The 72,089-nt window shown below is 46.3% G+C and overlaps 2 long non-coding RNA genes across 2 annotated transcripts; both read right to left on the bottom strand.

The window, feature by feature from the left end:
• Positions 1-16,875: 16,875 nt before the first annotated feature.
• LOC115597948 lies at positions 16,876-62,883 on the bottom strand. Its single transcript, XR_003987288.1, has 3 exons — positions 62,620-62,883; positions 47,450-47,545; positions 16,876-17,165 (listed from the first exon to the last, which is right to left on the bottom strand). It is a non-coding gene; the product is annotated as an uncharacterized LOC115597948 (long non-coding RNA).
• On the bottom strand, positions 57,193-59,500 carry LOC115597949. The gene is made up of 4 exons (XR_003987289.1): positions 59,381-59,500; positions 59,112-59,180; positions 58,831-58,940; positions 57,193-57,245 (listed from the first exon to the last, which is right to left on the bottom strand). It is a non-coding gene; the product is annotated as an uncharacterized LOC115597949 (long non-coding RNA).
• Positions 62,884-72,089: the final 9,206 nt, after the last annotated feature.

Raw genomic sequence — 72,089 nt, 5'->3', positions numbered from 1 at the left:
AAAAATTAATAGTGTCTCATTGAAAAAAAATTGAAATCAGGCTGGTTTGAGTTTGGGGGATGCTTTTTGCAGAAAGAAAAAAATGTAATTCCATGGAAGCTTGGCTGCTTTACTTTAGTAAATAATTAAAACAAACAAAACAAAACAAAACAAAAGAGAGAGAAGAAAATGAAAGCAAGGAAAAAGAAAAAGAAAGGAGAAAGCAAAATTAAAGCTTGAGCAAAATATATCCAAAATCCAGAAGAGTTAAGGAAAGGACAATTTTGTCTCACATCTCTCTACTTCCCTGCTGATGGCTGAGAGACTGAGCAAACTCAGGGTGATGAGGAATTCACCCCAAAACTGGGCTGACAGTGGTTTGAGATTATCCCACTGGATGGAGTGTGGGCTCTGCTGCTGCCTATTGAGAAAATGGATTGGTTTTAAGGAGAAAAGCTTCTCCTCCCCCAGTACAATATGAAAGTGAACACTCAGTAGTTCAGAAGCTGTTGTGGCTATAAGCACCAGGCTATAAGTCATGGTAGTACCAGCCCTGACAAGGAGAGCAGGTGATGAGCAGCTTGTGCTCTCCAGTTAATGGGAGAAGAAAAAATATGCTTGTAAAGCCCAAAAAGAGAGTTTGTGCAAAAATGGAGGGATTCTTGATTGCTTTCTTCAGGAAATGCAACTTGAGCATGTTCTCTGTGTCCGACTGCCTCTGAATCAAGGCAGAGCTCAACAGCAGACCCCAAACCAGTCCTAAGCAAAAGCACTTGGATAAAGGTGAAAATATTGAGCTCATCTCTTATGAGCCACTGGAGAATCCACCACCACCCACTGGAAAAAAGTTGCTTTGGGGGTCTATATCCCCACTGGAGGAGCAGGCAACTTCACCTATTGAAACTGGGTGGCTAGAAGAGCAGTCCCCAGCATCACTCCTGGAAGAATGAAACATAACAAACAAGACAAACAAATCTGGAGGGTATGGGGACTGGGAAGGGATACAGTTGTAATTCCCTAGGTATACCTAACAGGTTGTGATGATGGTTGATGCTTTTTATACATAGCAGCTGCCTGCATTTGAAGAGAGGCTGCCGAGGGTTACCTAGGATTGTTTTGTAATTAAAATAGTAGTGTCCAACTGATATGATTAATAGAGAGCATAGTCAGAAGTTCTTCACCCACAGGGGTGGTAAAAGAACACAACCATTGTGGTTAGAGCCACAGGTGAGACTCCCATGTCATCTTCTTCAGCTGAGCTTCGAAAGATCAACTTGGTGGCACCATCATGAGCTACACCACTGTTCATCAAGCTGGTTCCTCTATATCACACCCCCAGGGATGGATGCCCTAATTTCATCTGATACAAGACAACAAGCAGTCAGTCACCCCTCTAGACTTCTCTTGTATGTCTCCCTGGTAATGTTTTTTTTTTCTTTTTTTGAAGTAGAAGATCCCTCCTTTTAAAGCATTATCCAACCATTTTCTTTTCCTAAACATCCTATTTCCTTTTGAGGGACCAAATACTACTGACACCAACATTCTAAGGTCCCTTCCAGTCTGAATCATCCAGTGAGCCTCCGTGGATGCACCAGAGACATTTGTAGCAGTATAATTACATTTTCTGTCTTGTTTTCTGCCTCTTCACGATTCCCAATATTTAATTTGATTCACAGTGACAGAGATTGTGGCTTGATGCAAATGTCCTGAAAGGTGCCCCATTATGTGCCCAGAGAAAGTTTAGGGCATGGATACATGTCCTTTTCCAGTGCCAGCTGGACCAGCTGAGATAGATGACTTTCCATAGCCCCCTGTCACTAACTGCTTGATAGAAACTTGTCTTCTCCTCTCTGGTTGTTGTGATGCTCACACAATGGAATACCAGTTCAGGTCAGCTTGAAGGAGCCAGTTTTAAAATGGTAGATCTTTGCTAACCCAGATTTTTAAGCAGAAACAGAAAGAAGATTGCAGGTACCAGCAGCAGTACTGGAGGATCCCACATTGCATGGTCACTTTATGGCATAGTGGGCAAAGCAGAGAGGAAACCCCTTGGGAGCTGGAGGCCAAATCTGGTTTCTATAAGGAGCTTGTGACCCATCCTTGCAAAAAATAATGATTTTTAGATGGGATATTAGGAAAAATTTCATCACTGAAAGGGTTGTCAGGCCCTGGCACCAGGGGAGTGGTGGAGTCTCCATCCCTGGAGGGATTTAAAAACTGTGTAGATGTGATGCTGGGGGACATGGTTTAGTGGTGGCTTTGACATTGCTGTGCTAACAGTTGGACTTGATGATCTCAAAGGTTCTTTCAAACCAAAAGGATTCTATGATTCTCTGATAATCTGGGCAAGCAGTCAGACCAGGGAAGTATCCCAAGATCTGCTGCCCCCTCCAGGAGTTGCCTTCATCACTGGGGTCACAGTGGGTGAGTCCCATCCCCATCTGATCAATCTGCAGATAGCCCCAGCTGCAGATTGTGCTGGAGCACAAGCTGAACTTCCCCTGAACTAATAATCAAGGGCTGACTTGAAAGGAAAACCCACCTGTACTGCCTTCCCTGGATGGGGCTGGGAGCAGAGGCACCCATGTGCTCTCAGAGAGGCTGCACTTGTGGTATTTTTGACCCAGCTGGAAGAAGGATGAGCCATAAATCTCACTTGACAGCCTAATCTCATTATATTTCCCAGCTCAGTTTCCAGGCCAAAGGGGTTTGGCTAAGCTTCAGAGAAGCATCTGAACTCTCAGATGCTGCTCCAAACCAATCTCCTAAATCTTTCAATGGTCACTCATCCACAGGAGCCACCTCCTCTTGTTGTCACTAGCTGTGTACTAGCAGTGGTGTACTCAGACACACAGGCACAAGTCAGGTAGTCACACAGATGCTCCTCAGTGCCATTCCCTCTATAAAGGTGTTACAAGCTACCACCTGAAGAAAAGGTGTTCAGGGAAATGCTCATCCAAAGGCATGAACTGTTGCTAAATACCCAAAGCATTTTTCTGGCAATCTGCTGGAGATAGTGGACCACCAGCAACCATCACCAAATGCCAGCTGCAAAGGACGTGACCTTGATGGGTATCTGCTGGGGTTCCTGAGGAAATCACAGAAGGCCTAAGCAGAAAAAGCAAATGGCAGCAGGAAAACCTGGATTGCTTATAAGGTTGTAAGCTTGTGTTGGAGTGAGGTGGAGACCACCACTGTAGAGCCAGGGCAGGGCTGGTTTTGCATTTGTGGCTGTCCTGGTGGTCTGAAGAACAAAGAAGAAGCCAGCAGGGTAATGCAGACCTTGGGAACAGAAAGAAGCTGCTGCTGTAAAGATGAGCCAAGCCCTCTCCGTCAGCTTGGGAGCCAGAGAAGAAAGCTGGGTGTGGAGTGGTGATTACACTTCTCAGAGCCTTGTGCAGACACTGCCTTGGTGTTACAGTTCACATAGGACTGCAGCAACCCCCTCTCAGCAAGGAACAGACTCCAAAGCTTTCCAGGAAAACTCAGGCCACGCTCTGCCATAATTTTTGCCAGAGGATTTCCTTTCATCTCTTTGGGATGCAACAGCAGGAACAGGGCAAGAAGCTCCCATTACCTCTGGAGGAGGTGACCCTTGCTCTCCAAAAACATGGAGGTCAAGGAGGGAATTGTCATCTTCAGACTGCATTTCTCTGCCTTTAGGAGCTGTGCTTCAGCCCATGGTGGTTTTTCTGGAGCCAGCTGGCTTGTTTCTACGTACCCAGACTGTACGGACCAGCAGAGCCTGGGCACAGACCAGGCTTCTGTCATGCATTTCTTGCCTGAACAGAAGGGCAGATGGCACATCCCAGTCCAGCCAGACAACATGGATGATGGCAGAGGTAGCCCAGCACTGCTGTCACCAGCTCTGTCCCCTCAGGAGCATCATCCTGGAGAGAGCATCCTCCCTGAGCCAAACCAGGAATCCAACCCCCCTAACCTGCAGCTCTTGGGCTCATTCACCAAGGGTCTGCCAGTCCCAGGCACCCATCTGAGGATTTTAGGTTGAAAGAAGCATCAGTAGGTTTTTTGAGGAAGGAGAGCAGCTCTGAGCTTAACAAACTATTATGCAAGAGAGCTGAGCTGCCTTAAGGACATACCTGACCTTTCTGTCCATTAAATTCATCATCTCCAGCATCTGAATGGCTCCTCCATGTGCCAAGAGACTGTTCCCATGAAATCTCTTCCCTCAGACTTTTCAATCAAATATAAACTTGCATCAAGAAAATTGTGGCCAGAAGATCAAGAGAGGTGATTCTCACCCTCTATTCTGCACTTGTGAGACCCCCTCCTTGAACACTGCATCCAGTTCTGGTGCTCTCACCATAGGAAGGATATAAATCCCTTGGAACAAGTTCAGGGGAGGACTACAAAGATGATCCAAGGGCTGGAGCACCCCTGCTCTGAGGAGAGGTTAAAGGAGCTGGGATTGTTCAGCCTGAAGAAGAGAAGACTCTGGGGGGGACCTTATATCTGCCTTCCAATACCTGAAGGGAACCTACAGAAAGGCTGGAGAAGGACTTTTCACAGGAGTGTCCAGTGACAGGACAAGGAGAAATGGTTTTAAACTGAAAGATATATAATAGGTTTAGACTGGATATTAGGAAGAAGTTCTTTAGTACGATGATGGTGAGACTCTGGAACAGAGAGCCCAGAGAAGTTGTGGATGCCTCATCCCTGGAGGTGTTCAATGCCAGGTTGGATGAGACCTTAGGCAACCTGGGCTAGATGAGAGGCATCCTTGCCCATGGAAGGGAAGTTGTAGTAGATGATCTCTAAGGTCCCTTCCAACCTAGGCCATTCTATGATATGAAACTTTATTACCAAACACTTCCCATGAATCACTCTCTGGGGCTTTGTAGAAGGTTTTCCTTATTTCCTCCTCATGATCCACTTTTTATCAGCTTTGCTGGGCACTCAGGCTCCTGTTCTGGGCACTTTTTTGGGGGGCTGATTTGTGTAACATTTTGGCTTTCCAGGGTAGCTACTTTGTAACAGGGGTCTCTGGGGGACATAGATGTGATGAGATTCTTATATATATATTTTGCCTCAGCCTAACTCCCCTGGGTACACTTTGCCCCACAGAAACCTGGCTCTGGGACAGTAAACTCTACAAAGCAGGGCTTATAGAAGGGGCCAGATAGGAGCTGTGAGCTTGATCCACCAACAGCATCAGAACACATCATATTTAGTCCCTTCACTCATAGGAAATATCTCATCAGTCTGTAAAGCAGATCCACTTAAATCAACCCTTGAACCAAAGTTCAGGAGAGCAACATTGATGAAAACAAAGGGAAGAAATTCCCACTTGTAACATGAGCAGCTGCTACTGGCTTCTAAGATAAATAGTGCTTCCATAATACAAGAGGCACGATGGGTCCTAATGAAAATGTTGTCAGGGGACAGCAACCTATGAAAGATTTCTTCCTTTTGATAAAACCCTCATCCAGTAGCTTTATTAGTGTATATTCAAGGTCACCAGATCACAGGCTTTAGCCCTTTGCCTGTCTTGTCTGATTCCACAACCGAGGTTTTCAACACTGCCACGGTGAGCAGAGGATGGGGGGTTACCAGGCCCTGGCAGCAGAATTTGCAGTTCATTTCCATGTCTACCAATGTCTGGATTTTTCCTCAGTGAAAGGCCATGGGGCAGGAGATCCCACGACTTGCAGGGTGAATCCAAGTGGACATGAGGCTCTCCATCCTAGCAGAGACCTCTCTATACACCGGGACTGGGGGCACAGTGAGCAGGTTATGATTTTCTCTCCTATATGTTTAATATCTAGTGCAATCAATTCATAGGGCAGCTAAATCTTCTTCCACTTCATTAGGGTTTGGTCTCCAGCTGGGGCTCTGAGCAGCTCAGGACCAGGGTCAGCAGGGACATGTCAAGCAGCAGCTTTGAAAACACTGAGCTGCCAAACCTACACTCAGCCAATGGGATGCCGCACAGAGAGGTCCCAGGTGGTTGCCCCACTAGCCAGCTGGACTGTGCACAGCTTGGGGTGGAGTTGGGGGCCCTCAGTGCTGTGGTGGGAGTGTGCCAGTGGCCAGGCTCCACCACAGAACCCACAGGGACTTTCTGCTTATCTGCTGCAGGGAGACAGATGGGAAAATACCGGGTGGGAAACACCAGGAAGGGGACTGCTGGTGGGATTCACCAGTATTCAGGGATGCCCATTTGCTTTTAGCTACTCACCTCCAGTGAGGATACATTAATTCCTTTAAAAAAAATAAGCTAAAATAATAATATTATTTTTTTGTGCTTCCCCCTTGGTAGCCTACATTCCCAGCACTGAAATACTCATGCCAAGCTTGTCCTGCACCTAACACCAGCACGAAAGAACTAATCTTGCCACGGCTGTGTCATAATTAGCCTTTAGGGCTGACCCCTAATTAGATTAACAGGGGGACCATGCATTCCCCCTCTGATTTCTTCCTCCAAGGGCACAGTACCCACTCCCACTGCATTGGGTTTCCTGGAGCTCTTCCTTCAATTCCCATCCCTACTGCACTGTTCCCTACGCCTGGTGAGCTCCTCTCTTTTACCTCATCAGTGATGCAAGAGGCAAAGTGGGGAATGGTACATGGTCTGAGTTGTACCCCACCCCCCCACTGCTATTTCTGGCTAAAATAAGATTGGGAGATTAAGAGCAGCTCAAAACTGTAGGAAAGAGCAGGATGCTGGAGAAGAGGAATAGAAAGGAGAATCCTCACTGCTCTCCCTCTGCCTGAGGAAATAATTTAATGTGAAGAGTCACCTCAAAGAGCTAAATCAACCAAGACATTGTAAAAAAGCATTTTAGCCATTTCCATAGATAATGTAGGTCATGGTCAAGATGCTGGCTTTCACGATGCTATCAAGCCATCCATAATTTAATGTTTAAAATGCAACCTTAGCAATACAATTAATACCATTTTATTAGCCCACAGAGACTTCATGTAACTACTTAGAGCCATATAACACCAGCCTATCTCACAGGCCCATATAAATTCCTCTGGTAAGATAAACTTTTAGGTCTGCAGTTGCAGGCACTGAAAATCTGCGGAGCCAGCAGAAAGTAAATGGCTTTCCCGTTTGATAGAGTAGCACTTTGGAGGAACACACCTCTGGCTTCTCTGCAGAGAAATGTACTGGTGCCAAGACCTTGGGGAGGAGGCAAGCACAGGACATACCTCGTGAGTGGTACTAAATCATCTCTTCTTGCTTCCCACCATCCCTCTCCCAGGGTAGCTCTGTCTCTCTCCCACCAACTTAGGCACTCACCCAGCCACCCAGCCACACTCTCACCTGTTTTCTGTCTCAGTGCAGGGAGCTGGAACAGGAATACTTGTGCATGTTGCACTGGTCTCAAACAAAACCTTCCTACCTGCCTGCTGATGGGTTCCTGTTACCCAGATGTCCCAAACCAGATGCTCTGCACCCCCAGCCTGGCCATCCCAGACTCCACTTGCCTGGCTGTCATGTCAGGGAGCTTCATTTTAGATACCTGCAGCTTGGATGTCCCCACCTGAGCCAGCTAGTCCTCCTCCCTTGATAGTCAATCCAGAGAAGCACTTACAGTGCATTATCCATTGGCCCCAGGAGATATCTCCTTCAGGAAAAGCTGAACCCTGGACACCACTGACCAAGTCTCCAGTGAGGAGCAAAGAGAGCAGCCTGAATTACAGACATCTGCCTAAAGGCAGCTGAATCCCACCCTCAAAATGCATCTGAGACACATGTGGAGCACATACCTGCAGGGACATCACCCCTCTGTGATGTCCTCAGCACGGGTGACCCAACCAGAGAGCTGACACCAGAGGCGTGCACCAGGTCACACAGAGAATGAATCTTGCTCTTTCTGACTGATCTCACCCCACTTTGGTGCCTGCACGTGCCTCTCCTCTGCCATGTGATCCTGCCTGCTGGTTGCAGACGAGACCTGCAGAGAGAAGGAATGAGCAATGCTGGCCTGACAGAAAGCCCCATCCAGAGATCCCTGCAGGAGAGAGGCTGCAGCAACAGGTGAGGTCCCAGCCAGTACAGTCCCATTTATGTTTCCTCTCCAACCAGTTGTGAATCTCCAAACCTATCCCAGATGGCCTTGGCTTGGTGTCTCAGAGTAACTCAGCCAAGGCATCCCATTTATTTGCAAAGCCTTGAAGCAAACCTGATTCTTCTGCTAGACACGTGCCCACAGGGCTGCTCACCCACGGCCAGGAGCACAGAGCCAGTTAGGAACATCAGGGTGGTGCCAAGCCTGGATAATTGTGCCTGTCTTCTCCTGGGCCCTGCAAGACTCCTATGGGCTTGTGCAAGCTGTGACAGTCCACTTCCAATGGCAAGACAAGTCCCCAGTGACATCTGAACACACAAAGCTTTCCCAAGCCTGGCAGAGCACCAGCAACATCCAGCCTCATCTGGGGCTATGAGCCATCCCTGGCATTTTGAGGCAACCTGAAGCATTTTGAGGCATTTTGCAACCAGTGCAAGAAGCAGATAATAAGTAAGAATGTTGACTGACTTTCACTGGGGAGAAGCAATAGAGGAGATGGCTTGATTCTGATTCAGAGAGGCTGTGGCCAAGCTCAGGTCTCATGCACCCCACATCCCTGCTGCCCCACAACGTGTTCTTGTGCCCACTGGCTGCACACTGTACCCCTGGGACTGCTTTGCTACTCTACCAGCAGAATAAAAAGCCTTCCCTGATACAGTCATCTCTCTGTGTTTCCTATTCCCCATAGTTTTCTCCCTTAAATCCCCATCTTCTGGAATCGAGTTTGTCTCAGCATTTATGTGGGAAATAATTCCTGACTTTCTGACTGTGGGGAGAGGTTGGGATCTGGGAGTCTTAAAGAGATCCAAACTCATCAGGCAAAGAACCATCCTTCCCTCCCCACCATATCTGCATCTGAATGATTTGGTTAAATGTCTAGGGCCTGATGGTGACCCTCAGGACTTGGGGGAGATGCAATTCTGAGTGCAGGTTCCCATTGCCTTTCCACACCCCTGACATGCAAAAGCACGAGACTAAAGGAGAAAAAATCACTAATACATGTTTTACAAATTGCAGTGATAGAAACATCTATTAAAAGGAGATCGGTTACCCTGCTCCCAGATTTCCTAAGGTTAGGGACAGCCTTTCTTATTATTCCAGCCTACACTGCCTGTGCATTTTAATTATTTTCTCCACTCTAATGCAAACACATACAGTGAAGATAGACCAAGCATCCCAAATCAGCTTAATGAATGTCCTCATCTGAGAGGATTGTCTTTCGTAATGACTGAGAGGGATGAGAAATATAACTCTCTATCCCAGCTCCCCAAGAAGCAGTGGGGCCCCAAAGATATGAAAAAATGGAGCAATTCATCAGAAGCAGCAGGAGACAAAAGATAATTAGAGCTGGAGATGCAAAGAATGCAAAGCTGAGAGTGGAGGGCACTTTAGGAAAAAAAAGGAGGGGAGCTGGAAGAGCCACAAGCCTGAATCTGTTGTGTGAGCCATGAGACCCACTGAACACCTGCACAAGGAGAGAGCTCGTGCCTCCTGCGTGCTGGTAGAAAGGAAAAACAAAAAAACTTGGGGGGGAACATTTCTTCCTCATTTACAGGTTTTGTTCATGGATTAAATTTCCCATTTCTTCCTTGGCTGCACCTTCCCTTCCTTCTTTTCCTGCCTGCAAGCAGGCACCCTCCCCATCTGCCCGGGTTTGCAGAGGTGCCTTCATCTCCCCCCACTGCCTCTGCTTCCACTCCATGACAGCAAAACCTTCCCTGCTAGAGCAAGGAGGTGAATCAGGTCAGGCTGACCCCACGATGGGGCAAACTCTGATCCTGGCATGATCCTGAGCATCCTTCTCAGCCTCCAAGGTCAGGGTGAGCCACGGTGCTCTGGGGCTGCAGGATATGCCCATGATGTAGGGCAATGATAAGAAAACACCCCTGTGCTTGCAGCAGGATTGATTCCTATTTGATGTTGAAACCAGGGCATGGAAAGGACAGGAAAAAAACATCAACCAGCTCATGCTAACCTAGCAGTCATGGTGCTGCCCCTGTGAGAAGCAGCAAAGCTCCAGTGCCCTTGAGCTGTAGTTCAAACAACCATGCAGGTCCTGCCCAGGAGCACTGGCAGGCTGAAAAGCCCAAGCAGGGAAGGTGATAACCCTTTTCCCCTTGTTTCTCCAAACACAGCCTTCAGGCAGCTTTGTTGCATGGAGATCTGAGGGGTCCTCTAGAGGGGATCAGCATCCAGCCCTCTGCCCATGGGGAGTATGAATGTGGTTTGTTGGGCTGATTACACTCACCCCAGGCAGTAATTTTCTGGGTGATTTTTTTTTCCTCATCTGCTTTAAGCTTGTAGAGATCTTAAACACCAGAGCAGTGGATAGCAGAGCAGTCAAGAGTGCAAAGAGGCTTCCAGTTTTTATATGCTGCTAACATAGGCATGAGTTCAGATCCTCACATAATATAAATGGACTGAAGCCACCTAATTAGGCAGGGGGACATCATCCTATGTGCAGGCAAGCACACAAGAGTGAAACTGCTCTCCACAACAAACCCATCACCCCTTCTTCCACACATATAATGTTTCCCCAGAGGTATGTGCACCACAACCAAGAGAATTCCCAAAATCAAAAGTAAGGGTTGGATGTGAAGGACCAGGCAGGGACACCTCCACCACCTGGGGACTCCTGAACTCTTGATATTCCTGTCAGTCACTTGGCCCTCTGCAATGCCAAACCAATCCTGTCCTCCTCCTTGTCCTTCTTCAACCTGCGGAGGTCTCGGGTGAAATCTTTTAGAGAGAGGTGCCCTGAAATACTCCTACACAGAGTCAAAGGGGAACATGCTCTTGGTTTAAAGCACAAACCCAGCTTTGCAGGGGCAGGGCTGGGATGTTAGAAGTGCTTAGAAAAAGGTCTCCTTTGGCATAAATCTTCTGTGTATTTTCCCCATGAGCAATGTATCCTATTCAGGTGTCAGCTATGCAGATCCTGGACCAGGAGAGAGCCTTGTATTAGTAGCAAACCAGGGAAAAGCAAGCAGAAATGTTTGGTGGTGGCCAGCTGGCCATTTAGCATGCAGAACCAGCTGATCCATCAGCATGAATGACAAATCAGTGCACAAGCTGTCTCTTGCCATAGAGGAACTTCAGTTATTGTAGTAGGATACTATTAAGGGAAGCCAGACTACTTTTCCCACTGCTCTGGGACTACTTACATTTATATTGCCAATTGCCTCTGTCTTGCCATATAGCAAGAGCAGGATTTCAGGCAGACAGTTTGATTTTCTTGTATTTAAACTCAGATAAACTGACTCATGTGGGAAATACCCATGCAAGAGAAATATCCCCAGTGCAGGCTTTAAATTCATTCCCTGTGCTGGTTTCTTCTCTTCTGCCTCACTCTGCTGTGAATCCACAGCACTGGATTTTCATTGTTATTTTGCTGTGAATCCATAGCAAAGTGGTGTCCAGTCCTTTCTAGGAGGGACTTCACCTCTAAGTGTCTGATCTTTTTAAACATGTTTTAATGCTCATGGAAATACTAAGTGGCATTAGGGGCTGGTGGCAGGGGACCTGCCCTAGCAGATCGTATCACTAATTGCGTTGTTGCTGGTTCTGTGCTTCCTATTCCTGTGACATTCCTTTGAAGTCAGAGTGGGATGCTCTGACATATCTGGTACATCAGGGAGCACAGAAAGGTTACTGCTTCCCAACTAAGTAAGAACAGAGGAATGGTTAATTCTCTTCATCTGGTGTCCATCACAGAGCAGTGTCTAGGAGAGGATGGAGAGGATGCTGAACAGGACACTTTATGGGAATTGGTAGCTACAGGATGCTGCACATCCTCGTGAAACCCCTGGACTAGGAGTGGACATGGAAAACAAAGTCTGGATTTGGTGTCACTTCAGGGACATGGTTAAGAATGCTTGATGGGAAACGTGCATATGGCCTTGCAGGTGCAGATCAGCCATGCTTTGCATGGGATCCTGACGAGTACTTGCTGGATAGCGTGTTTGATGCCACTAGATTTTTCACTTTGCACCAGCCATCTGGCTCCACGGCTGTACTGAAGCATCCTACAGACAGTGTGCCACAGAGCTGCTCCAGGATCATGTTGCAGTCATTCAGCTGAAAAAACTCTTGTAACAAGTCTCCTTTGACAGCTTTGCACTTCCCTCTCCACTTCATGCCTGAGAACACAGTGCAAACAGACCAATAAATGCTTTACACAAGGGAACAGTAGCTGGAACAAAGTACCAGGTTAATTTCTCTTGTTTCTTTGGCAAATTTTACAATCTCTATGGTACATCCCAGTGTCATGGGAAGGTGGAGACCAGGGTGATGTGAAATCTCTTTGGTTACATCCACCAAAGCTCCAGGGTAGGCAGTCCCTGCCCATCTCATACCCTCTTCTCTAAACAGACCTTATTTAAAGTTATTTAAAATATATTTAAATATATTATTTAACAATATTTAAAATGCAGGACAATTGTTGGGGGAACTTGAAAAGGTTCAGGCACTTGGTTCAAATCTGAATGGGTGTTGTGTGGTCTGGCTGTTCACTTGCAGTCATCCTGGGCTTTTACACATCTTGGTTTTAGCTGGCTTGGAAATGCCCCAGAAATGACAGAGACACTCAGCTCTGCTAGCTCAAGCCCACAGCTCCCCATGGTAAGATGGAGATAGCCAGAGGGCAGCACACAATGGAAGTCCCACGAAGCAAGTGCAACACCAAAAGGACTTAATCGCTGATTAGAAGGAGGCGTGGTAGGTTCCTCACTACCTTGTCATTAAATTAAGATCATTTGTCCTGCCAGGAGCAGAGACCCATTCAGCCCCAAGCAATTGGGAGTGATGCAGGACTTGGCAGTGATGCAGCCTCTGGCCTCCTCTATGTAAGAGATCAAACACAACTGCTGCAACTGTCCCTTTGGATCCACTTTCCTGCTGTGCAGCTGGCGCTGAATTGTTTGGGAATGAGCTTCAGACAGATTTTTCTGACAGCCCTTTTTTTTTTTTTTTTTCTCTAGAAAAGGTTCTCACTTCATGTTTATCCTCCTGGCTCATACTGGGAGCAGCTGGGGTGATATGGGGAAGGTTGGTGGAGTTCTTCTCAAAGCACCAAGCCTCTCTCCCAGGATTCTCAGGGTTGCAGAGAACAAAAGTCTGAATTCAAAGAGGAGCATTTCCACACAGCAGCAAGCTCTCAAAGTTTTCAATAGAAATTAATAATTTAATTCCCCCATTTAATAAAATTAATACATTGAAGGAAAAAGGTATAATGAGATCTTGCCTCTGCAGCTTGATGGGAAAGTCTCACCACTTTTTTTTTTTCTCTGGCTCATGGACAGGCAGAGCTATGTGCTTGAGGAATGCTCAAGACAGAGAGGAAAGAGAGCACAAACCCATCAGGCAACAGAAAATGAAACTAACTGGTTCAGCCACGTAGCTGGAGAGGGGCCAGCCCAGCCACCCCCACACACAATGCTGGAGACTGCAACAAGGTGAAGGATGTGTTGAGGTTGGATCCGCTGGATCCTTTCCTGAAGAGCAGTTCAAGGCCACCAGTGCCACCATAAAGGTCCCCTGGCACCGTGGAGGAACGTCCCTTGACTGAATGTGGCACTCAGTGCCATGGTCTAGGAACTACAGTGGATCAAGGGTTGGACTTGGTGACCTCAGAGGTCCTTTCCAACCCAAATGATTCTGTTCTGACATGAAGCCCCTGCCCAGCATCACCCTTTTGCAGGATGCTGGGAAGGATGAAATGATATTTGCTCAAGGACACTGATTGAGGATGTCCCATGTACCTCAGAGCAAAACCACAGCTGGGATCCTCTCCTGGCTGCACTGAGGAGAAAGGATGGGGGAAGTCATCAAGTTCAGATGTCTTTGGCTCATTTAAATGTGCAGAGCTCAACTGAATTCAATTAATTTTGGATTATGTCTATCCCCTAAAGAGCCTCTGTCTGTCACAGCACTAAACCCCTCCCAAAATGTGATTTTAGTCATTCAGCTCAATGAAATGACCAGACTCCAGTGACAGATAAGGCAAGACCTGTGCATTGAGTTGTAGGATACATGCACACACGTATGCATGCATTCACACACAGTATTTATGTAGGATTCATCAACCTCCATTTGGAAACACTGAGGGAATTTCATGGGGATCAAAATACAAAAAGACACAAAAAACCAAACAAAAAAAACCTGGTACACCTTTTCCTTAATCATGTGCACATTGATCTCTTCTCTCCCAAGCCTGCCGAGCTGGTATTACCTTGCACACCACCACGTTGTTCAGACTGGTTTTCAAACCACAAAAATACTGCTTCTCATTTCTCACTAGACATTTCAGAGTCCAAAATCTCTCCCACAGACTGATCCTGACTGGGAGGGGGGAGGGGGCTGGGGCACCTCAGCATCCTACAGGAGGTGCCACATGAGAGAGGGGTCCTGGAAGTCCCAGCGAGGGGGAGATGTGCTGACCTGATTCACCACCCTGATTTGCATGTGTGGTGTTAAGGGAAAAGGCTGTACCCTATTAAATTAACAAACTAGCACATTCCATCAAGCGGTTCTCATGCCCTCAAGGCATCCTCTGGAGGTTTCCTCGACATGCCAATGAAACATTCAAACTACAAGACAGCCCAGTCACTTCCCATCCATTTTTTATGGTACCATGGAAACAAAGAGCGCCTGGCAATTCCTTCTTAAGCTTTCAATAAATCACTCCACAACTGTAAGAGGTACGTGCCTTCAACGCCCCTGGGTCTCCTTTGCCTCCCCAGGGCTAAGCAGGCTTCTGCCCCCTTTGCCATCCATCCTCTACCCCCAGTCACCCTCTGGCCTCTGCTCCCCAAATAGCCAAAAAGCTTCGGGGAACAGCCCAGTTTCTTTTGAGCTTTATGTTACCAAAGGTTGTTTGGCTCTGCATTTTTGGAAGCCATCCTGTTACGTGTGCTGGGCTGATGCAAAGCCAGAGCTGGGTTTGCAACAGCTTTGCCAGGCAGAGAGGAGGCTGAGGGCAAGGGGACAGACTCAGGGACTCCACTGCTGAAAACTTCACCTTTTGTCCTGCTGCTGGGAATGCTCCCTCGCCCATTTCTGGCCTTTGATGTGTCCATCACAGCAGACTTCTCCTTTTCCTCATCTCAGAGCCACTTTTCTCTCACAATCCTTGTCTGCCTGCATGCCTGGGTGCAACCTTTCCCTTTCTGGTCCAAATAGTACTCCAAATTCTGCTCCAAATGTCAGACTGCAGTGGTCAGGGATGCACTGGTGTGTGCATGTGTCCTACAACCTTTTCCTTTCTAGTCCAAATAATGCTCCAAATTCTGCTCCAAATGCCATCCCGCAGAGGTCAAGGATGCTCGGAAGTCCTCTGGGTTTGTGTCTGTTGAAGGTATTTATGTGTGAGCACTCGTGCCATCTGTCCTGGGGAAGAATGACATCCTCAGCTTTCCACACACCACACCAGGGAGCAGTTGAACAATTTCTGCTCAGGCCTAAGGATTAAACACTTGTGTGTTTGGCCCAACTGAAATCCAACCACCCTCCAACCTAGGGCTTCATTACCTGGGCTGTGTCTGCTGTGCTTTCAAGAAGAGTTTCCAATGGAAAACTGAGAATATGGAAACAGGGATGAGACAGAAAAGTGAGATTTGTGCTTTTCTGTCCCTCCTGATTTTGTGGGAGAGCTGAAATCTTTGTCTCTGCACCCAGCAAGCTCATATTCAAGCCATATTCAAACTCACTTTCTGAAAGCTAAGCCAGCTGAGAAGCTGGATGCAAATTGCAACTGCAGATTCTGAAATTCAGAGTTGGCCCAGAGGTTTCTAAGGGAGAAAACTGGAGATGGAAGAGGACTGTGGCTTCATCAATGTGCCCTGTAATTCAGGCAGAAAGTTGCTTATGGCTTTAGTGTTGGTGTCTCCTGCAGATGTCTGAAGGAAGGGAATGTGTGTGTACAGCTGCCAGGTGGGCTTTATCCCAGTCTATGCTTAATTCTCCCATTTTTAGTGTTGTTTAGTCAACACCTCAACTTGGACTATGGTCAAGGGATGAATGGGAGCTTCAGTCTGAAGCTGTCTAGACCTGTTGGAAAGCATTGCTCAAGTGTCTCTGCATGGAGATGCTTGGGGAGACACCTGCCCAACACTGAGCAGCTCCAACCTCCTGGAAACTGCTGAGTGTCAGTGTAATCCAGAATAGCAGAAAGCAAAGGCACAAAAAAACCCCAACCCAACTCCAACCTCCCTTTGATTTCAGAAGGCCTTGGATCAGGGACTTCATTGTTTCAGCCCAGCATGCTGTGAGGGTGAAACCACATCTCACAAGCCCAAACGGGCCTGGAGAAGGGAGTGGGTGTTGTGTGAGGCTGTCCTTGTTCTGCTTGCCTTAAGAGCAGCCACATTCCCTCAGAGTAGGGGTAGGGTCAAAGGAACTTTAAGTCAAGAAGCTGCTGAAGCACTGAGCAAGGAACATTTCCATTTCTCTGGCTGTGGTAATCCAACTGAGAAAAAACATCTCCAAGCAACAGTTCTCGTGTCCCCCCTTAAATCCCTCCACTTCCAGGGCTGCATCCTATGGTTCAGTGGTTCTGCATTAACTCCTTTGCTCCTGGAAGCTGACTTGCCTGGGCACACTCCTGTCCTGACTATTTAAATTAATGCCCTATTAAATTGCTTCCATCGATAAATTGCCAAAATCTTTCTGGACACCCTTACCAAGGTGGGATTTGTGTCTTTGCCACAATGGGCCTGGCACATGCAGCAGCAATGAGCTGCTCGTGGGCTCTGACTTCATTAAACATTAATGGCTTCAGCTTCTCTCCAACAGCAAATAGTAAAAGGGATCATTTAAGTTTATCACAAATCACAATGGAAGAGATTCAGATTCATTGGGAAGCTGCTCAGTAGCTTTTATTAAACACTTAGGGAATGGTTATCAACAAGAAGGTGTTCTGCTTGTAACTATAAAGCTCTGTTTCATCAGGTGTTGGGGCAGGGTTGTGCTCACTTGCCATGACCAGCTGGTCCCAAGTCCCCATCAGCATGGCTGGCCCTGGGCAGGCTCCTTCTCCAAGGTTTGGGCACAGGGTTAGAGACATCCCTCCCCATCTCAGCTGCCTTGCTCTGCTCCTCCACATGGTCACTCCTCCTGGCAGGTCCATGACTTCTTCAAGTTGCTTCTGTCCTAACCCAGAATGAAACAGACTTTTCATTTAAAATGTCCCCATCAAACCAAAACCAAATTGGTTTTTTTTTTTTGTTAATTTGGTTAATGGCTTGCAAAAACTGGTCAGCTTGCTTGGCATTTTACTTTGCTGTAGTTAGAGCGGAATAAAAAATTCCTGCTTTCATCAGAAATATTCATGATAGGGGAAGAAAAAACCACAAAAGTATTTGTTAAGCAAATGGATCAGAGATCCCCTCCCCAGAGGGTTTGGGGAAAGGATTGTTTAGCACCAAAGCCCAACTCCATCCCACCCCAAACATACCCTCCTGCTGCTCACCAGCCTTCTCCACTCACCCTGCACTGGCAGCTTATCTGCTGCCCAAAAGGTCTGTTCGCTTTTGGTGAGGAATGGACCATTTTAGGGTGTGAAGCTGACTTTACATCCCTACAGCCCCCTCCAGGTTTCCGTTCCCTTTTGCCAACCCAGTGACAAGCAGGGTGCAACCCTGTGCACTTGCTTATGGTCCTTGCTACTGGAAGGGATTCTTTCAAGGCTTCCCCATCCCCAGCTTCCCAGTCCTCTTCCCCTTTTATAGTTTCAAAAGAAAACAGCTGTGAAGGGCTCGTCACAACAAACCCTTGCCAGTGTCTGATCTCTTAGGATAACATGCTCTAATGAGGTTATAGCTCTCCTCCTGCCTCACAAACGTTTCAGAGTTGCTGGGGCTGAATGAGATGGGAGGTAATTAGAGTGACATGCTTTCCTGCACAGAGAGAATAAAGTAACACAAATTTCCTGAATGGACAAGAGCAGTTTGGCCTCAGCTGAGTGAAATAACCAGGCAGTGATCTAATTCACTTTACTGTTAATAGATTGTTATCTGCGGAGCCCTAGTGCAAACATGATAAGCTGTAAAGAAATACAAATAAAAGTCAGGGCTCCAAGTGTTCCAGAGATGCACATTTAGCCCAGTGCTTGGTCTCATTGGCCTCATCCCAGCTCCAGTTTCTACTCATCCCTGGACCTGGCTGGGGTGATAACACTCGAGCTGGGCTGTGCAATCAAATTCCTTCCCAAATTGCAGAATAATTTGGCTCCAGCATCAGGTTGGGAATGCATCTGTTTGCTTTGCAGAGTCCAAGCCTTGGTGGGCAGAGCTGGAGCCAAAACACTCCTTGGGTTCAGGCTTTGATTCTTGTTGCCCTGCCCCATGCAGCATTGGGGTGCAGTGGCAGCAAGGGATGCTGTGGTCTCACAGGGGGTCCCACAGCTGGCTGGGTCCCACATCTGTCCTGGTGCAGCTGGCACTGCAGCCATCCTGGGGCAGGACATCCTTTCAGCAGCATGGCTGCTGGCAGTGAGCCCCACGGACTGGCTTTATCTCCCAGATATCACAGCCCTGAGATGCAGAGGGGGCTGCTCTCAGTGCTTTGGTAGGAGAAGGCTCCTAATGTTTGCATCAGGAATAAGCTGCAATTGGAGAACTGAAGGTGAATATGAGAGTTTCCTCTGCCCATATTCACCCCTTGAGGAAGAAACCTATCCTGCTGGACACTGGATAAGTGCTTTGGCCAAAGGACTTTGCTTGGATTCTGTAAGCATGCCAAGACATTGTCAATCAACATCCCCAATGCTCTTTCCTCTCCTCTCTCCTTGCATGTAGCTCTGCTGGGATTTTCACCACATTTTTTCCAGCCAACACAGATGTGCTACACCCAGCTTGCACCACGCACCCACTCTCATTGCAGATCTGAGTCCCAGTCTCCTCCTGTCAGGGTAGGAGACTTCCAGTTCCCCTTCCCCAGTGCTACCCCCAGCCATCTGTGGGAAGGACAGGGCACCCATGGTGACCTGGAAATTGACTTCCACTGCCTATGGTGAGGATAAACTTCTGCATAACAGAGGTGATGCTGGAAGGAGGTCCACAGGGTCTGCCCAAGTGTGCAGTGAAGCAGGGTGTGGTGTGGTGGGGATTCTGAGGCAGAGAAGGTGCCTTCCCCATGGTAGTGGGGGCAAAGCCTCACCCTCACATTGCCTCTCTTCTCAGAACCTCCCTACCACCCTGTAATGGTATGTAATATACTATTTCTCTTATCCATTTTTTTCTTTCCTCAGTCAAGAAGACTGTCAGTTTCTCAGGCAGGTCTGAAAGTGTCAAAAAACATAATCTCTTCAGCCAGATTAGCCTACTTTGGGGAAGTGAGTGCACTCTGATTGCTGCTTCACTGACAGCTTCATTAGAGAGGAGATAACCCCAGCCTTGCCTGCCCATCCCTTGTCAGCCAGAATCCATCTCTTAGCAAACCATAAAATCACAGCTCCCTGTGGTCACCCTCCTTCAGCATTTCCAGCAGTTGCTGGGTCCCTCCAGACCTCATTGCCCCACTTGTATCATGAAGTCCCTTGGATCTTTTTTTTTCCACTTCCACACAGTCTGATGGCAAAGCAATGCCAGGACTGGCTGGATCCTTCCTATGAATTTATACCTCCCCAGCATTCCAGCTGGAGCCTCTAAACCTGATGCACAACAAACAGCAGCAGGTGTTCACCCACCACATGATACTTCCCCCATTCCTCCAGCAGAGCAAAGGAACCCAAGTCTATAAGCATAATAACTGGTGTGGGGATACTCAAAGATCACTGAACTTGGTAAACTGAGGCATATCCCCTGCATGCCCTGTGATCACCCAGACCACAACACTGGGACAGGACTCCCTGGTCAAGCTCTTGCCATAAGCCCAAGTTCAGGCTGATGCTTGAGCCAAGAACATGTCCTTGATGGATGGTTTGGTGCAGCCACCCTGTTCTGAAGAGAAAGGGAGTTATGCATGGTCATGGAAGCTCTACCAGCTGCTGCCCATGCCAGGCAGCAAGCCCTGCCCTATTTTATTTAATAGTATAGACATATCCTTGGACACTCTTCAACCCACCCTTTGCATCCCACTCTGCTGTGAGGACACCTGTGCCCTGCAGCCCTTCACCTGGGAAAGAACAGGGAAATTATGGGTTTGCTTTGAGCATCCCACTGTGCTGGGAAGGACCAAAACTTGCCATGGAGATATGGGGAAGAAGATACAGGAATGGGAAGGTACCATTTAGGGACAAAGTCCCAAAATCTTTCTGCTACCATGTTTCTGCCCCATGATCCTTCACATGCATTTTCCATCCCTCATCACCAACACTTTTCCCCTGTGACAGAAGGAGCTGATATTTACTGTAGCTCTTGCAGACCTGACAAGGGTCTGACAGGAGACTGAGCTGGAGAAAACATCTCTAAGGGGAGTAGTGGGGATCCAGGCCAAGGAGAGGCACAGAGGGAGAGGAAGAGACCTCCTTGCACATCAGTTGGTGCAGAGGAGCTTCAGGATCCAGCAAGTAGCTTCTGACCTCATGAGATGCCATGGCACTGGCAGGGATCAGACCATCTGCCTCTCTCCCTGAAGCAGCAGGCATGGCCAGTTCCTGTACCCCATCCTAAACAAGTCACTGTCTGCCTTGATTGTGTACTCTCCTTCTCCCAAGTGCTGGAGCTTCCTCAAGAGAGAGGAAAAGAGCATCCAGCACTGCACAAGCCTGAGAGGACTGGCCCAGCAAAGGGGACTCACAGGCTCTTTAGCTGCAGCCTCTTTTCTCCTGCAGGAACAGAAAACCTGGACCTGCATCCCTTCCTCCGCTGCACCCATTCACAAATTGTCTCTAAATCCTAAGGTGCACTTTGACCACCCTATTTCCATACCCTGAAGAGATGTTGCTTTGTCCCACCTCCCATCCTAAAATCTCAAGGAGGAGTTACCAGATCTTTTAGCAGTGGGGTTTGAGGGTTCCTTCTCCCTGTGGCCATCTGCTGGGGTTGCACCATCTCCAAAACACTCCCCTCAGGACTGGGTTTTGCAGGGAAATGCTGATCTTGTTGTTTGAAGTAAAGGAATGGTTGTAACAGACATAACATAACATGTTTGTGATATCTGGGGTCACTCTGCCCACTGGAACCCCAAAGTGCTGATGGAGCTGGTCTCACCTCATCCAAAAGGCCTTGCCAGCGATCCAGAAGCTTTGTGTCCAACTCAGTAACCAGGGTCATCTAAAATGGCATCTGTGACACCAGACTTTGGTAGCAACCTGACAATTCAGCCATGGGCTTTTCCATCCATTTCCAGCCTGCTTGCTGCTTTAGGGAGAGACCTTTATATCCACTGATCCTAAAGGAGAGAGACCACTCAGGGAAGGTGCATCTGCTTCCTCCCTGTCTCCTCTCTGGAACTGTTTCTTTGCCCTTTAGTAGTTCTGTTTCCTCCAGGTCTCCATACTTATGGGTACCCACCAAGCAGACTTTCCCAGGGGTCCTCTGTGTCCACATTTCCACCCTTGGAAAATTAAGACCTTCATAAATCCCCATCAAAGGCCATTGTTCTTCTGCTATTCTGTTCACACTAAGCATGGATGTGACAACCAGATAAAAGACATTCTCAAACGAGCTCATTCCAGTTAACCAGGGCAATGGGAAGGAGTGAGCAGCACCAAAGCTCTCTGGTATTTTGATGTGCCCCAGGGGTATGAGCCTTCAGCTCCTTTTTCATTTCTAAAATCCCAAATGTTAGCCAGACATCCCCCCCAAAGGTTTGGCAGGAAGCAGAAATTGAGGAAACCTGGATTCCTTTGCATCTGTGTCCCAGGATTTTGGTGCAGCAGAGAGAAGTAAGCTTGAAAGATGGGGGTTTGAAAGGGTGAGCCTTGTTCCCACACCGGGGGATGTATTAGGAGTATCACCCATATGGGTGCCTTAATTCAGTCTTCTTTTCCCTCAGAACACTCAGAAGACTCTGAGACAAATTTGTTTGAAATCAGTAAGCATGTACACTCACAGGTATAAAGGAGAGGACACTAAAAATAAGTATTTTTTAAAGTTTTTAAGACAGATTTTTTTGTTGTTTCACTGAACCATGAGAAGAAAGTAAGAGTTGAAAAGTCTTGTCAAAACTGCTTGGCAGTTTTCTTCTGAGGATCTAGGTTATGTCAGTGCTTTTGAAAACTATTTCCCATCCAGAAAAGAAACACTGTGAAAAGCCCAGTGATACAAACTAAGGCCCTGGAAGATAAATCCAGGTGTGCTTGCTGTAGCCACTGAAAGATGATGGATAATGCAGCAAGCTAGGCAAAATGATGGTCACATCATCTTCAAGAATCACCCAACATCACTCCAAAAAACACCTTGCAACCTGCATGGCAGCTGGCAGTGGAGGCCCCATCCTCAAGATTCATTCCTCTCACATGGAAAATGTGGGGAGACTAGGAGTGACAACAGCCATAGAGCTGTAAATGAGCACTGCTCTTTAGATGTTTTCATGTTGGTAGGACCCTGGGGACCTCATTTCATACTCCAGCTCAGTGCCCAGAGCAGCAAGTGCTGGAGATGAGAACTCCTTTCGAATAAATATGCTGCTCCAGTACTTCTCAGTAGTTTCTCACTGGCCTTGACATTCTCATCTACTCCCTGCCCCTGGCAAACTCCTCTCTTGGTGGCTCTTCATCTCCCAGCTCTACACAGGGAAATTAAAAACCTCCATAATATTTTTCTTTAATCTAGTGCAAGCTCCAGCTGCACTGCAGGCTGCAGCCCAGGAAAGTTTGTATGGATGAGGGGTGCTCAGCTCACCTCACTCTGGAGAGTACAATTCACTCTCCAGCTAAAATCCTTGAAGCACACAGATAAAGAGGGACTGGGGGGGGAAAAAAAACCACCAGAAAACAAAGGAAAAATAAGAAAAATCTCGGCAGAAAAAATGCTCTGATTACCATTGCTAAAGGGCAAAACAAGGGAGAAAGCTTGGCTGCTTGCAAAGGGCAAACTCATCCTGCCTGTGGTCCAGGGCATGTTTGGAAGAAAGATGAGAAGAAAACTGATTAATTTTGTGTCTTGTGTCACCTCAGCTGCTGCCACCATCTTGCCATGGCCACCTGGTGTCTCAGCCTGGTGAGATGCCTGATCCCAGCTCCTTGCCTGATTCCCATACAGGTGCCCAGCATCCAAGTATTTTAAAACCCTGAGACTCAAACAGGTCCATTGTACTCTAAGGTTTTTCCTGACAGGTCTCCAATAGGATCTCTGATGTGGTTTAATCTTTTTTTTTAAAAAAGGATTCCCACATGATTTTACTTTAAGACTGGGCAATGCATGTGTCACAGCTGGCTGCAAGATAAGACAGTTTAATGGGTTTGGGTGATTCAGTCAATCATCAATATACCAAAAAGGAATTTTTCCCATAAAGTTCTGCCAGGTTTTTCTTCTGAAATTTTCACAAAAAAAGGAATAATAGAATCACAGAATAGTTTGGGTTGGAAGGGACCTTAGAGATCACATAGTTGCAACTCTCTGCCATGGCCAGGGACACCTCCCACTAGACCAGCTTGCTCAAAGCCTCATCCAACCTGGCTCTGAGCACTTCCAGGGATGGTCCAACCACAGCTTCTCTGGGCAACCCACTACACTCATAGAAAAGAATTTCTTCCTAATGTCTCATCTAAATCTCCTCTCTTTCAGTTAGAAATCCTTCCCCTCATCCAATCACTCCACGACCTTGTAAAAAGTCCCTCTCTGGCATTCCTGTAGTCTCTTCAAGCACTGGAAGGTGCTTTAAAGTCTCCCTGGAGCCTTCCCTTTTCCATTCTGAACAACCTAATCTTTCTCAGTCTGTGTCCATAGCAGAGCTGCTCCAGCCCTCTGATCATCTTCCTGACTTCCTCTGGACTCCCTCCAACAGCTCCGTGTCCTTCCTGTGTTTGGGGGCCCAGAACTGGACACAGCACTGGAAGAGGAGGTCTCAGAAAAGTGGAACAGAAGGGGAGAATCCTCTCCCTCGACATCCTGACCACAATTTTTTGATGATAATAATAATAATATCTAGCAGTACCTCATTACTATACACTGCTTAACCCCTTCTGTACCCAAACGCTTTTCACACATCCTGAGTGAAAACCAATTGACAATTTAAAAGTGAGCCAGAGGCTGAAAGACCCAGTACAGGCTAATCCATGAATATAGACTGAATGATGAGTTAGTTCAGGCAAGAGTGGCTGCATTCAGTTCCTTTGCTCCCCTCTATTATTGCCAGCCAGCTCCAGGTTCAGGGATGCTGCTGCCCTGCCTGATAAATTGAAGGACTTCATGGACATATTAACACAGCTCGTCTGTAGTCAGTGAGCAGACAATTGATTATATGTCAGAAAGTCACACACTGGGCAATTTCACTCCCAGGCTTTGCCTCCATTTCTCAAAATATTCATTACAAAGCAAAGAAATCAAAAGTGAGAGATAAGAGTTGGGCTGCATGGTAGGAAACTGATTATAACAGGCTGGGTCTCTCTCTCTCTCTGCTTTTGCCCAGCACTAAAAATCTTACTGGGATTCAACAGGAACAGGACCAATCAATTTATGTATTGCAAGCAAGAGATATTTCTTAATGAAATATGAGATTCCATCAAAACACAACTTTTGTCTCAAAAACATATCTTTCAATGACACTCTCCTATTTTTCACCAAGTCTAAGCAAACAGCTTGTTCCTTTCCCCCCCACATCTCCTTTTAAATCACCATTTGTAAATGCTGAGGGCTCAGATGAAAATGTTATTATCGTTTATGTCAAAAGTGCTTGAGATCTTTCCCTGGGACTTGTTGCATTTTGTCAGACTTTGCTATTCTGTGAAGACACTCAGGTAAGGCTGTTCCTTTTTTAAACTGTCATAGTGAAACCAAATGTTGTAATTTCATGGGGGGGAGAGGAGGCATAAATTACATTCCCAGGGAACTAAGAAATGTGGGTGCTTGATACCGAGGCTTTTTTTGTGAAGCCCACCTGAAATAAATCCTCTTTATCTGCACTGCACTGAGGGCTGGAGGTCATGGTGGGTTTGGATGTCTCGGGCTACATGTGGACCAAACACACAAGGGGCAGTGCTGCCAGCAAAGAGCTTGAAGGCTCATGTGGCAAGGCAAAGCACCCACGGGAAAGGGAAGCAGGGAGAGGTGGAGTGACTCAGCTCAAACCATCCCATGGGCCAGGTCAGAGAAGGGAGGGAAACCTGCATTTCCAGATTCCATGTCCAGAGATGGCACGATGGGTCTGATGTCTACGTCAAGGAAGGAGTGAATAAGGGAAGATGTTTTGCTGAGATGATCACCTTCTCTTCTGAGACTAGGAGGACAAATCCAGCCTCTAACAGAAGTTCACTCCTCTCCTACCTGCCCTGGGGGGGTCTTTTGGATAACCTTCAGGGCTCATCCTCCAACATCTTTCCTGAAGGACTCTGAATTTATGGCAACCTCTGGTCCATTGTGCCTCTCTTCTTGCATCTGCCTTCTGAGGAAGCCCCCAGAGTTGTACAGAAATTTTTTTTGCTGTACAGAAATTCTTTGTACCCAGGAGCAAATTTACCAGCAGGGCAAAGCAGATCAAGGCAGACCTTCCCCTTACCACCAGCCAGAATAGTATGGTTTCCAAAATCCAGTGGCACGTTTCATGGGGATGTGCCTGGGTAATACTACACTGGGTTACTCTGCTAAAACATAACAGGAACGTGCTTTTGGAGCTGTGCAACGTGGGAGCATCCATTCCTCCCCGCCATGGACCAACCTCTTCTGTTGCTATAGAGCACACACATCAAAAAAAACCCCAAACACTCTGGTCCATCTGTCCCTGGTTCCACCTAGCACAACCCAGCCTCCCACTTCTTCCCAGGAGGAACAAAAGGCTTTTTCTTCTCCAGCCTGCTCGGGCTGAGAACACTGAAGAGGGGGATCAATATCTATCGACCGGAGCTGTTTCCTTCAAGTGTCCCCAGCCCCTGTCATTAGGGATCTGCTTTCCTTTCCTGCTTTCTAAAGCAGGAATTCACCTCGTTCTACCCAAAAGAGAGTTCCAGAGTTGGGGTGATCAGAGCCAGCACTAATTCACAACTCAAAAGGATGGTATTAGGGGTAATATTTGTCTTCAAGCTACTTTGGAAATTTTCTTTGTGGATAGAAAGTAACTGAGGTATTACAGCTAGAAATGTCACTCTGGTGCCTATTCTGCATGGAAAAAAAAATGCAAAAAGTCTCATTGGATCCTCATGTGGGGTAAGAAAGATGGGGAACAAAGACATCTCTCCAGACGTGCAACATTCCTTAAGTCTTTAACCCAATGGGTTTAGCATCACCAGCCCTCCATTCCAGTCCGGCCTGATCTCCATCCTCTCTCTGGAGGCACCTGCTTTCCCTCTGTGAGTAGCTGCTCTGGAGATCTAAGCCAGCAAAAACCATCCCAAACAAGCAAACAATTTCCTGCTGGTTCATTTCCCTGAACCGAGTCACCCTGGGTGAGCTGTGCATGGGTCACTGCCAGGCAGGGAGTGGGAACGTGCAGCTGGGAGAGATGGGGACAAACAGGATTTTGGGAAGCTGAGCTTATTTCCATTGGTTTCACCAGGGCAGAAAGGACTCTGTAACCTGGCTGAGAGCTCAGTCCCTGTGGCAAAGGGGCACAGAGGACACATGGGCAGCTTGGCACACCCAGCACCGTTCTGTGCAACCCAGCCCTGGCACCTGTCTGCTGGGGAAATCATGGAATCACAGAATGGTTTGAGCTGGAAGGGATATTAAAGACCATCGAGTTCCAACTCCCCTGCATGGGCAGGGACACCTCCCACCTCACCAGGCTGCTCAATACCCCATCCAACCTGGCCTTGAACACTTCCCAGGATGGGGCACCCACAACTTCCTTGGGCAACCTGTGCCAGTGTCTCACCACCCTCCCAGGAAAGATTTTTTCCCTAATGTCTAACCTAAATCTCCCCTCCAAGTTTGAAACCCTTTCCCCTTATCCTCTCACTACACCACCCTGACAATAGCCCATCCCCAGCTTTCTTGTAGCCCCCCTCAGATATTGTAAGGTTGCTCTAAGGTCACTCCAGAGCCTCTTTTTCTCCAGGCTGAACAACCCCAACTTCCTCAGCTTGGCTTCAGAGGGGAGGTGCTCAGCCCTCTGATCATTTTATTGGCTCTCTGCCACTGTGGAACCTGCCTGAGGACATTGTCTACCTGCAAGAAAAGCTTCTGCCACCTCCCTCCCCCTGACAGCAATGGCTGAAAACCAAACAAACCCCTGTTGGAAAAGGACAGAGGGGAGAAAAAGATACCAAAAGACCAGTTCTTCAAACCAGACCCCATCAGTCTCTCTCAGCCACAGCACAGCAGAAACAGCAGCTCATTTCTCTGTGAATCCCTTGCTTTGGAATAAAACAGCAGCTGGAGAGATGCTGCCCTGGAACCAGGTACCCAGTACTCACCATTCAGTGAGAGACCAGGACATAGCTCCCCTGGGACTGGTTGTCAGCCCTGGGAGCCTGTCTTTACCACAAAGCCTCTGAATTTGCCTTGAATTTGCCTGGTTGTAGGGCAGTGGGGCACCCTGCAGTGGGGGATCAGCAGCTCAGGATGCTTGTGCACAGCAGGCAGCTCCTCAGGGTCTGTGAACCACCACGGGCTGAAGCCACATCTTGATTGCATCTTTTCAGATAAAAGCTTGGATCCACTCCTCGCCTCCATCCTCCCCCCTTGCCCCCAGTGTTTACTGCTCTCAGGCTCTGATTTAGGTGGTTTACTGTGGCTTTCATCTAAGTGCATCAGCATTTTTAAATTAGTCACAGGTGACTCACAGGGTTACAAGAATAATGTTAAATTACCAGACATATACAGCCCATATACTTTATTACCTCATTTTTGTATCTTCTTTATGGTCTGTGATAGCAATGACCTTATAGTCTGTGGTTGAAGAGCCAGTTAAACTTGTTCTCTGTCAAAATGGTAATTAAAAATTCCTATAGGCTAGGAAGCAAACCTTTACACTCCAGTATATTTCTCCTTCCAATAAGGAGAGGCTTGGAGAGTGACAGAAGGCAAAGTGCACAAAAGTCTCCTGTGAACACACTTATCAACCAGCAGCCCTCTGTCATTTGCATTAATATTTTAAATAAATATGTAGTAGGCTTAACAGCGTGCAACGTATGTCAGAGCCAGAAAATACAGCACTTTCTCTTTGTCCATCGAGCAGTATTTGGACTGATTGAGAAGTTAGAAAGAAAAAAAAAGAAAAAAGGATAAATACATTAAATACATTTAGCAAATACTTTGTATTATTCTTGATTTCAAATGAAGATGACAGCTTGACTGTCTCCTTCCTTTTTTAAATCCCTTTCTTTTTTTCTTGTGTTGCAATGGTCAGATTGGAGCAAAAGAAAATAAAAAGGAAGGGGAAATACAGTATCTGAGGAAAGTTTGGCAGCTGGGGTCATGAAAGAAATGAGAACAAAAATGGAAAATGGAATGATCTGGGGGGAGAGGGGATGGAGAGAGGGGTGTCCCCAAAAGCTGCAGCCAAGCCTAGGTAACAATTTCACAAGGCAATGTGTTTAGGACAGGCTGTGCCTCCTTGTCCAGGATCTTCTCCATTTCCCCTCTGTCAGCTCCAGGAAGAACAGCACCAAAAGCCACCTGGATGGTGGCAGGAGCAGAGCTCAGGGGCAGGAGGGTCCCCAGCACCCAGCTGGTGTCATACTGCCACAGCATCCCCAGCTCCTCTGTGGGCAGCACAGGTCCCAGGCAGAAGAGGCACTGGGAGGAGGAGATGTGGTGGCAGGAGACCTGGAAATATTCAAGGACAGGTTGGATGGGACTCTGAGCAGCTCAAAGGGAAGGTGACCCTGCTCATTGTAGGTGGCTTGGACTCTATGACCTCTAAAGGCCCCTTCCAACCCAAACCAAGCTCTGATTCATCTGCATTTAAAGCTTCAGGAGCACGGGTGAGGGGGAGCACCTCCAAAAAGCATCAGAGACAATCCTGAAAATATGTCACCCCACTCCTTTCCTTTTCCCTGATATTACAAACATACTCCTTTCTCCTCCTCCTGCTCCCCCCCAGAAAAAAAACCCAACCAACAAAAAAAACCCCATTTTTTCCCATGGATAAATGCGTGACATCCAATCTTCCAGCACATGGCACTCCCTGAGACCCAGGTGTTTTTATTACTGGTTAAAAACAAATTCCCAGCAGCAGTGGAAATGCTGGATGGAGCTCATCTTTTTCTTTTTTCTCCTCCTCTGCCCATTCAAATTCCTTTTTATTGGTGTCATTTACAGGTTACTAACCAAGTTGAAACATTCAAGCTGAAAGTCCAGCCGTTAAAAGGCAGCAAGGCATTCAGAGCCTGCTTCCCGTGCAATTTTTAAAGTGCTGCACTAAGGAAATGTTCTGGAGAGTGAAGCTTTGCCTTTTATCTATCCCAGCAGACTTACACTTTCTAATAGACCCGTCTAAATCAACAAAGTATTCCCCAGCCAGGGCCAGGAGTTGGCAAAAATGGCTCCAAGGCAACTGATGCAGCTCTAACTTTCCACTGGAAGTTAATGAACTTTTGAAAACATTTTGGAAAGTGATGTATGCACAAGGCTTCTTAGTGGATCATGGTTAATATAATGCTTTCCTTTCCCTGGGGGAGACTTCGTCTGGGCTGTCAGCTGTTAAGTTGTTCTTCTGGAGTTTTTGCTTTATATATACACAATCCTCTCTCTTTCTCTGTCTCCTTTTGTTTTGCAGGTGAAGCAAAAGGCAACTGGTTCCTGCTTGTATAAATTGGGAGCTTCAAAGGATTTGAAGGGCAAATGAAGAGGGGGAGAAAAAAAATGAAAAAAATCTGTCTGGCTGAGTGTACAGAGCAGTCACAGTGCTGTCCTGGATGTCACTGGCAGGGCTGAGCATCCCTGCACACTCATATGCCCATGAGTGTCCTTATCTGCACCCACCCACAGGCAGCAGGAATCTCTGATGTAAGGAATGGGTGGCTCATCTAAGTGGCCTCCTGCATCACAGGCCAGTAAGCCAGGAGCTGGTTTCTTATGAAACCCAAAGATTCTTGTACAGGAGTCCTTCCTGCTGCACTTCAGGATGGCCTGAAGCTCATCAGGTTTATTTTACTGTGGACCAACAACAGCTGCCAGAAAGTGGGGGAAGTGGGGGATCACAGCCAGAGCCTCACTGGTTCAGGAGGCCTCCACTTCTCCAGCTCCACCTTTAAATAAAGTTTTTTCAAAGCCAAGCTACAGGGTAAGCTTGGCAGCTGGTCTGGAGGTACCCAACCAAGCCCAACCTCTCTTGGTCCAGTGTTCAACTGAACCCAGTGTTCAGCTGTGTCCAGCCTTAGGAAGCTCAGGTCTAGTTTGCTATTGGGTTTCTTTGATTTCCTGGTACCATTGTCCAGCTGTGGGTATCTCTCTGAGCTCTTCTTCATGCTTCTTCTTCCAACATGTCTGGATTCAAGCACAGCTCTCCTCCCAAGACTGTTTTCCCTGTTGCAGCTGACTTTACCTACCTTTTTAACTGACCTGAAGATTATCTTATTTTTCTCCTCCACCCCCCTGCCTTGCCCCCACCTCCCACCTCCCTACCATGGCATCACAGTGAGAGCTCATCTTGAGAGCTTATCACAGGTGACCCTGAAATCTTTCCTCAAGACACTGCTTGCAAACACAGGTCTTGCTTTTCTGTAAGCACAGCCTTACATCCTTTCACTCCCAGAGGGATTCCCTTCAATTTAGCTGGACTAAAAGCATCCTGCTGAACCATGACCAGTTAAGTACCTGATCCATATCTCTCAGTATGAGTAACCCATATCTTCCCTATTTGCTAGCCTGCACATTTCTGTGTCATCTGTAATGGCATAAAAGGTTCCTCACCCCTATATGTTCTATATCACTGCAAAATGACTTACACAAAACCTTTAACAGCAGTGGAGCAAGAGCAGTCTCTTGGGAAGCCACTTCAAAGTAGCTCCACTTATTGGAGTCATGGCAAAAATGGCTTTCAAGATGCAGCAGTGAACAGGTCCACATAACTGTTGTGCCCTTGATAGAGTGCAAAAGGTCCACTTGCAAAATCAAAATGTCATTGGCTCATGGATTACATTCTTTGAAGAGGTTTTATTAACCATATCAATGTGGTTGTCCTCCTGTCAGGGTTTAACCCTGGCCAGCAGCTCAGCCCCACACAGACACTCACTCAACCCTCACCAGTGGGATAGGGGAGAGAGTAGGAAGGGTAAAAGTGAGAAAGCTTGTGGGTTGAAATAAAGACAGTTTAAAAGGTAAAGAAAAAGCAAAACAAAGAATTCATCCACTACCTCCCACTGGCAAGCAGGTGTTCAGCCACCTCCAGGAAAGCCAAGCTCCATCTTGAGACTTGGGAAGACAAATGCTGCAACTCTGAACATCCCCCCTTCCTACTTCTTCCCCAGCTTTTATTATTGATCATGATGTCATATGATATAGAATCTCTTTGGTCATTTGGTGCTAGCTGTCCCAGCTGTGTCTCCTCCCAACTCCTTGTGCACCCCCAAGAAGAAAAGGCCTTGAGGCTGTGGAAACACTGTTCAGTAATAACTAAAAACTTGGTGTGTTATCAACACTGGTTTCATCACAAAGCCAAACCAGCACAATCCATCACAAATCTCCCAGTCCAAACCAGTACACATCCTCAATCCCAGTGTATGATCACAAGATACCATCAGACCCTTTTCAGTCTCCCCTGACTCACCCCCTCTAAGAAGTATGCAAAAGTTTCTCCATTTCTGAAGGAAGGTTTGCTAATATTTGGCAGACAAATAGCAGAGTGAAATCAATAGGGGGAACCAAAGAAGATTATGGCTACAGGTCATTTGTTTACACAGCTTTGCTAGTGACCTGACTAGGGGAAAGTTAATATAAGCCTGCAGTTTTGGAAACCAGAAAATATTGACATGTTCAAGGAGTGCAGGAGTCAGAGCTTGTGAAAATGGACACGCCAAAGGAATGTCCAGGAGAGAGACATTTCAGCTTTGCAGTGTTAACCATTTTATGCTGGGTCAGGGTATAATCTCTGAGCATGACTTCAGCAACAAACCAGACCCTGCTTGGAGTATTCAGTTTTAGGGGTGTTTTGAATAAGAAATAATTTTCATCTTTTTTTTCTTTTCCTTTTTTTTCCCTCAGAAAGCCTGTACAAATTATTTAGATATTAACATTTTAGTCAAAATCTCTATCCATACTCCTATGTTTGCTGCATCTATATGCTCACATCATTCTCCATCTCTCTCTCACTCTCAAATGATCACAACTTACTGTGTTTTTCAGAAGTTTACATGAAATTTGCTATCACAAATGCTTTGTTGAATATGAAACATCTGGAATGGACAAAGATATCTCAGTTATGGAATATCTATCCTTTGTATAACACACTGTGAAATGATCAAATCAGTTCTGACTGCTCTGTCTTTGAAAGCTGTTGGGAGAAGGGTAGGGATGAGATGTCTAAAGGCTCATCAGAGACTCAAAGAAGATAAACAAGGACCAGGTGTCTGTGGTCCCCACCAGTACAGGAACTAGAGACCAACAAATAAAACTAACAGGCAGATGGCTTAATCAAACAAAAGGCTTTTTGCTCATTACCCAATGGGCAGCTGAGCTGTGGAGCTCCTTGCTGCAGGTTGTTGCAGATGGGAAAAATGCATAAGGGCTCATAAAGGAATTAGGTAAATTCCCCCCCCAAATCCATCAGGGTTTATTTGAGTTAAAGACACTCTTCCTCAGAAAGACTCTAGACAACATATTGCTAAAGGCTTAAAATGTCCTTGGAAATATGTAACTTTTTCCCGGTTTTCAGCTTTTCTCCAGTCACTGGTAGGGATGGGCTAATCCAGCAGTTCTTCAGCACTTTTGGCCTATTTTACTGTTTGAAGATTAATTTCCCAGCAGTATTCTGGTACACTCAGTGCAATAAATTTTGCCATTGCCAAGAGAGTACAAAAGGAATCCACCTGGCAGGCTAAGAAGTCTCCATGGAGAGCTAAAAGGAATGATATTCCTGTTGTTTTCATAAACTCATATGCCAGGGGGTACAAGCAGCTGTAAGCTATTGGAGAAGTTGACAGACTAGACACATTTTTCAAAGTCCATCAAAACACCTGAAACACAAAACTATGGACACAACCCTGTGGATCAGAAAGGTGCTAAAAGCCTTATTGCCAGCCATTGGGCTGGTAGGGAGGTAAAAGAGTCACTTCAGAGTTCCTTTATTTCTCTTCTCTTCCCTGGGCATCTGCAGGTGACCACAAATAAAGCAGAGATGCTGCACTGGCTGCCCTAAGTATAGCCCTTTAAGCCTACTCACTCTGAAAGAAGATGTTCTCCAAAGGGTTAAGAGATGTTGCTAGAGCAGTGATGTTGCTTTGGTGCCACAGAGTCCTCATCACCTCTTTCTAAGGCAACTGCTGGCAAAGGAAACATTACAGCAGAGGCATCTGGAGCTGCTCCTGCTGCAAGTGCCCAAGGACAAACCTGAAGCCATCTGCATGTGGGGAAACATCACCAGGCTTCCCTGGCATAAATGTCGTTCAGTTATCACACCATGTCAGGAACCATTGCTGCCACCAGAAAATTACTTTAACTCTTCAGGCTAACATTAGCTTCAAGAAAACCTCCAGCTATTTCTCTCTATGCCATGGGCAAATGTCCTTGTGATACTCTTGGGGTGTGGAGCCTTGGAAGGGACAGCAATTGGTCACTGATGATGTGAGATGAACCCTGAACCACAAAGATTTCTTTTTCTCATATGCTGCTCCCAGAGCAGAGGGACAAGTCCAGTCTTTACTCCTACTTTGCACTGTTGAAAAGCAGCAAGGACCAGTGCCCAAAGCCAGAACAAGTCTGGATGTCCTACCCAGACCAGCCTGGGTGTAGCTAAACAGCACTGCAAACCCACCCACCCCCTCACCCATCTCCACAGACCAACCTTAAACAAAAAACTTCTTGCTGGAGGTGCCCTGTTCTGCCTCGAGAGCTTTGTCTTTGGTGGTAGTTGCAAAACGTGAATGTCCCCAGCAAGGCACAACAGCACCCAGAACTTTTTCTCAGCATCTCTTTCCCCCTTACCACAGCCTCAGTGTTGGGAACATTCAGCAGCACCTGTCTGTCTGTCCCTGCTTGCACACCAGTGAGGGGAGGACTGGTGGAAAACTTTGACCTCTGAGAGTACAAAGGCTCTCAGGGATTTCTTATCACTCCCCCCAGCTCAAAGCCACCACCAGCAAACAAGCTGAGAAACCACCAGGAGCTCCCAAACCCCTCCAACTCCATGGAGAGATGGGTGACTTCACAGTGCTCTACCCTACCACCAATTTCACAAAATCACCAATTACACATCACACCAAGCTCTTAAGAGTGGTGGATTCTTGATGCCATCAGGTGCAGGCAACAACAACTTGGAGGAGCAAGCTCGACCTCACCTTTCAAGCCTGGGTGGCTCTGGAGCAGCACGAAGCCCCATCAGTGATTTCCAGCAATGTTCTGCTGATAAGGGAGACTGCTGAAAGTCACTGAATGAGCACAGGCACTGGTGCCCTGCTTCCCTGATAAAAAGTGATTACAGTCTCCTTAAGAGCTTTTAAATCTGCTCTTCAGAAATTCCATTAAGCAATCTAATTAGCTAATTCTATTAACTGATTAGGTGATATTAATTAGTTCATTTGGGGGGGAAATTTATAAAGCTATTGAAGGAAATACAGAAAAAGGAGGGGGGACTTTCGGCCAAGAGCTTCCTTTCTTCACCCCCACAGTGCCTTAATTAGAAATTTTAATTAGCCATATGCTGGGGGTAGGGAATCATTAATGGACCTCTGCTCTCCCCACCCTCTCTCCTGCTAGGCTTGCTTCTACTGGTAATTCGTGATGTCCAAAGCAACTGTGGAGGATGGAGGTTTGACTTTTGGGTATATTTTGTGCTCATTTTGGACAGGCTGCATTCCACAGTGCATCAGACTATTGATTTAGGAGGCTAAAAAAGAAAATAAAATTGACAAAAAATCCTGGTGCTTAGGACAGAGCACCATGGGGCCACTCTGAGGAGCCGTCTGGCAGCCCCTGAAAACATTTTTCAATTTGCAAGGATGGCCCTGGGAAGCTGGCAAGTGCTCTCCTCATGGCAGCTTTACAGGGGAATGTGCTGAAGTAAGGAGATCCCAGGCTCTGGTTCCTTCCATCAAGCAGAGTCTCCTTGCTGGTGGAGAAGCAGGGCTGGAGGAGAGCACTGAGAGCATGGAGTGGTTTGTGGGTGGTGTGAAAGAGGGATGAGCCAGTCCCCAGGCACCTTCTCAGATGTCCTGGGTGAAGACTCAGTCCTGGCATCTTTCCACAGCATCCACCAGATTGGAAACTTGGCCACGGTTACAGCTGAAACCAAGATCTCCTGATGAATATTGGCAGTGGCATGAGCAAGCTTGCAAAGACTCCTGAGCTGGGAGGATGTAGGGGACCTCCAAACATGCCAAAATGACTCCCACTGTGTCCCAGGTACACGTGAAGCCAGCGTACCAGTCTGTTACCAGTTACACACAGAGCTAGCAGGGGGAGGCAAAAAATCTCCCAGGAAGCTGCAGTGATTTTTCCTGACAGACACCCATGGAGAAAAGACTCAGCATCCTCCTGGCACCTCTCTAAATGTCTTCTCTACCTCTGCCCTCAGCATCTTTTCATCAAACACAATGATTTGTGAGGCAATGGGAGTGAGTACCACCACCACGGAGTCCCCAAAATCTCTGGGAGGTGCTGAGCTAATTGCATCCCAGCCACTTAAGAAAGACATCCATTTTCATTAGCTTTGATAACTCAGGTGGACAAGGACAGAGGATGAGGAGCTTCAACCTGAGGGACAGGGACTATTCACTTGTGAAGAAGAATCTTCTACTGCAGGTCAGAGCCCTTGTGCTTGGACCAGAAACTCCTTGGGGCAGAGTGGTCTCATGCATCACTTCTGCAGCACCTCCAGGAGAGCCTTTTCCAGGATTAGTTGCTATCACAAAGTGATACAATATTAATGCTGCCAAACCTAGAAGTGACAGCTTTTAGTGTAAATTTTGAGGCCAGCTATACCTGCACCATGCTTTCAAGTCTTTCCCAGCAACCATCAGGTTCAGAAGTTTGGAAAATGGAAGGTGAGATTTCACAAAATCCCAGGAACTGGGGCAAAACCCAGGGATGCTGTGATTCAGCCTAGAGTCTTGGCAACAGTGTGCAGCAGTTTCCTTCCATTCTGATGGGAGAGGAGGTCAGTGGGTGCCCTGCTAGAGGAAGGAGCAGCCTCAGAGCATCCATGCTCCCAAAATGGGAACGTGTTCTCCAAGGCACTCATCTCCTCACACAAGATTTTATGGTCTCAACCACAAAGACTTCCTGCAAAGTGGAAACTGTATCCCTCGCCTGTGGTGTAACAAAAGTGGGTTTGAAACTATATCCTGTTTCATCCCAGGGACATCCCGGGGAACAGGCCAGCTCAGAGCTGAGTTTTGACTTTCTTTGAAAGGCCAGGACCCACTCTAAGTAATAAATGTTGCAGATGAAAGCAGTTTCCAGAGAAAACTGCTTGGTCCAAAAAAAAACCTACATTGATTTTAATGAATGTACAGCACAGAAACAGCTTTCAACCTCTTTTGGTTGGATGCTGAGGAGATGGGTACAGACTCCAGGGGTCCACAGGTTGTCCTGTCTCTGAGAGGGGAGATCCACAAATACCACATGCTAAAAGGTCATAGAAGCTTTTGGGAGGAGAAGCCATACAAGCATCCCTTGTTTCTCATGGCTTTCCTGAAGCTACTGACCATGACAAGAGAGGGTGTTACATGCCCAGAATGATACAATACGATAATACCAACATTCTTTTATTCCCAAGGGCCTACATATCGTGCACTTGAGTAATCAGCCACCTTAGGATACTTTTTGCCACTACTCTGGGCTCAAGAAAGCCCAAAAAGTCTCCCAGCTCCTAAGCAATGAAGTTCCTGTTCTCTCAGGCTTCCTGGGGTTCAGAGAGTAATATTAACAATAATGAGTTGATTTTAGGGTTGACCTCAAATACACCCCTGTCAGCAGGGACTATCAGGTAGATCTCTGGTGGGCAACCCAAATGCTTCTCAAGGCATATCCCCCAGGCACCTTCAGCAGGCACACAGGTCCCATGTCTCTCCTCCTGCTGCCAGTGGCAACAGGCCAGGAGCCATAAGGACAAGACACAGAAGAGATCTCAACCTGAGCAGCAAAAAGTACATTGTGAACAGCTCTAGGATTAACCACACTGTAAACTATGTGCATAAAAAAACCCAAAAACCCAAACAACAAAGAAACAAAACCACCTGAGATGGGTAAGGGCAAATTTCAAACTGTTAAAATGGGGCACTGTAGAGAAACAAGATAAACCAGGTGCCTTGAATTGCCAGTGAGTGGGTGTGAGTCCACCTGTGCCTGATTAGGACAGGCCCCTATTGGGCATGAGCAAGATCAGGGGGCCAATAAAGGTGGGACACACACCCACAGAGGAGACTCAGCTCACTCTGGTGTGAGGCATGGAGAGGCCAGCAGCTCGTTGAGCCTCTGGAGCAAGAAAGGCTCTTCCTGCTACACTTCTACCCTGGAAGTGCTGTGTGGTGGCTGGAGTCCTGGAAGAGACCAGCAGCTCGTCGAGCTTCAGGAGCAAGAATGGCTCCTCCCGCTACAGGGCACCACAACTGAACTCAGCTGGATGCTTGGCATGAAGATCATGTTTATGCCATCGCAACCCAAACTTTTTATTTTGTAACCTGTTTCTTTCTTCAGTGCCACAACCAGTCTTCATGCCCATCTAACTCTGTGGAGTCTTATTTATTATTTCACAGGATCAATTTTTCTCTTCCTTACAGTTGGGACAGTTAAAGGCAGTTCCTTACAGTTGGAGACAATGAGACTCCAGAAGCCCTGTACCCAGTCTGCTTCAGTCTGATCATCGAATTTCACACAGAAATAAGTGCATTTTTTTTTCTGTGGGGTGTACTTCCAACATCATCCCCACTGGAGGATGAGAGGTGCCATCCCTTGAAAATATTACTCATGTGTGTGATTTACTCATGTCACACTAAGACACTGGGCCATACCTATAGGACCTCTGCTGGGAAGTGCCTAAAATTCTGCTTTCTGAAGAAGGAATGCAGGAAGGAAAGGAGGATGCCCAGCACTAGGTATGGGCTACCAAAGGCTCTCATGTGAGAAGAGAATAGATAGGTTTGGATTCTGCCTCTGAAAGGAAAGGCTTCTGTGATAACAATAAATTAGAGGTTGCAAAACCATGAATAGAAAGAAAAAAAAAAAAAATGTTGTTCATAGTTTCCCATGCCAGAGGACCCAGGAGCACTCAGAAAACTTGCAATAAGCACATTTCAGAGACAAAACTCCTGTTTCCTTTTACAGGTATGGTTACCCTGTACACATAATTAATCCATGGAACTCATTGGAGCCTGAGTGGAAATTCAAAAAGATAACAGTGGGTACATCAGGCAGAGGGTTCTGAGCACCCTGGTCTGGCAGCACCCCCCCCCAGCTTCACAACTCCTCAACTACTGACTACAGCAAAGGGTGGGGGAGCCCCAGGATAGGACACAGGGGGTTTCACCCTGCCAGCCCCTTCCCTCCACCATTCCCCCCGGAGCCGCACGGTGCTCATTGCAGCTCGGGCTGTACTTTTGCGAGGATCCCTGGAGCAGCAGAAGCTGGTACTAAAGTTCAGCTGTAACAGGAGCTTTGTTTAGCGGTGCTGGGACCAGAAGGTCAGCAGCAGCTGCTCTGCCAGGGTTTAACGCTTTGTTCACCTCTACGCGCTCTCCCGTGCAGAATTTCCTCTCCCGGCACAAGGAAGAAACTTCTTTGATTTTGTTATTTCATCAGTTTTAACTCTGCAGTCACCCCAGCCTGCCTGCAGCTCTGCTCTGCTCTTAGTACAGTAGCCAGCAGCAATTCCTCGCTGCCTTTTCGGGGCTTTTTTAAGCAACCCCCAGTGGCACCAGGATATTTCACAGTTTGGATTTTTTGCAAAGTGCTGTTCAAACGATGCCGGCTCTTGGGAGCCGCGGGGCTGCACCGCTGTCAGGACACTGAAATCAGGATAAAGCAGTTAAATCAGAATAAAACACAGGTACACGAAGCGAGTCTCACGTTGCAGGAGATCAGGGCAGCAAAGCAGAGTGCTCAATTGCCATTTCCCAGCTCAGATCCCACCTCGTTTGAATTTTCTTTAGCATCTGCAGGGCTGGGAGTGCATGTGTTAATCTGAGAGAAGCCGGACAGAGTTCAGGGGTGACCGTAAACGAACAGAGGAATCTCTAGGAGGCCATTATGTGAAGTGGCTTGAGCACATGATGGACAGCCAAGGAGTCCCCTGACTGCCAGCACCGATTCTGCACCCTGGAACCATCCTGTTTGCACCAACCAATAGGGTGGCCACAGACCCCTTTTCCATCTCAGAGGACCTGAATCCCTTTTCTAGCTCTGAGGAAATTAACACCATTTCCATTTCTGAGAATCTCAACCCCTTTTCCAGCTCTGAGGATGTATGTTACAGCAGCACAGTTTGCATCCATTCATCTAAGACACTCTTACCATTCAGAAAAGGACAGTCACAACACTGCTGCTTCGGGAGGGAATCTCCAGCATGTGATAACCTCTGAATTGTGCCTGGGCATCACCTGGGCAATGCCAACAGGGCCACGCCAGGGATTTTGTTCACCATCACAGTCTTGTGCTGCCAAGGGGGAATTATAGAATCATAGAATTGGCTGGGTTGGAAGGGACCTCAGAGATCATCAAGTCCAGCCCTTGATCCAGGAGCCCCTGCTCAGGACCTGCATAGCTGATCAGTTGAGAGGCAGCCAATGCACACACCTCCCCTGGCTGCTCCCAGTCCTGAAGGTCTCCTCCCAGACTGGTAGCACGTGTGTTTCCAGCAGCTCCTGAGCAGCCAACCCAGCTGTGCAGCAGCAGACCTGCCAAAGCCTTGGCTCAGCCCCCGCAGCTCTGCTCCCCCCAGGGCAGCGATGTCTCCAGCTCTGGCTGCACGCCACGTCCTGTACTACGGTCGAGGCATCTTGGAGGAGATCAAACTACAGCTTCCCAAGTGCTCACCCGCCCTGCCAGGCCAAACACCATGTCCCTCCCCACCGAGCTGCTCTCTGGGTCAGCTCCTCTCATATCACAGCTCTTCAGCAGCCCCTGCCTGCTCATTCAGCTACAGACCTGGGACTCAAGGCTTTAAATTATACCGCTGTGTAATGGTGATAGCCTTTTATTCTCCAGCCTCCTGGCCGAACAGCAGTGACACTTCGAGCACAAGCCTCAAGGAACTCCAATTACTTAGAAATTGCTCCTTCTCTACACTGGAGTTTGCTGGTGTGAAGCTTCTCCACAGCTTTGCTGTTCAGTGCAATCGTAATGTTGGTCATGTCACACCCAGGGTTCCTCAGGTCACAACCTGACAGCACTCGTTGCCATCTCCTCTGTCAGCTCTGGGACCTCTGAGCTCTTTTGTAAAGTGCTGGAGGACTCTTTCTGCCCACTCAAAAATGGCTTGGAGGATTTGGGCAGTGCTGGCCTGTCAACCAGTGATGGCTGATGATACCCCACAGAGCCTTGGGGAGTATGAGCCATGCTAAACATCAGGGTTGCTTCCCCAGATCACCAGTTCTCCTGCTTATGGTCACATGAGAAGATGGGGTTTGTGTGCACGGATGCTTTGGCAGCTTCCTTTCTGTCTAGATTCCTATCAACAGCAATTATCAGGCCAGACTTCCCCATCACCATCATATGGGAAGAAAAAAGTACAGGAGAGCTGTTCAAGGGAACAAACCTGGATAAGCATCCCTGCCAGTCCGCAGATGCTTGAGCAACGTGGTGGTTGGCATCTGTACCACAGCAAGCCTCCATCTGCACACAGCTGAATGTAAGGAAAAAGCCTTTTATAACCAGGTGGAGGCTGCTCTGCTTGCTGAAGCAGGATCAGGAGAGGAAGGACAAAGATATCTCCCCCACCAGCTCCACTGCAAGCAGCTGTGGCTGTGGGAATTCAAGCCCGAGCAGCTCTGACACTTTGCAACGTGCTGGACCAAATTATCCATGGAGGTAAACAGCACTTGGCTCCAGCAGAATTACACCAGGGGTTAGTTTTGATGTCTCATCCACAGAGGGCAGAGGGAGAAGGCAGATGTTCTTACCTGATTTGAATCAAATTGTGCATCTTTGGCAATCCCTGTGGTAATGTATAATCTTGGGCCAAGCCAAGAAACCCAATCTGATGCTGGGGCCTCCAGCTGTTACTGAGCTAGCTGTAAAACCTGCTTCATGCACCTGCTTGTACAATCCAGTTCCATGGGGGAACAGCCCTCCTGACCATCCCCAGAGCAGTTTTGCCCAGAAGGATGAAGCTGGCTCACAGTTGTAATCGTAGCTAATATGGTTAGCACTGGCTGCCTACTCCTCTAGGTTTGTTAGCATGCATCTTGCTCTGAAAGTCTGGGGTTTGAGCCTTCTGAGTGTCTTCTCCTTCACTGTTCAGTGGCCAGCAAATCCTCAGAGAGATGCCTGCCACAGGAAGGTGTGGACACACCTTTGTGCATGGGTACTCAAGGTGACCAAGAGCAGCTCTTGTAACACCCTGGACTGGAATAGGAATACAGCCAAGACTGAATGCAAGAAGTTTTCTCTCACCATCCTCTAGGAACAGACAAGAGACACAACCACCATTTGCAACATAAGTGACCTTTCAAGAATATATCAGGAACAATAGTTACTCAGACCTAAGGGAAGGTCCCCTGTGTATGATGTGATAAGTCAGCCATGTAGCTCTTATTGACAGCCCTTATCAGGACAAAACTTGATCCTCACTGATCCTCAGGCCAAGCACCAGCAGACTCAGGACCATACAGAGGTAGATTTCTGTCTCTCTCTCACCTTTTCATTCTTCTTTTTCTCCAAAATCTATGGGAATGTTTCCACAATGCACAACATAAAAGGGAATATGATACTGCAATTTCCTGCAGAGAGGCAGCTGTAAGTCAATTACCAGCTACCTTTAAGCCAGGAAAAAGTCTCTGAATTTAAGAGGAGAGACATCAATAAAGTCCTACTGGGACAGACTCTACAAATAAAAGAATGAAAGTTTTTGCACAGTTTCTTTTGAAACCACAGAACAGCAGCATTGGGCAGGCACAGAGCTTTCTCTACGATTCACTGGAGGACTCAAAAAACTCCAGTGGAAACATACCCTCCTCCAATAAATGACAAAGGGACCTGCTTTCTCCCATTTCTCACGGGTGGCAGCAAAGTCAAAGCAGATGAAGTGACCCACAGCAAGCCAAGCTTTGAGATGGCTGAAGCCACCTAGCACGTGGCCAAGGATCTGGCCACCCGATAAGAAGACTGCTCCTCCCCAGGGCTTTCAGCTGGCCTGTCAGCTGCAGGTTCTTCTCCTTCCCCCACCAGGCAGGCTGCATTAAGTAATATATGGGACATCTGTTGTCTGTGGTTTGTTTTCTTTCATCTCCTCCCCAGGCAGAAACAAGCCTGGCAGGACCTCCAGCTCCCTTGTATTGTTTTGGATCTCCCTCAGGCAGAGAGGTGGAGAGAAGGCCCCCATGTCACTCCCGGCAGTTCTTTTTAGCAGCATATTGTAAATATTTGGGACAAAAGCCTTCTGGATCTACTCAAACAGAGCTTTTGCCAGTGCAGATAAAGACATGCCAGCAAGCCTTTCATTAAACTGCATTCTGGCCCTTTCCTAACTCTCCAGGTACTTCTAGAGAAGGGAGGCGATCTCAGACCAAAGTCAGTCCATGGATTTTTCCACTGGAGTCAGTAGGTAGGTTCAGGTCCAGACCCTAGTGTACCCAAGCACACAAGTACTATTACACACTTGCCCTGTGACAGGCATTGGTCTGATGTGACACTTTCACTTCCCTGACTCAGGTGCTGAGACAAAGCCCCATGGAAATTGAAGAACTCCAAAATCTCTAAAGGAATTGCAGCAAGACCCCACACCTCCCTGGCCCAAAACTAAGCCATGCCTCTTGTGTTCCCACAAAGCACCTTCAAACAGGAAATAAAATATTGCTGCTCTTTGAAAAGAAGACCTGGATGCAGCTCCCTACCAGGTTACAGGGCAACTATCATGGTTCTGATTTGGATAACAGGTCTCTTACAGCCTGGATCCAGTCTTGGTACCTCAGGATGTGCCATTTCTACCAACCAAATGCGTTAAGGGAGCAGACTGAAGGAGATCCCTGTGAGGGTACCATGCCACTTTGACAGTCATCTTCAGCCCTCCCAATAATCCCAGCTACCTTCTTCTCTTTCTTGCTATCCCTCCCTTGGTCAGCTTGCAGACTGCCTTGCACCTTGGTCCTTGTCCTGTTTGTTTCCCTGTAGCATCAAAAGACACCCCCATGAAGTGCTGGCAATGCAGTAAGAGTGCTTCTTGTTGCAGTGGGATTGATTTCACTGTCACTAGAGCAGACAGCATCCTTGGGGGCTGAAATAACTTCAAACTAACTTAATTGATTAAGCAAAAGAGCTGAAATAGATATTAGTACCCAGGATGGGCCAGAGGTATTAAAAACACAAAGCATGGCAAAGCTCAAGAGCACCAGCCTCCAGCTGTGCTGAAGGGAAAGGAAAGGGGAGGGGAAAGGGGGAACATTTTTTTCTTCATTTTATTCAAGCTCTGTCTCAGCTTCACAGAACTGGAGAATAATTTGGCTTGGCAGGAACCTCTGGAGGTCTGTATCTCAATGCCTTGAATAAAGCAGGTCCATGTTCAAGGTCGCATCTAATTGTTAGTGGCCTTGCTTCATCAAATTTCACTTATTTTTGAGGATGGAGACTTCTCAGCCTCTCTGGGCTTCTCTCCTAGTGCTTCAGTGCTCTCATGAGAAAGACACTTTTCCTTATGTCCAAAAGGAATTTTCCCTACTGCAGCTTGTCCCCTTTCCATGTTGTTTTATGGCACACTTCTCAATAACCCTCCTTTAGGTAGCCAAGCACCTTGTCAAGCTGCCTTGTCCTTTTGCCTTCTCTTCTCCTGACACCTTGAACAACTTCTTTGACCCAGAATGAAATATTTTGACTTCTAGTAAGAAAAGCAGCAGAAATGAACACTGGATTTTGGTTGCAGGGGTTGGTGTGTCACATTCCTTTCCAGCTGCTCTCCACTCTTTGCTTTCAGCCTGAAAGTGTTCAGCAAATTGCAGCTGAACACGGAAATGTGCTTCTGGTGACCAAAAGTCACATCTCTCATCAAACTAAATATTCACTAGAAAACTGCACCTTAGGAAAATCACCAGCAACTGGGTGCCTTTGAAAAAATTCACCTATTTTCAGCATCCTCCCCCTCAGCTCTCCTGGGTGTTAAATATTAGAGTAAGGAGCTGCTGGCTTTGATACAGAAGTAGTAATTCTCTGCCTGAGGTATTTCCTTTCCTGGCTCTCCTCCCTTTCAACTCAGAGTGTTGTTTTGTTTTTAATTCTTATTTTTAATTCTGTAGTATTTGCCTATTTCCAACACCTCTCCCACGTGGCATGATGTCAAATCAGCAGCGAGGGGGCCAGCAGGAATATATATATTCCTATTACCTTCAGCACAACAGCAGAAGGTTTTAATACATAACCAGTAAATTCAGCTCTCTGCAGGGTGATTGCTCAGAAGTTCCTTCTTACAAGAATGTCACCATGTGCTTCCCTCAAGAAGGCAGCCAGAAAGCTCCTGCTGTTGCTGGCAGATGGTTGGAGGGTCAGCCACTAAAATGCCAGGGCTTTCTGCATGGATTCACTGGGATACAGGTAAGCTGAACAACTGCTACATGTCTGGGAAGAAAATGCAAGACCACAGCCAAGGTTGGGGTGCCCCACAATGTGCATTTGGAAGGGCTGGCTCTCTCAGACCCAGTACAATTACCTAGGCAAGGGCAGAGATTTTCCAGTTGTCATGTGCTCTGCTCAGCTCTTGGCCTCTGGGAGTGAGGTCCTCAGGACAGTGTGAAATCTCTCCATTGGAATTTGGTTTTCCTCTGTTAGTTTCTCTCTGTTATTACTTTGTCCCATATCAACAGCTAAGTACCTTGTCTGTCTGAGAACTGAGGCAGAGGCACACAAGAAACAAATGATCCAAGAACCATTTTCTTCACCCACTAACACATAACCAAATCACAAAGAAGGCTCTTTAGTTTCCCTTTTCTTTCAGAGCAAACCAAACCCTTGCTTGCTATAACTCATCAAAAGTGTTACTAGATCAGCCATCAGAAAATGGTCACTCGGAGCAAGATAAGAAATATTTAGGGATATTCACAGGGGTATTTCAGGACCCAGCTGTTCAATACTGGTCTAAAATTCAACTGGTTTCAAGGAGATCAGCATATGTAGTTCTGGGCTCTGCTCTGAGACCTGATCTTTTCCTCTCCCCAATGACCCAAAAAGAGGGTACTTTGTGCACAGCTGTCACCACATCAGAACAGAACTTCTATGCTGTAAGGCAGAGTATGTAACTTTCTGCCTGAAAAAAAATTCAAGTATCCTGTGAAAATTGACTTCAGAAAGGGAACTGAACCTGAGAAGACTCAGGTCATGGGAAGCAAGCTCCAGAAAGAAGCAGGACCTCTTAGGCTTCTGCCATGGATATCTGGTGCCCTACAACACATTCCCTACTGCTGGGGATACCAGTGATCTATTTATTTCATTACAGACCATTGCTGTCTGGATATTTTAAGCTGCTGCTAATTGGCAATGCCTGCTTCAATTGCCACCAGAACACTAATTAAGTTTCATGTAGTTTTAAGTGGATTGAAACATTTCCACCTATAATATTTCTGTTCCTTCTGCAAAAAAAAAAAAAATAGAAAGGTAAATGCTAATCAACCTGACAGATAAAACAGGCATAACTAAGATGGATCATTTAGATCAATTGAGATTTATCAGGCAGACATTGTATGTTTCCATATTCCTAGAGTTCAAGGTATCCTTCCTGGGCTATAAAAAGAAAGTGTGTTTCTTTAAAAATCTGCTGAAACCTGAAATTAATTTCTTGCAAATAGTAGTATCATGAGCTTCTACAAAGTGAAGTTTAATGTCTTTAAAAAGTCCTGTTGCTACATATTTTATAGAAAACCCTGACTCTGCAACCTGGCAGTGAAGCATCACCTGTATTTTCAGCCAACTTCATTAGCTTCTTTTTGATCTGAGCTCTTGACCCCATGAAATGCCTTCTTTAAAGTCTGACCAAGAGGTGGGACATGCATTCTCCTTAGCAAAAATGTCCTGCATTTCCACACCCACTTGGACATCTTCCCTACTTCAATCACATCAATAACTCTGGCCAGGACTTAGCTTGAAAACCAGACCCTTGAGTGCAGGCAACTGAGTAGCTTTGCCTACACATGAGCTAAATGTCCAGGTCCCCATAACTGTGAGCAAAAATCTGAACCTTGATTTGCTTGTTCAATTAGATATCCATTGTTAATTAGACATCCATTGTTCAATTAGATATCAATTAAATATCTCAGGTGTACACAGATCGCAGGTGCAATCAAGGGCAATTTGGGAGACTCTTCTAGGGCTGGATCTGATGGCCATCTCCAAGACATAAGACACTGTCACAGACACATTAGGGTGGGAAGGGAGTGATGACCCTACCTGATACAGTCAAGTGGGTTCAGAGAGCAGTTGATGTGCTCAGCTGATGTCCATGTATTCTAGAGGAAGCTGATTTTTCCTTCAGGCTCCCCTGACTGTATCAACTGAATCTGTCAACTCCAGCAGCAGCTCAGATGCCCAGACCTCATCTGGACACCCCAATATTGATGCTAAAATTTGGGCATCTTTTATTTCACACCGAATTGCCTCTTGTGTGCCCTAAACCGGGTCACATCGCCCTCAAGTGGAGAAAGGCACGATCACAGTGCCCGGGATCACCGGGATGCTGTGTTCTTTGGAGGACACTAAATAAACCCCAGGGATCTACCCAGTCCTCTAGGACAATGTGTGCTATGGAAAAGCTTGGTTGCAAGAACACAAAGGTTGCAAGGATGGACTGAAAAAGCTACAGTGGAGAAGGCCATAAATCATGCTGTCAAGCCACTGCCATAATTCAGCCATCTTGAGCACTTCCATTATGATACCATCTCACCCAACTTAACATCAAACAAAAGGTGGTACCAGAGCCAAGAATGTAATTTACCTCTGCTGGATCCCCACACTGTGCCTTGATCGCAAGAGAAAATGTTTGCTTTATGGTGCACTCTGCCTGGTTCACTGTCCAACCAGCACATTGAAAGAGGTTGGGGCCCCTCTGTTGATATAAGCAGGATCTTGTAAAAAAGAAGTCAAAATAGGAGATAAAACTGAACTCACATGAACAACCTGACTGCCGGCAGCTTCTAGCACCAGGGTGCTTGACTTTGCAACCTTTGGAGTCTTAGTATTGTTCTTGGTTGGATGCTGTCCAGCCTAAAGAAAAAACAAAACAAAACAAAGCAACCACATAAGAACAAGAGCTCTTTTACACAGAAACCTGCTGAATGTTGCCACTCAGCTGTAGAGCAAAATCCCAACCTGCAGGTAAAAGTGCAGCTTGGAGGAATGGTAGTGACAGATGATTAACTCCCATTTGGAGGCACTGCCAGAGGACAAGAACCTGTGTGCTCAGGTTACTTGCTAGATGGAGGAAAAATGCTGGAAACAACATTTTCTGAATCCTTCACCTGGCCCTGGGAAGCAGCATTCTCCAGTAGAAGCACAACTAACAACACAGGATACTAAAGGAAACAAAAACCTGTGGTCTTCCCACATCAGATCATTCTGTTTCTTACCCCTATCAGTGGAGAGCATTTGCTGTAGAGGTGGTTCTATTGCTTGGGATTTTCTCTGTCTCATTCTCTTGATCCAAGCCTGCTTCCTTATTAGATCTCACAACTTATCCTGTAAACTTGATGTTCAGACTGTAGGAATGGTTGAGGAGCCAACTCAAAGTCAGGGGCATAGATGAGAGGTTCCAGTTTTATAACATCATTGACTACTTGGACATATCAGGCAAATGGTTGGGATCACAGGAAGGTGGCTTCAGGAACAAATCCTGTCCTCCTGCATTCACAGCAAGCACTTTTCACTCCAGCATAGGATGTACCTAAACTGTTCCCAGATTCTCTGCCTAATCTCAGCCTGCAGCAGTGTGTGTGCAGCCCATTTCACAGCACAAGGACCCAATTAGATTTTCCAGCTGTGCAGCAGACTCCCACAAAGCAAAATGAAACCTACTCATGTGCAGTTCTTAGCTACCACTCTTGGATGTCTTGGAAGCACTCCATGGCTCCCAGGCTGAGAAGTGATCTGAAGGATGCCTGCACCCTTCTCACTTCCATCAGGAGGGCTTTTCCATTTGTCATCCCCTCTCTTTTCATGGATTAGGCCTTCCCTTTCCTCTCAAGTCCACTTAACATCTCCTCAGACTGCTAATTGCCCTCTGGAAAGCACCACAAAAACAAAGCCATGCTCTACTGCACCTCTACTGCACCACATAGGCTTTGGCAGCAGCTGATGGTTTTTTCCCTCCCCGTTGCAAGAAGCCTGACAAATTTCTTTATGCTTCTGCCTCTGCAGCCAACAAGCCACAGCTCTGGCTCCGAGGGGGTTGTTTGAAGGCAGCATCTGCTGCCAGGAGAGGAACCTGGCTGGGTACTGAAGGGAGAAACCCAGCAAGGTGCAAAGCAGCAGCTCAGAGGGTGGTGGTCAGCACAAAGGTTTCACCACAACATCCAAGGCACAGAGGTAGTGGAGAAGCAAAGGAGCAAAGAAGCAAGAGAGAAAAAGGAGTAACACTCTCCAAGAATCCCTTGCTCATCAAAACAAACAAAAAATCTTAATGAGAAAGACAGACAGGGAATCGCAAGGAGTCTGCTTAAAGGAGGTTCATATTCTTCGCCTACAAGGTTTCATTGAGTATTTCATGATGTGTAAGGGATCATCTGACTTTATCTCTTCTACACAATGGGCCGTGATCCAACTTTTTTTGAGCCTGGCTATGTAGATTTGGAAGCAATTCTTCACTGAAAAGGAGGCAACAGTGCTGTGTGCCATGGAGATACCAAGGGACCATAACCCAGAGGTACCTCGTGGCCTGCCGGCTGCAGGGTTCTGAGGCTCCCTCAAACGATAGGTTTGGGGCTGTTCCCTCATAGCTCCAGATCTTAAGGTCAGTCTGCAAACCAACCACCTTGGCAACAAAGAAGCCTTGATGAAGGTGGATCTGAGCTCCAGGGCTCTCTGAATGTGAGCCACCCGTAGCACACTTGAATGAGAACAAGTTGGACCTGGCATGAGAACAAGTTGGCATAATCAAACCAAGCTATGAATGATTACCTGGGAGGGCTTTACACCCTTCAGCCAATCTGTTTCAACCCAACTCTTTCAGGAAGCCTCGATATAGCACTTAGCATGGTATCAACATGAAACAGCACATGATAATCCTTGGAGATAGCACAGTGTTGGAGATTAGCATGTCTGAACTCTTATGTACATCTTAGAGAAGTTTCAAATGAGTTAGTCTGACCAGTAGGGAAAAAAACTGAGAATGCCAAAGGTGTGAAGTATTTGGGGTTTCTTCTAGGTAAAGGGCCAAGAGAAACAGCTTGAGTGCCATGAAGCCAGGAAACAAATTTTTCGTTATTCAGATTGAGATAAAATGGTGTGATTGTAGCCATCTGCTTCAGCTAGATGAGGGTATTTTAAATTATTTATTAAGAAAATAAAATAGGGATCTGATGCCTCAGTTGCATTCTTTCCCCAAGCTGGAATTCAGCTACACCTGCAGGTGCCCCAGTCTTGCATGAAACTCACAACACTTCTGACAAATTTCTCCTATAGTAGCCAATTTCTCTATTATACTTTAAAGAGAACAAAACACAAAGCCACAAAACCACAAAAAAATCCCCCACAAAATCCACAAAACAAAGGAGGAAAAGTTAAAAAAAAAAAAAAGGAAAATAACTAAAAAGAACCCAAAAACCCTCCACCCCAAAATACCACAACCAAACAAATGAGCACAATGCTTCCCTTCTATTTCTAAGTATCCTCATTTTACATTTGGGTTTATTTTTATTACACATTTGCATACAGTTCCTATCAGTTCTGCACATAACTTTCCCATGCCATATCTGCTTTGCTTTATCCTTTGTTTGCCCGTGTAGCAACTGATTACACTCTTAAGCAGAATTTGTTTTAATCTGCCACTGTGAAGACCTTATCAGGATCCCTGAATTCTGATGAAAAGCGATCTAACATCTGGGAACCAACAGACCACAGTAGTGGGCAAATAGAGGAAACTTCTGAGCATCCTGAGGACACTGAGACCACACAGACTTGGGATATGTTTGAGCTGTGGTTGAGTTAGGATCAGCACCACAAGCAAGTTCATGGTTTATAGTGTGCCCACGAGAAGGTTGCTCTCTGCCCTAAAAAAGAGCCAGTGCCTGTATAGCTTTCCCTCTGCTACCTGCAGCCTGCTGTTCCTGCCCTCCTGCAGGTGCTGACATCTTGACTTCCAGTGAGTGTGGGCTGGGCTCTCACCATGGGATGGCTCAGGCTCAAATCCCACATCTGATGAGTGTGGCTGCTTTCCCATTACACAACCCCTCTCCTTCTAGCAGTGACAGCAGGAAGACTTTCCTGTCCTGATTTCCAGTAACCTTCTGAATGACCCATCAGGGCCACCAGCCCAGGGCTCCCTGGCTTTCCACAAGAGGCACTGAGATATTTTTCCACTCCTGTAGGTGTGAGCTCAAAAGCAAAGCAGCTTTGCTGACTCACAGCCCCCGAATGGCTCTTCAACTTGCTCCAAATGAGTCAGCCCAGGGGTGAGTAATGCCTTGCATCTGCAGTGCATATTTATGGCACTTTTGCATTGACCATGTCAGCAGGGAAATTGTTTGTGTAGGGTAACCATGGAGAGAAAGGAAATGTTGAAGAGGACTGAGAGGTTAGGGATGGGGAAGAAACAAGAGGGGAACACACAGTCCACCCCCATAGCCCCAGAGTACCCTATGCAAGTTGAATCAGTGCTTACAAAAGGAATATTTTCCTGTGGCTTTTTTTTTTCACCCTATTTCCTTTCCAGGATATATTCCAGTGAGGAGATGTTGGCATGCTCTAAGTAGAAATAGCCCTGTGATGGTGTCATCAGAGTCTGGAGCCCCTGCAAGTCTTGCAAAGAAACATGTTGGTACAGTGGACTCAGCTCTGATGAGCTTTTCCCATAGATGCATTGAAAGGGCCAGGCAGGTTCCCCTCACCAGTTATTTCACCTCACCCTACACACTTCTGTTGTCACATCCCACTGGTTTGGCTCGAAACTCATTACTAAGTGACTGCTGGAGGTAAACCCCAAAACTCATTGTCTTGCCCTAGTTTTTGGGAGGACATCCTTTTCCTGAAAGTGTTCAAGGGCAGGTTGGATGGGGCTTGGGGTAACCTGATCTAAGTGGAAGGTGTTTCTGCCCATGGCAGGGGTTGGAAATAGATGATCTTTAAGGTCCTTTCCAACCCAAACCATTCTATGGTTCTGTGATTCTATGACAAGTGTTAAGAGGGCAGGAAAAGGAATGGCTGTGTCACTAGAGGCCTACCAGCCCCTGCTTGCAGAGATCCCCCATGTGTCATCTTCTTCACTCCATCAGTGTGGCTTGTACCACCCAGACCATCTTTGCAAGGGAAAAAAATCCCATCATCTTATTCTTTAATGAAAGGGGAGACATTTTTTTTCCAGGAATAGTTCATATCATCTGGCCTTCAATAGGTTGTAGAGGAGTATCACATTATTATGTGTTTTCACAAATAGTTAATCAGTCAGTAAATATAAGCACCTATAAACATTCCTGCTGCTACAGTTTTAACTGTCTGTTGAGAGTTAGCACCTTAATCTACAACAGCCCTTTACTCTACATCAACCCAAAGTATTAGTCAGAAACATGGTCAGTTCTTCTCTTTCAACATTTATCTCCAGACCAGAAACACTTTTAAGCAAAATATTTTGCAAGGCTGCATGCCTGGTCAAGTCTGAAGATAAATTTGCCTACCTGCCTTGTAGAAACAACCTCTCCCCCCTGCAAACACAGGGAGGAGGCTGCACTGCTGTGCCTTTTGCAACACACCCCATGCAGTCCCTGTGAGATGTCACAGAAAATCTTCCTGTTTCTGCACAGGTTGTACCATAAGTGGTCACAAGAAATAGAAAAAAAAGCTCTTTCTCCCACTGCAACTCAAAGCTCAACTTCTCACTGTATTCACATCAAAAGTCAGATGCAAATAGGCAAAGCCTGGGGTGTTTTTTAATCTCTGAATAAAAATAAAGTCAGTCAATAAAGCAGCAAAAGCAAGTGTATATGTTTATCAACTGATTTGCAATGCACTTTGTACCACTGAGAGCCAACATGCATACAATGGGTAAACATTCAAGAAGGACAAGCAAGTTTTTCTTTCCAAACAATCTAGACAAGGGAAGGATTATCCCTTCCTTGGCACTGGCTTTGCCAAGTTTATTGCTCCCTAAAACTGCATTACTTTCCCTTTGCAGTGTGTTTACTTTAGATTACACATAAGAATTAGGTATGCCGAGGTAAAAATAGCTACACATTATATCAGCCTGAAAAAAAACCCACCACAAAACACAACAAAAAGGCTTCTTTTCACGGTGTTTTTTTTAATGCAGTCATTTTTCAAACTCCATCATACTGGGACCAGTTTCCAGCCAGTCTAAACTGCAGCAGCTCTGTCCCTCCAGGCAGGGAGCAAGATGTACTTGCTGGTGGTTACTGGCTGCAGAGGAAAAAAAAAAAATGTACCCATGGCACAGGAACTGAAAGCAATTAAAGCAGTTTGGCAGCTCCCTGGCTACCACGACCTCTTGCAACCCCTAACCAAGGTCCTTCTCATTTCCCATGTGGGAGGTACCCTGCCACCCCTGGCTGACACTGGTGCTTCTAGCCCACAACCACCTATTTAGTGTGTTTCACAACCTCCTCAGGCAGTCCAAACCCATTGGTTAACAAAGACTGCCTTAGACTGCTCTCTGCAGCCTAGATCCTGGCATGGGGAGTTGTTTGGCTTTGTTTTTTTTTTTTTAAATATACTTTCACAAAAGAAGTACCCTAGCATGACTGGCTGTCAGGTAACCCAAGGTACAGAAAAACTGGTTGAGGCTCCTCCTCAGAACTGGGAAGCCAGAAGCAAACTCTGTCTGATGAGCATTAAGAAATGCAGGGATTAACTTGATTTTTTGGCAGAATTGAATTTACAGCTTGTCTACACGAGGGGATTATTTCAAACAAACGATGTGAACTGAATGTATCGTGGGTGTGCCAGAATGGCTCTGCCTGTGCACTTATTTTTCTTTTTCAAAATGCCTCCTTCTTTCTAGGAGGGACTGGGAGAGAATGGCCATGGGGGGCAAGTCTCTGGTGGCAGCACAAGGCATGTGAAGCACAGGCAAGGACTTAACCTGAACCCTGCTGCTGGCAGCAGCAAAGCACAACAGGGCTGAAGGGTGAAGGTTGAACAGGGAAGCAAAAAACCACGTTAGTGAGGAGCTGTGTTTGCCCAGGGCGACTGTCCTGGCTCCAGGAGAAGCTGGGATGTTTTGGCAGCTTGATAATAGAACATGGAGATGAACTGGTTAGCCCCTGAGGTGTATTTGCATGGATGGTGGTAACTTTACAGTGGGCAGCTACAAGTACTTTTCTCACATCTTGGTGCTAATATGAGTTTGAACTTCTCTGGAGTGGAGAGGCACAACTGAAATGTTGCACAGAGACACAACTTTTGGGTTCTTCATCCAGAGTATCCCAGGTTGTCCTCACACACCTACTCTGGGGTGAGCTCCAGCTGCCCCTCTCTGCTGTGCCTATCAGATACAGCTGTGCAGTGCTTCTCCAGCACCAAGTCATGGGGATTTTGGACCAAAGGTGAAGATCCTCATGAAAGCAAGTTATCCTCAGGTCCCCTTAAAGATTTGTGAGGTCATGGAGTGATTCTTGTCACCCAAAATAGATGACCAAAATAAATCAGAGGAACCCTTTGAGCAAGAATGGATTGCTTTTTGCCATCCTGCTGCTTACTCTGAAAGAGCACGGATCCTCTGCACCATCAGAGGCTAAGGTCAGAGAAAATTAATCTCAGCTAGAGGGATGTGAGAGGTCAGCAGACACCTGAAAAAAAGCTATTAAGGCAGATCTTCAGGCCCTCTAACTGTGATAGAGATGTCTGTCATGTGTTTCAAGTCCAGCTCCAGCTATCAGCCTCTGAAAATCAGATGCATTTGGACTGAGGATTGGATGAAAAATGGATTTAGGTCAAGACCTGAATTCCTTAATGTGAGTAGTGTATTTCACCCCAGATTTCATTTCCCGTTTCTCTAAAGGTGCATCATTCCTGCAGCTGGAGAGTGAGAAACACACAAAATAAAGGGAACATTTTCCTCACAGACTAACACTGCTGAGATCTGGCAGGAAAATAGAAGGCAGGTTTTATTTTGTCAAATGTACACAAATACAGGCATTTTATAAACAAGGAATTGATTCAATTGTTTCCAGAGGTATGAGAGCAAGTGAGAGAGCTGAGCTTTAGCTATTAAACACAACCTCAGGAGAGGGAGGGAATTAGTCTCTAGTTGAGCCAGATATTTCCCTTTCAAAAAATAAATGAATCAAAGTCATGCTCAGTCAGCCAAATTAACCAAACAGGTGCCAGCACCCCTGGTTTCTGGTTTTTCTGTGATTTTGGGAGAGAGATGCAATATTGTCTCTAAATGGATCATATTGAAGGGGGTCAGGCTTATGCAGTGTTTCAGACAGGGGATTTTTAAGTAAGGCAAAGCTGGTCAGTCCTACAGCAGATCCACACCCCAGATGTATGGGTTTGACTTGTGTTTTGCTGTCAATTCCTACTTGGATCCAACTTCTGCCTGCACAGAACCCTATGTGGGTCACTCCCAAAACTGCTGCAGAACCCAGCTCCCTGCTCGTGCTGGGAGCAGCTCTGCATTGCCTCCCACTTTGCAGGAGGTGGATCTCACCTCTTGGTCCCCCACTTTGCAGTCATGTGCTCCATCCTCGTTTACACAAAGCAGGACAAAATGCACTTCATAAAATCACAGAATGGTTTGGCTTGGAAGAGACCTTTGAAAGCAGGGAGCATGGACATCTTCAACTAAATCAGGTTTCTCAGAGCCCTTTCCAACTTGACCTTGAATATTTCCAGAGTTATGGCACCTACCACTTCTCTGGAAAACTTGCTCCAGTGTTTCACCACTGTCACAATAAAAAATTGATGTCTTACATCAAGCCTGAATCTCTCTTCTTTTAGTTCAAAAGCATCATCACCCCATGTCCTGTTGCCACACACCCTACTAAAAAGTTTGTCATCACCAAAATGAAGTCACTTAATCAGTTCTGGAAAGGGTGCTGCCCCCCATAGTGCTTTCCCCATGACCTAGCAGAGGACTAAAGGCACAGATGGACTTCTGCTACAAGACCTCGACTCTCAGCTTCCCTCAGGATCTCCAGCTGGTGCCAAATCAGCCAAGAGCTGATTTTTACAACCAGGCTTGGGGAAATGCATAAGTGGCTTGAAACATCTTCTTCTTTCCAAAGCTGTCACGTGTAGAGTAGTTACAGAGGTGAGCCAAGGGCTTGGCAGGTTGACCAGCCCTATGTGTCCCCTTGGTAGGACCAGATGATGCTGAACAGCTGATTTAAGGACACATCTTTAGCATCCCCAGAGCCCTGCTGGACACAGTGATGGGACAGAGGTTGTCTTCAGCTGGAAGCCAAGCTCAGCGTTGGGGTCCCCCTTCCTTAGAGAGACTACCAGGTGTCTCCTACAGCAAGGACATTCAGTGAGGTCATTTTCCGCCTATAAAAGCCACTTCCAATCCCCACTCAGGCCTGAGGAAAGCTCTGGGCTGCAGCTCTCCCCCTCCCCTCACCATGGCGGCATCCCCTGCCTTCCCTTCCCCACTCCCTGACTCATAACCCAAACTCAGCCCTGCTGGGCTGGGGGCCAAGGAGTAGTCACCTTGAACTCCCATCCCCATGCGGGCCTCTGGGAGGAAACATTTCAGATTTCTGCTTTGGGATAACGTGAAAACCCCTCCGGAAGCCAACCCTGTGGTGAAAGGCCCCGGGGGGCAGCTTGGCCTCTCACCCTTCCCCTGCTGCCTTGCATCCATGGCAGCTTCTGCTGCCTCCCTCACATGCCCTGCAACGAGCTGACGTGTTCCCCGGTGGAGAAACACGGGCCCGAGGTCAAGCAGCCATCCCCCGGCCCCCCTCCCCGAGCTCTGATCCTATTAGCAGGGAGAAGATGGCAGCCAGCCACGGGGACATGGCCGGCGACACGTGTGGGCAAGGGGGATCAGTCATGGCCACCCCTCACTCCACGTGAGGCCAGGAGGGATGGCTCAGCCTGAGTCCCCTTCATCCCTTCTGAGGGAATGTGCTAATGTCCATCATTAAAAACAAGCCCGGCTTGCTGTCCTCTCCTGGTGGTGCCAGGACACCTGGCAGTGGAGTTCGCTCTGGGGCTGGCACATCTCAGGAGCCTGGCCCTCCAGTGCCAGTGCTGTTCCTTCAGCCATTCCCCATGGTAGATTCCCCCCCATTTCCTCGTAAGTCAGGAGGTTGCAGCACCCCAGCCCTCAGCCAGAAGGGTCCCTCTGGACTTTACACAAAGGTGGAATGTGCAGATTGGTAAAGATGGCTGGGATGGATTTTTACAGAATCCTTAAATTTTTTTTGCAATTTTTTTTTTTTTTTTTGTAAATACTTCATTTTTTTGGTGAATATTTCATTTTTTTTCACAGCTGGTATTTCTGCACATAGACAGCAAAAAAAGCACTTTTTGTGCTTCCAGCGAAAAAAAAAGGACTTTTCTTTTGTAGCAGCCTGAGGCCCTGGAGGAAAAGTTTTCCTGGATGAAAAGTTTTCCTGGGAGGAAAATTCCCAGTCCTGAGCAAATTGCACAGAGCGTCTCATCCTAGGATTTCTGTTCTAGGAACCTTTCTTTGTACCCTGGGCTCAGTGTTTGTTTGCTGTAGATTGGATCGCAGTGAAACCATCTGGATCCAGATGGGTGTCTGGGTCAGCGTGTGGAAGGTCCAGATCTGTTCAAATTAAAATATAAATAGAGATGGAGAGAGAGAGACCAAGAAAAAAGCAGTTTTATACAAGGGTGACTGAAAGCTGGATTCCCACTAAAAACAGAATGGAAAATAGGCTCAAACTTTCCTGAGCAGCCAAAAAGACCTATCACAGACTTGAAACCTCACGTGAGATGCACACATGTGGAGTGACAAATGCAGAAGCTTATAAACCATGTCACATGAATAAGAAGCTCTCACAGCATCTCAGCATAGTTCCTGATGAGATGTGAACAGTCTCACAGGTTGGAGGAGACAGCATATGTCCTTGCCACTTGCAATATCAGGTCTGCAACGAGCCAAGAATGTTGCCTCTAGCCTGGTGGCTCTTTATCATGACAAATGGTGCCATAGAGTCCTTCAGCTGGGTGCCATCTGCCCACCCCACTTGCAAAGCTGCTCTGGAGATTTTCAGCAGAGATGCTGAGAAACCATAACTCAGGCTTTGACCCCTGGAGAAGTATCCATGGACAGGGTGATAGGATTTACTTGTCTTACTCCCAGCATCTGCACTGCTCTCAAAGGAGGAAAGGGTAGAGCCATGCATAGGGTTTTTCTCTCTCCCTCTTCTCTCTGCACTGCACATCCCACTGCTGACCTAGGGAAGATGGTTGATCTTGGCCCAGGCACAAAGAAATCACAATGTTATCTCAGTCTCTAGTCAAACCCTTCACCCACAGCTGTGACCACAAGCAGGTGCTTCACATGTGCAGGCTCCAGCACATCTTTTCCTTTCACCCTCTTCCTCACACCTGCTAACTGAATTTACCACCATCTCTCAAATATAGGTGATTGCTCTGCTTTTGGTTCGTGTGGCTGAAAAATGGCCATAGCCCCTAACTGAGCCTGCTGGGTCAGCTACAGCACTAATGGTGGTGTTGCTCCATTAGGGAATAACGTTCCCACAGCTCCTGTCTTTCAGAGATGGAGTCATGAAGCATCACCACCCATCCATTTCCCCCCAGCCTCAGGTTCCTTCAGATGTTCAGCTGCAGAAAAGTACAATTTTCCAAAATGAAGCTAACCAAGGGCACTTACCACAAGCATCCCTGACAGACAGAGGTTTCTTCACAGCCACCTGGTCTGCCTGGGAAGCTTGGAAACCTCCTTCCATCCCATGACATCTGACAGCAACTCATAAATCATCCCGCAGTCACTGGCAACCCCTTTGAGGATCCTGGTCTGCAGTTGTGTTTGAGATATGAAGCATCTGGGCAGGTGAGGAGAGCCCTAAGGGCAGGCAGCCAGCTACGGATGCAGCTGCCAGCTCCAGGAACATCCACGGATCCCACACTCACACGTGGGGCTTAAAGCAGCCTGGCAGTCCCAAGGGCTGGAGTCAGCTGTGACCTGTGCAAATCTGTGCTCAGCCAACCTCTTCCCATGTCTCCTGCAGCTGCAGCCACTCCAGAGAGCACTAAACAGCCTCCCCTTCCTCCCAGCCTGCCTCCACCTGATCATGTCAGATATTTTTTCTGGCCTGCTTCTTTCCCAACAAATTTACCTCTGCATGTTTTTTGTTCCATCTGCAACATTTGGAAGTTGTTACCTTTGATACTGGGATGAGTGCTGCAAAGTAGAATCCAGTACCTCACCACCCCTCCTTTCTCAAGTCTGTGTTCAGGAACATGGTTTGGTCCAAATCTCTGGATTTTTATACTGTGGAAAGAGCCAGAAACAAAACTGTCCAGGACCAGGTTTTATTCCTTTTCTTGAACAAGCCGAAAAATTTATTTGTGCACCAAAATAAAATAAAATAAAATACAGTCATTAAAAATCAAACTTTAAATCTCAGTGGTAACAGAGCCCAGCAAGTGTTTCCATCATTACCTGCATTACATACAGGCTCAGGGCTGTGCTTTCCCTTTGAAGACCATGGGAATTTTTCCATTTCTTTCACTATAAAAAAATAAAACATTGAATTCTCAGTGAGAGTCTGGTTGGCTGCTGACTGAATCGTTTTGCAAAGTGAAATCACCCCAGGCTTTCTGGGCAAGGACTGCTGCCTTCTATGAGGCTCACACTGGTAGTGTGGCTTTGCAAAGTCCAATATGTTGGGAAGGGTTTGGATGCAAGCTGGCAGTTTGCATTCCACCCACCTACTTGTGGTGGTGTGAGATGCCACTCGTGTGACATCAAAAGGGCTGTTGGGTGACTTCCTTCTCTGTGTCCATGTTTCAGGGAGAAGGGGCTTTGGAGCATTGCCTCCTCACTGCATTTGGGGAAACTGGAGAAATGGCAACCCAAAGATGGATGACACCAAAACAATGTTTGCATCTATTGGCTTTCAAACAGACTGTCCCACCACTTTGCTCACCCAGGTAGACAGCTCAGCTGAAGGTGACTTTGAGACCCTAATGCTGAGAGAATGCAACCAGAATTCAGAAAATTGCTGAGAAACTCAGACTTCCTGCAACCTTGAGCCACAAGATCCTCAGTTCTTACTCAGTGCATGGAGAAAAGCAGTTGTTGAGTAGTGAATTGGGAGATTTCAGAGGTAGATACCTCTCCCCCCAGCTGAACCAGGGGTGCTTGCACCATCCCACACTCTGAATTTCTCTTTTTTGCTGTTGAAAACATTTCAAATACAGCCTTTAATCTGATCGTTTGTCATCTATTATCTGACCAACTATTTCAACACATAAAAGTTCTGCTAAAACCTGAACACATATGGCTTCCCCTCCACCCATCTACAGATAATGATTAATGTGTTGGGGGAGCAAATGGCAGAAGTTGATCTTTAATGAGCAAAGAGTCTGTTGCAAAACACACCTTCAGCCCTGCAGGCTTCCAGCAGTTTTTGTTAGAGAATTACACCAGAACTTCAGAGTCCTAACCCTCTGTAATCACCAAGTCCTTGTGCCAGGGACCAAGAGGTCTGCTTGAAACTGTCTTCTGTGCTCAGAAGCAGTCTATCCTTCATAATGACATTCTGAGCCCAGATGGAGCCACTTAGCCATATATGTTGGTACACAGCAGCAACATAGCTGTAAATAACATATTCCATTCCTTCTTCCCTCCTCCTAGAACTTAAGCTGAAACTGAAAATCTTTCAACTTTTTGTTCTCCTTCTCCAAAAGGGGGAGGGAAACCCACATACTTAAACAGCTCATTTGCAGAGGAGTGCCAAAATAAGATGAAACAGAGTCCCTGCCAAAGCAGTGCAACAAAGAGTTTGCATATGCTGAGCAAAAATCTCCCTGTTCCTTACTCAGCCTCCTTTTGTTATGGGATCAGTAGGAGACAACCCAATACTGACCATGAGTGACTTGACTGGTGCTGTTGTCTCATACCAGACCTTCAGATCAGTGAATGCATTTGCACCCAAAGGGCTCAGCTGTGATGTACAACCTTTCTATAAACACCCTTATCTTATGCAAGTAAGCTCTGAGAATTTCCCTTGGAAACCCCACTCTTCATTGTACCCCATTTTCTGCTTTCCTATAGGTTTGAAATTACTCTTCCCTTCAAAAATGTTGATGTGAATGAAGTGCTATTGAAGCCACAACTGTGGCTGCCTGGATAACTCTCTTCTCCCTGCAAAGACTTCATAACCCTCTCACCAGTTGTCTTAGGGTGATATTCTTCATATGGGCTTAGCCATTTATATTACCTGGTTGAAAGCAGACTAGGAGTGAAAAGGTAGGAGGAAATTCAGTTTGAGCAGAGAAAAACTTAGAGGAATGGAAAAGTTCAGTGAAAAAGGAGAAATAGAGATATAGGGAAAGAAGTAGGACAGTCGCAGAAGGCAACAACATTCAGCTGCTGATTTGACAGAAGTGACAAAAGTCAGAGACAATGCAGAAGGGGTTTTGTAGTGATAAAAGTTAAAAATTTTAAGAACCTTTAAAAACTGATGGTTTGCAGAAAAAGGGAATGAGGAGATTAAAAATACTGCATAGGTGAAAAAAGAAGGGAAGAGCAGGTGTCTCTGGGAAGGGAGTTCTATGGGATGAACAAGCTACAACTCAGAAAGGCAAAACTCATTGCAGGAGAAACAAAACCAAACCAAGGTTTTTCTCTTGACCATTCTTCTTAGTTAGGAGATACCAAGTAATTGTGGCATTTCTACATGGGCAGCTGGGATTGCTGGGATGTCACATCACTTCCATCTCTGGATTTCCTGGTGTAGAAGACAAATTAGGATGAGCTTCCTTGATAGTTCTCCATGCCCTTCCAACTTGCCAGCAGTGCTTGCATTGCCAGAAGACCTTTCTCCAGCTTGTCTTTTCTGGTTCCTGCTGAGTGCTCAGTCAAGTACTGGTCCAAATCCTCATTTCCCAGACCAGCCTGGACATATCCATGAGAGTGGGTGCAATTCCATCATGGGGACCTGGCAAAGCTACACAACATAAAGGGATCCTGGTCCTTGCCATCTGCCAAAGTAAAACACTAGGATGCTACAAATATCATCTCATTTAGGGATCAAATGTTGAAAACAGACCAGGACATTCTGTTTTATGGTCTGGAAAGACCCATGGGAAGAGTATTCTTTTTTTAATTTTTTTTTTTAACTGGCTGGACTTATCCAGGTAGATCAAACACCACATCACTATGACCTGAAGACCTCACACAAGTGGGGACCTTGAGACATACTGGGTTGACTGGCTGTCAGTGGCTCATGAGACATGATGTGCAAAAGGGGCAAATACATAAAATTTGGGAGAAAACTGAAGACACCTTTGATCTGTACCCTAAATACTTCAGGTCTGACGGATCTGGAGCATTAGTAGCTGCTTACCAACACTTCTATTCACTTGTATGTGGTGCTGGTAACAACAAAAAGTAGAGGGAGAACTCTCAATGAAGTAACCAATGGAAACCACAATGGGGCTATCTTTGTAGACTGCAAGATCCATGGAAGACATAAGCAATTATTTTGCAACAAAAATAACCTTTAAACATCTTTTTTTTAATCATTCTAGAAAAGCATAACAAGCAGGACCTCCACTTTTCATGAAGTTTTTTATGCCAGTCCAAGGAAATGGAAATTGAAAGTAGTAAAAGATCTTGTATCCTAAAGGATAGTAAATAGCCTACCTTATTTTAGGGGATATAAGTTCAAATACTGCTATGGCTATATTTATTAGAAGAGGTCTTTGATACACTTTCTGTTGTTCTAAATCAAAATGACTAAAGACTAATCCTTGCTCATTATTCTAAAATGACAGTGAAATAGCCAGCAGCTTGTCCAGAGTATTTTGTATTCCCTGAAGGTAACCTAGGAACACAATAACTTGATCCTATGCAAGTACACACACTTTCAGACAAAATGCAAGAAAGTTATCATTGCAACATCACATTAAGCAAGAGGAAGAAAAAATATTGTTGGACTGACCATGCTGAAGCACCACACTGAGCAGAGGGATGTTTGTGAAATCCAGTGGAAAATCTTCAGCCAGCTCAGGGCCTTAATTTTTTTATTCTTCACTGGAAGATGATGACAAATCTTCTGCTGACTGTACTGGAAGGACACAAGTCTCCAAGTCTATCTCACTTTCCTCCCAAAAGGTGGTACAAAACTAATGGCTACTACCAGCAAATACAACACTCAGTATATCCATGGCCAGTCTAGACACAGTTCCCTTCTTCCACAACATCCAGGCTCTGATCTCTAAAGGACAAGCACACCCAGCAAAGATCAGGAGGAAGGTGCAACCTCTATGACACATCTCATGTTTGATGGCACTGACCTCAGGTACACAAGTACTTCTCATATCAAGCACACCTTCTGAAAAGATGATGTTAGTACTCTGATGATAAAGAACTTCTGGTACTGGTCACAGTGTTCTTCTCAGTGCAGACAAGTTAAACAAATTTTCCACTCTATTGCATTGATGGAATAGATTCTGTGGTCCTCAGAAACCCATGTTTCTTATTTCATCTCTGTTTCAGGTCCATCAACCTGCTTACAATTCCCTTGAGTACACCATGGCTTCTTTCCTTAACCTATCAAGCAGACAAAGCATTTACACCTCTGCAATCTTCCATCTTTTTATGAATAACATGGTCCTGCAGGGGATCCAAGACATGAAAATTACCAAGGGTTTCTTCTGCCACCATTTGAGAAAAAAATTGTTCATTTAAACCCAAGGACAACCTTAAGTTCCTTACTTCTTTCCAGATTCATCACTAAGCATCCTATTCAGTTTTGTGTAGTAAGAATGCAAAGTACGCAGGAAATCAGTGGAATAGTTGGAATACCATCAAAAGCAGTGGTTTTTTTATTGAATTGAGAAGTTCATGGCCTATTTGTGCTAATTAGCTTTTATTAAATGAGTTCAAATGACAGTGACAACGTGCAGATGAAAGAGCACCAAAGTATTCAGAACTCAGATAATTTTTCTAGAGGCATCAGTTGACCAGGGCATGAGCAATGGAATCAGTATTAAGCCCTTCATTTGTTCCTCAGTGCCACTCAACTTAGGGGCATGGAAAACGAGGTTCATGTAACCTCTGTGCAGGGGAATTTAGTTTCTTTAGGTGTGTGGAGCTAGATGGCCCTGGGGTGGAATATTCTATCAGTTTAATAGGTCACAACTCAGTTCCTACAAATGAAAATAATTTCATTTTCACTTGACATCCATCTCCAGGTTGCATCTGGGTTCCATGCATGGCTGAAGTGTGTTGAGTACATATGAATTTCCCAAGAATCAGAAACTCCTTCCTAAGAAGTTTTTCAGTGGCTTTTTCTTCTTTTCTGTTTCCTTCTCAGTTACTGTTTACACTCTACAGCCAGTTTCTGGAAAAAGCCTTCTACCAATTTATTTTGATGAGTAATTCCTAAGGCAAATCCCCTCAACACCCGTTCACTCTTTGGTCAATTACCAGAACTATTCAGGATGAATGTTGCCTTTATTAAGATTTTATCCTTTGTTAGTACTTGGATGGTCATGTGAAAATCTACTTGGACAACATCCTCTGCAAAGTTAGATTTCAGTCTGGGGGAAAAAAAAAAGAAAAAAAAAAGTGCTATATATGTATGTGTCTTCATACAAACCTAGAAACACACACTTAAACCTTGTATCTTTGTATATAGGCGTGGAGATTTCAGCTGTGAGTTTATTATTGCTGATAGACCCAAGAGAGATCCATGCATTGATGGGATCAGTTCTGTGTGTAAGATCCTTCATCAAACCAGCCAACAAAGCTGGAAGAAGCAAACAAGCTGCTTCATCAAATCCTCTCTGAGCCTATGGAAAGATTTCCTTGCTTCATGGATTTTTCTAATGATTTTTGTCTAATAAAAGAGTTTTGGTCTAATAAAAAACATTTTGTCCTACAAAACTTGCCTCATTTTTTTCCCCTGATCACCAGTGGTCCAAAACCACCAGCTGAGATGGGCCAGCCCTCCAAAAACCAGGTGTGAATTAGACTGCTGGAAGCTGCTTCCCAAATCCAGACCTGTTGGAATATGAGGTTTTGCCCACTACAGAGGTTAATCCTCATCCTGGGTTCCAGATTACCTTCAGTTCTGATGATTTTGGTCAGAAGTTTCCTGCTAATTTGTGTATGTATACAGCTTAGTGGAAAACCCTTTACCCAAAGTGATCCAAAATGCACATTTATAGTAACTTGGGAACTACAAAGGCAGCTGATGGTGTCTTTTATGTGATGGTAAGTACAGTATGTAGCTTTCTTTCCTGACCTTGCACACATTACATCAATGTGCAGCTACTACATCAACTCATTAGCCCATTGTTGAAATCTCTGAGATAATTTAAGAGTGAATATAAAGGAAGGAAAAAAAGAGGGTGGGGGAGGTGGGAAAGGAGAGAAAAAAAAAAGGAGGAGAAAAAAAAAGAGGAGAAAGGAAGAGAAAAAAAGGGGGAGAAGAAAAAAAAAAAAAAAAAAAAGAGGAGAAAAAAAAAAGGGGGAAGGGAAAAAAAAACTTTGCATGTGAAAGGGAAAATAGGGGGAGGAGAGTAAAATCACCAGGGTGAAGTACAACATGTTCAGCAGACTCTGGTCCCTTGGCTGCCTGCCCGATGACTTTCCTGAGCAGAGCTCTCCTAGCAACCAGTCCCCAGCCCTTTGAATTTTTATGTATCGCTATGTCGGCGGTGATGTCACGGTTTCCATAGCTACTATCAGCTGGAGGAACGATGACATGCTGCTCGGAAAAAATAAAAAATCAAAAAAAAAAAAAAACAGTGGCCCAGCTGAAATATTTCGGGCAACTCTGGGAGATGCGTCAGACCGAGCCCGCGAGTCGGCACGGTGCGGCACACGTGGACGTGGGTTTTGCTGATGAAGCTTCACCAGCACCCAGCCACTTCTGGCAGGCCACTGGAGGCAGATGCAACGTCTGCACTGCACTGGCTACTGCAGTATTCATCCCCCACTAAGTGCTTCATTGTAGAAATTAAATACTGTTATTAATTAAAGCCCCCATCCGCACGGGCTGCCCAACCCTGTCTGGTTGGAGCGCGCTTGTGAGAGGAGACCTGGCAATCCATTTGTCATGTGGTGACAACTTCTGGCATAGGGAATGAAGTGTTTCACTAAGAGGAGGCTTTGATCCTATTCATAACAGAGTATTTAAATAATTGCTAAGCAGGCAGAGACTTCAGGCATTGTCTCAGGGAGAGTTTCATTATTGCAAAAGGTTAAACTGAACCTTTGGTCCACAAGCTGAAGAAATAGGAGAGCTCAAGAAATTTGGTCAAGGGATTAATTCTGAAGGCACAGCTCTGTTAATGTAAAATAGACCAGAGGGTAGGAGATGGTCTGGACACAATGTTCCCTAAGTAAGAGCATGGAACATGGCACAGAGCAAACAAACACAGCACTTGTAATCTCACAGCCAATAGTTTGGATTGCAGCAACTGCAGACTCAGGTCAGAGAGCTCCTGACAGCACTTTGGATTCTGCTAGAGCACAGAAGGCTGAATGTTCCTCACAGAGATAATATTGTTCTCCACCACATTACCAGTCTGTGCTCACCATACTGGGGGCTTTGCACACATGAAGCACTCAGAAGGTAAATCTCAGAGATGTTTACAGCACAGCTTTGAAGGGCAGTGGGCTGCCTTCTCACTCAGCCAAACCACATCTTTCCCACTAGGGTTATTTTTAGTGCAACTGATCACAAAATCCTCAAGAAATAATCCTGGGTAAAAAAAAAAATAATAATAATAAAAAAAAAAAATCATAAGAATAAATAATCTTGAAAAATACCATTTTGGCTGGTGCTGTAAAACATGTAGTTCTAGCACAGGACGTTGAAGGGATGAAGTGAGTCAGGGACCTTCTCTGTGGTTTGTGTTTGTACTTCTTTGAGATACAACTGCAAGGCAACTGAGCTGTTCAGCACTTGCTGTTCACCAGGAAAATCTCTTCTTTCCCCAGGTAGTGTCCTTCCTGGTACAGCTTTGCCCCAGCTGTGAAATCTCCAGGCTGTGACCACCTCTGCAGGTCTATCTCATAGTATTTCATCCTGCTGAGACCAGCAGCATCATTAAATCTGGTCATAGTTTAAATTTAAGCACCTAGACCTCAGTGTTTACATGTGATCTGGCACCTAAATACTTCTTATAGTGGATGAAGAGCCAGTTAACCAGGTTAACTCTGGTTAAGCTAGGTTAACTCTGAGAAACCCAAGGCTGTTCAGGTCCCCCAGGATGGACACCTGCCTTTGGTGAGTTAAACCAGCTCTGAACTCCTCTGGGATTCAGCTTCCAGGTGCACATACCCCATGTCATTTCATCCCATTCAGGTGGGATGTCACCAGGCATTTCAAGTGGCACTTGACACCTCTGTTCTAGTTCTTCATGTGTGTAGACATCTTCATGCAGAGGTTACAGCCTCTGAGCTGGTTGCTGCTCATGTCTTCTGTGATAGCTGGGTCCAGACTCAGGCAGGCAGTGTCCTTTCAAGTGCTCTGCATAACCTTGGTTTCCAGGTCCTTCTCCAAAACACCACAGGTCTCTTGTAAATCCTTGGTCCTCTTCTCCCATCCCTTGTGTTTTTCCCTGGGTTGGTCCCTTACTTTAGAACTTTCCATATGGCAGAAATTACTTATATTAAACCACTTCTTTTCTACCATTTACTGAACAGTTTCCAAGATTACATTCTGGCCTGCACGTTTTTCAGCTCAAGGAGCCCACAATGTGCTGGAATATGTGCTGGATACCTCATATTCATTTCAGTTCTTGTCTATGTCCAGCCATTCTCCCTTCAGCTTCTCCAGAGCTGACCCACACATAAACTCTGCTGAAACAGAAATTCATGCAAATGTTTTTTGCATGCATTTACTATGCAATGACACATCACAGTATAGATACACCTAAGCCAGAGTATTCATCCACAGCTCAGCTTCTCTGCACCAAAGGGTACATCTGAGTATGAAGGACCAGGTCTGTCCACCTAAATTTGAGTTTCTGTTGCCTGATCTGTTGAGATCACAGTCACCCAATGTCCCTGGTTGAACTAATGGCCATGCCCAGAAGGCAGTGCAAATCTTTGCTGGACTCAATCCCCTTCTAGAAGCCCTTCTGGAAATCCTGTAGTTGTCCTTCTTGCATGATTAACCACTGATGTTCTCAAGCACAGCCACATTTAGCCTGGTTCATCAGGTGCCCTTCCTTCTCCAGACAGTTTCTTGGGTCAGCCACACAGCTTTGGGGAGAATCTGGGTTCAGAACAGCCCAGAGGTGGATCTTCCTGCAATGGCCTGCCCAGCTGGGCTACTGCTTGCCACAGGAAGGGGTAGATGCTAAAAATGTGCATGAGCAAGCAGGTAGATTCAGAAGATACCAGGCAAATCCATGGAACAGAAATCCCATGGAGCTTAGTTCTCCCTCAACAAATCACTACATGCCCTTTTAAAAAAAATCCCTCTCCAGCTTTCTTTTGGGCCCTCTTCTGTGCAGCTGACCCAGCAAGATATTCCCAGGCATCCTATAGCCTTGTCTCCTGCTTTCCAGCCAGCTTCCGTCTGTCATCCTGGGGACAGAGACCTCCTGAGGACAACTCAGAAGAGAAGGAAGAGGAAGGTTTCACCTACCAGTGAGGTGAAGGTGCTGAAACAACTGCAGTTGACCAGATGATTTGGTTGAGTCATTTCAGCCTCATCCCATTGTCTCTCTCTGAGCAGTGAGCTGGGAAATCAAGACATGAGTTCTCCCAGTGCTGACCTTCTTGCTTTATTTGAGATCACAGGCCAAGCCTTGATCTTTATATCATCAGACAAATGCACACTTGGCAAGGGCACGGGGATTTCATTACCTGAAGAAATCCCAAATCCATCTATTGTTCCCTGGAATGCTGGGACAAGGCCTACACTCACCCTAAGCCTTTCACACAGTTGTTTTTTTTTTCTTTCCAAAAGATAATTAGATTTGCTAGCAACCTTGTGTCTGTTCACAAGTAGCATTGGAGATGCTATTTTCAGCTCAGGGTGGTGTTTTTTGTGGAGTATTGTTTGGATTTTTTTTTTCTTTTTTTTTTTTTTATTCCAAGTGTTTTACAACAGGGCTGTAAAGTTTTTAACATGCCACCACTTCATTTTAGTTGTTAAACACAGATGTCTGTTGCAAGATAATGTTGCACATTACAATCTTTCCAGCACTAGCACCAGACCACTTTCTCAGAGAGGCAAATCCTCGGCAGAGTTAATGCCTGAAACACCCTCTGAAAAACGTGTGGGAGCTTTTCTCTTAAGGGCTGATGCCTGCCTAGAAGAGGGGGCTTGGTAAAAGTGAGCACTGTATACATCTGTAGATAACACCAGTGATTTGCTCCAGGAACCCCTGTAATTGCACACTTCAGGCTGATATCTGCTCGCAGGAATGACTTGCTGCATATTCACTTTGGTCATTTGCAGAGATCCTTATGAGGAACATATGTAGAACTGTGATTGCTTTTGTGATCTAGGTACGTGACCAGCAAACACAATCACCAGACAGTCCAAAGCCCATTCAGGAGGAATTAACCATTGATGGAGAATGTGAATGAAAAAACCCTAAGTGAGCATATGTATCTTCATGCTTCAACGCTCAGCCCAGACTGGCTTTGAGAGGGGGAAGAAAGCTTTTCTCTGGGCTGGGTCCCCATAGAGGGCCACCAAATGGTCCCTGCACCTTCCTCTGAAGCCTGCTGCAGTGTTTTTCTCCTGTCACTGACCATCGTCTCTGTTCTCATGCATAGGAACTCAACAAAAGGAGCTGTGGGCAGAAGAAATAGTAGGACAAAATTCTTCCTGGAGCTGATGAGTCCCACAGAGAAGCCATCAAAGTTAGCTAAAGAGGTGCTAGCATCCCTCTTATGGTGTGTTTGCAGATGCTGATCCCTCTGGCAGTGGCACAGCATGGCCTGTTTGGCTTCATGCTCAGCTCCCTATCACTGCTCATCCCTGACTCCCTACCTCTCCAACACCCTTCACCCTTCATCTGTATTACACTTCCCAGTTCTTTGTCTTCTCCGTCAGTGCACAGAAGAAGACTGTATCTCAGGTATCTCTTTCTCTCCAGGACAGCACTGCCCCTTGGCTCTTCCTAGAGTGAGATCTTTCTTGTAATGTGGGACAGCTCTTTGGGAAAAGTTGGTGGTCTAGACCCCCTCATCCCCTTCACCCCTTGGCTTTCCCTAGGACGCTTTGGCTGTCCCACCTCTGTGTGAAACAGGATTCCTCCTTGGTGCTGTGGCATCCTGAGCCCTCCCACGGGGGAGTCTCCTCTGGGACAGGTGCAGAATGGAGCCCGTGGGGCAATGTGGACCTGGTACCAGCGGCTCCGAGATGGGTGTTGGAGAGCGATTCCATCCTCCCCTGAATGAAAGGCTGTTTGCTCACAGGCCCTGACTCCCATTGTCACCCAGTGATGAATGGGGCATCAGCACACTGCAATACTCTATTTGTTTTAGAGGTCAGTGTCAGACTGAAGGGTATTCTTCATAAACCAAATCAGGGAGTTTGCGCTTACGTGACCAGATTGGCAAGAGCCTGCGAAGCCCCCAGTAGCTCCCATTGTCCCGAATGGGAACAGAGCTCTTTTGAAGACCTCACCCATAAATTATCTGCCACTCCCCACTCCCCCCTGCTCTCTGCCAGCTCCCTGCTCATCATCTGATTCAACCCCCAACTCACAGGCTATGAGCTTGTGCCACCGCCAAATGTTTGTTGGTATCTGGGACCATGGTTTGGTTCCTGCAGGAACAGCACTGGATCTGATACCCACCCCCAGCCCTCACATTAGGATGTTGTAAACTGAGATGTGAAATTCTTCCTTTGTTTCTCTTTTCTTCCCCTCCTGCCTCTGAGCATCATCCAGTCTGATCTGACAGCCTTCAGGGGGATGCAGGGTGGAGGGGGCAGGGAGCTGGGAAACCAGCATTAAGCAGAAGAGGAGATCATCATTCTGCCTTGCTTTAAAAATAAGGATGTTTAGATGTTTCTTTTCTTGCTTGGTGGTTTTGAGATTTCCACAAGTGCTGAAAGCCTAGGAGACCACATGTTGAGTTTGTATTTCCAGCCAGGACACATGGGACAGTGTTTAAATCCTCATTTCTATCCCCCCAGGGGCACATGGAGTGAGACTTACATGCTGAGCATCTTCTGTCTCACTAACCTTTGAGGAACTCAGAAGCTGAAGTGCTTGTCCTTTCTCTGAGCTTTTTCTGCCTCTGGCTGGGAAGGGGGACACAAAAGCTGTGGACCTCAGAAAGCAGAGGGGAGGTTGGATCAGAAACAGGCCCAGCTTTCCTCTTTGTTAGGCCTCAATGAGCCAAGGCAGACACACACAATGGAGGCAAATATTGATATTTTTGAGACCAGAATTGAGATGTGGAATTTTCCAGTTGCCAGCCCTGAATTTCTATTTTGATTTTAGGGTGCTGCAACACTACTTCCATTCTAAAGTGCCCTCCTATAGATAGAAGAGACTCCAGCAGGCTTGAACCTGATTGCAATGCCTATTTCTTTGCATTGACCATACAGGTCACTTGCCATGACTGATGTACAAAGAGTTATGACCTCTTGCAGTCCTCCAGGTTAGAGAAGATAAATTTCTCTCAATTGGTTTGAGTGTCTCATCCTTGGAGAAGGAACAACTTTGGGTCCCACCAGGGCATCCATTGCTCCAGCACTGGTCTCATTGCAGCTCCTGCATTTGACACAGTGTGCCAAAGCCACCAAATTTTTCTGCTCTCTTTGCACAGAAACGTTTGCAGCCATGTCTTTTGTTGAAAAGACACAAATTCATGACCTTTTGCAGTGCAGAGAGCCAGAGATGACTTACCAAAATAAAGTAGTCTACAAACTGCAGTTTGTCTACAACTGCTGCATGTGCATTGCTGATAGGGGAGAAGAGCAAGACACTTTTAGTGGAAACAGTCCAGCTTGATAAGATCTGTGGTTAAGAGAATGTCTATGTGTGTTGCACAGCAGATACTCCGTGTGGGGACCATGAAAAGTGGGGGGTTTCTTTTTTTTTATTTTTCTTTTCTCACCGCATGTGTTTTGCTGCTTGCTTCATATGAGTCTTTCTGCCAAAACAACCTGGCCTGCTGGAAGTGTGGTTAGATATTACACCCTCTCTGAGGAAAATGTCTGCACAAACAGTTCAACTGCATCTTGCACAGGGCCACTTACAAAGATCAGTATTTTCAACCTCTCAAACACCATTTTTCCTGTTCTAAATAAGAAACCAAAACAGCAAACAAGAGGACTCTACCCTGCAGAACTTTTTCTTGGGTCCCGGTGATAGTTGAAATTATTTGTGTCTTGTCAAAGGTGCAGCAAAGAGAGAAGTGGTGGTTTTGGAAAAACTCCCATGAAAAACAGTATTTGGTTTGGTCAGCTTTTTCCTG

Source organism: Calypte anna, chromosome 2 (assembly GCF_003957555.1).
Source record: "Calypte anna isolate BGI_N300 chromosome 2, bCalAnn1_v1.p, whole genome shotgun sequence".
NCBI lineage: Eukaryota > Metazoa > Chordata > Aves > Apodiformes > Trochilidae > Calypte > Calypte anna.
The sequence above is the reverse complement of the archived record's forward strand: the minus strand, read 5'-3'. Positions and strand labels throughout refer to the sequence as shown.